This window comes from Plectropomus leopardus, chromosome 15, assembly GCF_008729295.1.
Source record: "Plectropomus leopardus isolate mb chromosome 15, YSFRI_Pleo_2.0, whole genome shotgun sequence".
NCBI lineage: Eukaryota > Metazoa > Chordata > Actinopteri > Perciformes > Serranidae > Plectropomus > Plectropomus leopardus.
In genome coordinates, this window is record NC_056477.1 from 32,545,875 (window position 1) to 32,615,159 (window position 69,285).

At 39.9% G+C, this 69,285-nt stretch overlaps 1 protein-coding gene across 1 annotated transcript; it reads left to right on the plus strand.

Moving 5' to 3' along the window:
- The first annotated feature begins 4,340 nt into the window (after positions 1-4,340).
- Positions 4,341-40,436, plus strand: LOC121954201 (B-cadherin-like). Its single transcript, XM_042501539.1, has 18 exons — positions 4,341-4,653; positions 5,873-5,987; positions 15,032-15,120; positions 18,264-18,476; positions 19,764-19,904; positions 22,916-23,071; positions 23,510-23,654; positions 24,219-24,391; positions 27,323-27,451; positions 32,533-32,718; positions 32,826-33,070; positions 34,417-34,559; positions 34,699-34,790; positions 34,960-35,092; positions 36,681-36,899; positions 38,010-38,140; positions 39,280-39,423; positions 40,073-40,436. The coding sequence occupies exons 1-18, from the start codon at positions 4,603-4,605 to the stop codon at positions 40,283-40,285; spliced, it is 2,718 nt and encodes a 905-aa protein (XP_042357473.1). The 5' UTR covers positions 4,341-4,602; the 3' UTR covers positions 40,286-40,436.
- Positions 40,437-69,285: the final 28,849 nt, after the last annotated feature.

Genomic DNA, 69,285 nt, shown 5'->3' on the forward strand with positions numbered 1-69,285 from the left:
GGGTGGTGGGCCCACAGGTGATGGCAGCATGTTAGCTCCCAGGATCACAGGGACACTCAAACCCCTCCACTGTGGTTCTGATGATTCTTGGGGGAAAAAGTCTCCCGATGGTATAACTCCCAAATCTGCAAATTAAAACAAATACAGTGAAAATTTAAAAGGAATTGTTGTTCAGCCAACCTTTAAGAATCTTGTTTAATATGACAAGGCAGTCTTAAAACACATAGGAAAACATATAGGAAGGGCTTCAGCTATGCCACAGCAAATAAGAAGGCACAATGTACAAGGAAGATTTATTTGTCACTTTTTTAATGTAGTCAGTCCAAATGCCAGCATGCTGTTGCATTTCTACCGAAAGGAACTAAAAGAGATCATGTTTCTTCTGTTTTAGCCTCTCAGAACTAGCTCCGTGTAAAGTCAACATGTGTAGAAAAAATACCAATTGACCTATATGGCACTCAAATGCTTTGCTGATATTCTACTTGAGTTTAATTTAAATTGCTGGTGTAAATTTTTAGCTGTATTCTTTTCGATAAAAAGTTTATTTTATAATTGTTCTGTTGCTTTACATCTTTTCCATTGCTGCACGTGGAGTAGGGAAAAGCAGGCTGAAGCCAAGCAAGCCAGCCCCAAGCTGATGTCAAGCAACAGCAATGTGGCACAGCAAAACGTGGAAAAGGCAAAGCAGGCAAAGCGGAGCAGACACAGAGGCAAGGCCAAGCAAAGAGGCAGTGGTTCCTGGATGCATCTGCAGCCCTCCAAATACAGTATCTGTAACACAAGTAATCTAAATCCAAAAATAATCTAAATGGATATAAAAAAATTATTAATGCCAACAATGAGAGCATGATGGTAAAAACGCCATAAGGCTTACATACTGATCAGGTGGCATAGGTGACCACCTGAGGGAGGTCGGAGGAGAGTCTCAGGTGCGTGCAGCAACAGGAAGAGAAAAGCCGATCAAGCCAAGCGAGAGAATAGCAAGAGGGCGCCAAGATGGACACCACCTCCTAATATAGATTTGATTGATCTGATTTGATTTGATTTGATTTGATTTGATTTGATTTGATTTGATTATTGTGTAATGCAAAAACAATATGCCCAGCCCAAAGGGGCTTACAAGACACCATTAAGAAAACAAAAAGACCAGAAACCAAAAGCAGACACTTGATAAAATTAACATTAACAAAATAAACCATTCTGACATTTCTTCCAGGCTTAAGAGACATAAATGGCTGACTTATAGACGTTGAAAGCAACCATTCCATCTTGTCATCATCAGTACTCCAAAACATTTCAGGATTTTGAACATACATTTCACTCATCATAAAATGTGCAATATAACAGGAAATGAGATTTATTCTCAACTTTTTCAAAATCACAACGTTCACACATTCTTTGTTCCTCTAGGGTGTTTTTAAATCTGAGGAAGGATTCCTGTTCTTAACTGAGCAACTAGAGATCTCTGTCTTTTAAGTTCGCTTTTACATAAAATTCTGTTGCATATTCATAGAATGCTCTCATGCAGTGATAGGCTAATGGCAGAGTGGAGAACAAGGAAGCAAAGCTCACAGCATTACTCACAATTTTAAGTGCAGAGATAAGCTTCTCATCGAGCTACAATCTCTCATATTTGGTTGCTTGTTTATTTTTTGAGTATTTTGAAAGTCGCAAAACTTCATCCTCAACAGCTGTCGTGTGCTTTCATTAGCTAGGAGATAGCTAATGTGGTTTGTGGTGAAATACAACAGAAAGCTGGGTGTAAATAGGCAGGCTACCTACTCTGAAGCAGAGCGAATCAAGACACACACTCCTTACAGCACATTACACGACCACTGTTGTTTACTTTCCTCAATAAAAAACCAACGGAAATTACTCAAACCATTTTTGCTCAGAAGCACCTTAACAAACTTACACAAGGTGTATTTTCAGAGCGTACCATGTAACTTCATAGCTTTGCCCACAGATCTCTGAGTCCTTTAGGTCCTTATTTGCTCTGTCTCTATACAGTCCTGATGCTTACTGTGGCTCCCATGTCTCAGTAATTGTGGGAGAGTATAAACTGACAGACTATGGCAACACAGCCCCATGTGAAATTATCACTCAAGTTGAAAAATTTGAATGCTGCGTGGCCCGAATTCGCATCTGTCCACATCTTTGCATTGACTTTGAATGGAAACATGCCACTCAAAGCACTCGTGCCATGTCCAGTGTGAACGCACAGTAAGGCATTTCCTGCTGCAATGCTTAATGAGTCTGTTACAGAAAGTGCTTTACTGTGCTAATACTGTTTTGTGCAATGGATGCTGCTCATTGTCCATGATTGAGAAGAGTCTTTTGAGCGTTCTCCTCTAAGCCACGTCTACCTTTGTATCCAGCTGCACAGCAAGGACTGAGACAGCCTTCTTGATCAGCCTTCTGCTCCTTCTACCCTGATGGCACCACCTCAGCACACTATGGAATTAAACAGGACACCAGTCACTACAGAGTCATAGAACATCTTGAGTAGTTTAGAGCACATATTAAATGATCTCAGCCTCCGCGGAAGAAGCAGGCGACTTGGGCCCTCTTTGTAGAGTGCATCAGTGTCAGTGGACCAGTCCAGTTTGTATTTCAGATGTATCCCCAGGTACTTCAAATTCAAAGTTTCTCACCTAGCAGAAGGGGCTGGATTGTATCAAAGGCACTGGAAGAATCAAAAAACATAATCCTCGCAGTGCCTCCTGACCAGTCCAGATGAGAGTAGGCCTGATGAAACAAGTATGTGACAGCATCTTTCACCCCAGTGTTGTGCTGGTAAGCATACTGTAAAGGATCCAATGATGATCTAACCAGTGGCCTGAGAACACTCACGTGCAGCTGTTCCATGGTCTTCATGGAAGGTAGAAGGTAGATTTGTTAGTCTTTTTTAAACAAAGTTTAAAAAACAAAGTTACATTTGTCCTTGATCCTGCTACATCTTTGGAGTTGAAGGATGAGCTGATTAAAATCTACAGGCCTGAAGTCATTGAAGGTACTGGAGTTCCCTCTCTTCGAACAGGAACTAGGCAGGATGTATTCCAGAGCTCAGGAACCTTCTGTAGGCTAAAACTCATATTAAAGGTGAGCTGGAGGATTTTTTAAAATCTAAATATGCATCTTTGTTTTCATTGGTCTCCAAACAAAGCACAGCTCTGTCGCTGTTTAGTCCATAATAATATTACATCATGACACATGACCAATGGGGTCAGATCCGACAGAGGATCGACATGTTACTATTGACCAGATTGCAATTATAAACAGATCAATTTATTGATGGCTCTGATTATTATTCTGGCTGGCTGGACTCAGTTAATATTAGGTAAATATCCATCAGATTTGGACTTGACTATATGCCACAATGCCTTGCAGTTTGCCTCAGTGATTTACACAAGTACTAACTTTAGTAATCTCCTGTTAGCCTGTATTATTAGCTAGCACAAACAGAAATCACGAACATATGCACGTGGTCATGCCAATGATTAAGCTTGAGAGGCTGTATCATTTGCTTTCACTCACCAATGCGACAGCTCTCTGTCTGTTTCCTTTACATCATCACAATGGTTATTCCTTACTTACGTTAATGGTAATTTCCAAATTAATGTAGGGAGTCTGCTAGCTAGCGATAAAGGTCCAGATTAAAAATATTTTGGCAATTAGCACCACCTCCTGTTATGAATCTGTCTGGAGCCCAATAACAAGGAAAACATGCACATTTTCAGATTAAAAAACATTAGTCACTATCACCTACTGTGTTTTTAAATGTTGTGGAATCTTTTGGAATTGTGGGTCAGGTTATCGGCTGCTGCATAACACTGCGATGCTAAATTTGAAATGGTCTGTACTTTTATCACAATTTTGACTGTATACAAATCTTTCCTAAAATCTGTGCTGCACAACATTTTGGTTTCACCATCATGAAAAGGCAAGGATCCCATTGGTTTCATGAAAATAGGAACCTCTGAGACTTCCTCTGGTTTTTAGAGGCTGGTTTCATACCAATGACAACAGTCCTCTCTATGTACACCAAAGATGAATATATGCAAATATATATAGGTTATTAAAGTATTAATTTCATGCAGTCTAGCATGTGTGTGTGTATAAGTAGGAAAAGCGAGAGCGAGAGAGAGAGAGAGAGAGAGAGAGAGAGAGAGAGAGAGGAAGTCTGTGAGGTTGTCAGTATGAGGAAATGAGACAGATAATACTGCTCACTCAGCTTAGATACAACTCATTGCTGGTTCAGAAGAACACTGTCCGTGTACTGTCCAGCTGTCCAGGCCTGTTGTGTGTTGTAAACCCTACTAATGAGTAGACAGTAACAGAAACTACTGGTATCTGTGTCATCAGGCGTGTTCAGCCTGTATGACCATATCAGGAACACGGAACCCGCACCTGTAAGCTGACGTCATACGCTGAAAGTACCTGCTGCAACCCGTCGAGCTGAACTCAGTCGGGAGCTGAAACTACCACGAGAGGAGACAAAGAAACAGAGACGAAATTCGCAAAGGAATATATTTAAAGTTCACTGAAAAATCCCCTTTTGACATAAATTGCCAGGAATATTAAAGGAGGATTTACAGACAGATGGGGACCGCTCGATTCGCGGTTTTGGCAATTTTGGTAAACGTCTTTCAGGTAAGATTTCCTGCTTTTGTTGTAAGTTAACGTTAACTCTTTAAACGGCCCTCGCCCATTTCTGTTCGAGTTTTCTATCGTGTTTGATTCAAAGAACGATAAATACCGGTAAATGGTTATTTTATGTTGTTAACGTTACTTTGCTGATAGGACACTGTTTGGGTGTTTTAAGAAAGCTTCGTTGAATGGCAATGTACGGGGATAATTTCGATAATGTAACAAGCAGCTTTTTATTGCAGTAAAATCTCTACTTTAAATAGTTACACCAAATGCCGCGGCTCTGCACTGTATACTATTTGGGCGGACGATTTTGACGGAAGTGTATTTTAATGCTTCGACCATATGAGAATTGAAGATGAGGGCTAAACTCTCAAATAATGGAAAAAATCCAGCCAGAATTTTTTTTCAACCACTTACAAAGACAAAGGAGCTTTACAAACATTTTTCCCCTAAAATTTGAGTCTTCCTCTCCTCGAGGAGTCAGTGGGTCTATACAGGCCTCGCCCTAGTTTCCTTGATGACGTTGCAGGCAGGTTGGATTCCGCTTGAAAATGTTTCGATTTTTATATGGTTTCGATTGGATTGCTTGCAAAACCACATTGGTTTCTACAATTAGTTCACGCATGCGTCCTTTACCATAACGTTGTAATAATTTCGTGATATAGTTCCTTGTCCATACTCGAATTATAGGTTTTGAAGAAAAGTTTTTTTAAGACACAGTTTTCAGAGATACAATGATTGATAGATGAAAACAACAATTTTAGCATAGCAAAAATGCTTTTTGTGCAGGTTCCAGCTTTTCCAATGTGACTGATTTTTTTTCTCAGTAGGTATCATGTTATATTGTCTTTGACCTTCGGAATGGAAAAAAACAACTGCAATTTAGACACCTTACCTTGAGATCTCTGGAGGCTATTTGGGATGGGCATGTTCATCATTATTTTAACATTTTACTGACCAAACTAAACAATGTTTAAAAAATATTTAGAAATTAATCGACAGTGCAAATAGTTGGTAGCCAGGAGTTGACCTGTTGACTTATTGTGTGGCGTTTTAATTTTATCCACCTCAGTTGGGGATTACACCAGTGAATACAGTGTTTAATCAAACAGAATGCCATTTAAAATTTCCAGACTGATAAAAAGTTTTCCTGTGGCTCACTGATTGAACATACGTGTGTATTGTAACCCATTTAAAGGCTTTTTTTTCCCTTTTTTAGGCCTCTTTGGTAGTGACTGTTGAGGAGCCAACATGTGTTCCAGGTTTCAAGTCGAATATGTTGATTTTCAAAGTATCCAGAAAGCACCTGGATCGGATCTTAAGACTGGGAAAAGGTATGAACAATTCAGAAAGTTGTTCTCTCACTCATTGGCTAAAGCACACCAGAAGGAAAAGATGTTAAGTTCAATATCATAATATATTAATTTTTTTAGATTCTACATTGTCGAAAGAACATTTTATCTATGGAAGTATACTGACCTAAATTAAAGTATTAGTGAAACCTGACCTTCTACAGATAAGCTGTTATTGTTCTAATCCCCAAACAACCTCATGTCTCAACTTGCACTCACCTTGCACCTCATGAAATGCTTTTGCCTGTGAGGCAAAACAATGTCCCCAAGCCTGTTTTGCAGGCCTTGCTTTTGAATAGAGTCAAATACTCAAAGTTAAGGTGTGCTACACAACTGTAGTTTTGTATGTTTGTCATTGAAGTTTTCCACTGTCTTTTTATCCCCAACGGCCTCAGTAGAATATCTAACTGAAACTGACATTCAGAACCTCTAACAGACATAATCTTGCCCATGTCGGTTATTTGATTTGATTTTTTTTTTTTTTAAATATATTTTGTTTATCATTTCCCCACCAGGATTGCCCACTCTCACGCCTCTGGCGTGAGTCTCACTTTTTTATAGGCCTAATATCGTGTGTGTTGTGACCTTACTAATGGAGCAACTCATGTCACACAGGTTGTGTGTAATTTACTACCAAGCTGGTGTTGCACATGAGAAATAATAACTCAACGGGGGGGGGGGTTTGTTCACTTTTTGGGATGATGAGAGGAGACACAGCAGAGTTAGTCTCTTAAAAAGACTAAAACTGCACAAATATGGCAACATTTTGGATTTCAAGTAGACAAAAGAGGTGTCCTTTACGGATGCAAATGCTGTTGTGTACATCATGTTTCTATTTATATTTGATGCTCGCTTTTAAAGCGCCACGGTGGAAGAGGAACGGCTGATTCATGAGGTTGAAATGAGGGATTATATGCATGAAACCTACTTTTTTGACTACAAAAATCTAAACACTGTCAGCTGACTGGAGGGAGATAGCTGGGGAGCTAAAAGTTTCTGCTAAGGTAAATGAGTATTGCTAAAAACAAGCAAGGCTAATGTTACGTGCTTTTGGCTATATTATATAATTTTTAAAGCACTTTGAGTTTACATGTATTGAAATATGCTTTATAATTTAAATTGCCATTGCCATCTTTCAGTCTGCTATGTCATAAACTATAGGCTACTGACAAACTGATACTTTATGTTAATATCGGTTATATTGGAAAAGGAAAATGATGGGGTCACTGGCAAGAAAGGATATATGAATAGGGATGGGTATCCATTGATCGCAGTTACTATAATTTCAGTTACTGTGCCGTTTTCATTTATCAGTGCTGGAATGTAACTAAAGTACATTTACTCAAATACAAATCTGAGGGACATTTACATTACTTAAGTATTTAAATGTCATGCTACTTTGAAGTTCTACTCATCTACACTTGCGAGGCAAATATTGTACATCTATCTATCTTTCTAACTTTTATATATATATATATATATATATATATATATATATATATATATATATATATATACATACACACACACGTGTAATGTGTGTGTTCCTTTTAGTTATAGCAGTTATTTTGGTTCATGAAATGTATTTAAACCTTTCTGTTTTCATACTTCAATATATTTCCTTGATTGTACTTATATACTACTAAAGTAAGATTTTTAATCCAGGGCTTTTACTTGTACTAGAGTATTTTACAATGTGGTACTTTTACTAAGGCTGAAAAAAGGATCTGGTGGATCTCTCCAATCTTTGGCAATCTCAGAGTGTTTGCACATGGTACAGCACCTGCCCTTATACAGTGTTTATAGGGTTTTACCAATGTTAAAAAGTGACTAATGATCAAGTTGGATTCATCATTGAGCACATCTTGATCAGAGCAGATTTGGAAGAATGTTTGTTGTTGTTATTGAACTTTTGTTCCTGAAATTGACTTGTCATATATATTCTTTAACCAGAATATTTAGACAAAGTATATGAGAAAATTTAAGAGAATGTTTCTGCATAAGGGCTATTGTTCATTAACTTCCCCCTATGTAGTTCACAAAGTGGTTTGCAATATACCATCAGCTGTGGGTATGATGCACACTGGGACTCACTGCTTTGGATGCAATAGAGAGGGAGTGCACTCTGCTGGACAGACTTTGCAAAAACACCATGTTTGAATCACCCTAAAGATTGTTCTCAGGATTGCATGTAATGAAAAAAATGTTTTCATATCTGCGCATATAAGAAAAGCATTATCTGTGGTAGGCCCATACTAGGCGATCAGCTGGCCAATAAATCAATGGGGCTCTAGAGAATACACATACTGTAGCTGCTGTGAGGGTCCAAGGGCAGAGGGATGTCATATGCTATAAAGTCCTGTGGGGCAAATTTTGATTTATAATAATGGGCTTTATAAATAAAATAGAATTGAATTGAAATTGAAAATTGAAAATTGAACAAAGACAGCAAATGAAGGAACCTGCTGACATGGTAACAGCTGTATTTTCAAACACAATCAAGAGCAAGCCCATGTTCTGAATGCTGTCTGGTAGCTGGAGTATTAACATAGCTTTTTCCTACACTCCAGTAAACATTCATTTTCCTCAGTGAAATTTTCTCTATTCCCAAGAGCATCAATATCAGGTGTTGTCCTGATAAATAAAAATAAATTTATCAGGTCTGAAAATATTTCTGCTCAACCTCAAGAAATGGGAGGGGCCATTGGTGGAGAGGAGAGGCAGAGTGCAGGGAGAGATGAGGAGGAGTAAGGTGAGGAGTAGATTCAGCTGCAGTGGCATTAAGTGTGTATTATGGAAAACTGACTTTACATTTTAAACATTTTTATTTTTGTTATATTTTATTTAAAGTACCACTAGAACATACTTAAATACAATATACTTAATGACAGTACGCATTGTGCCATATTTTTGAGGTGTTATAAACTAAACTGATAATCCTAAAGTATCTGAAATTGTGGTTCATTGGCATGAAATTAAAATGCTATGAAAATGACTAATCCAAAAGTTTTCACCATGGCCAAAGGCCGCTGCACCTACCACCACCGGCCTATTTGGTGCCAGGAAAAACCCTGTGAGAGTTTCAGTCATCCATGGTATTTTGTTGTCTTCCAACCACTTGCCTTGCTTGCTTGCTGTCCGTTAGTAGTACAGTTGTGTACTGTTGTTCCTTTTATAAAGAACTTGAGCTTGTGACTTGTGTGTATGAAAATAAAGTCACTGTACACCAGGCCAAAGACTTTATAATAGTCTTCCATTTTGAGACTAAATTAAATAATTCTCTGTCATCATCCTGTTCGACAGGTTGTTCCTTGAAAATGTATTTAATGTTTATCTTGTTACTTAACGTAAAACTATTTCTGATGGACAGAAGAGGGTGCAATTATTCTCCTTCAGTTATGTTATGTTACATATGTTGATGATTAAGTAGGGATGCACGATAATTATTGGTCCAGGTAATTATCGTCCTGATAATGGGTTTTCTGACGTCATACCGATAATTCCAATAATAAAATTTTGGGCCTATAAATAGAACCGATAATAATAAGCATAAATCTCTTTGATTTCGCTTGCTTTGCCCATTGTTTCTCTCTGCCAGTACTACACACACTGCATTATGCTGCGTGTGACTAAACTGCGGTGCCTGCTAGATTAGTCCAAAACATGTCATTGCAGTCAGCTGCAGGGTTGAGTGGGAGTGTAGGGGACACTGTTTTGGATGTTGTTGTAATAAAACGTTTCCTCATCCAAAAAAAAGGAATGTGATGATCCTCTCAGTGGCGTTGTTTTAAAAAACGCAACAGGAGAAACACTTGGCGACTTATTTAGATCATCAGGGAGCAAGGAGAAAATATACTGCCGTTTATTACCATGCTTGCTGCTTACAGTTGAACTGCTGAACACCGCTGTAAGCGGCCGCCGTCTCCCCTCTCTCTCTTCCTGCTCCATGTGTGTGTGATGGTGACCTGATGAGAGGACACGCTGCATGCAGTGTCAGTTCAGTTGTAGTGTGTTTCCAACTCTGATATTGAAACAATAAACTGATATCTGATGTTTGATTCCTTCCAACTCACAATCAGCAGAATATACAGTATGCAGCAAAGCCAATAGGCCTACTTAGGGACTGTTCTGAAGCTTTGGTACTTCCTGACATTTTGGAGAATGTTCCACTCTAAAGTTCCACTCTAACTCAAACAGAAAATTTTTTAGGCATTATTTTGTACAATTAAAGTCGACATAAGAAAATAAGAGGAAAACATATATGTATATAATTAAAGCTGCAAGCAGCGATGAACGGGCCCTCACACCCCACACAGGTCGGGGCTACTGGCAGGATTCCGAGTGACACAATCGTTCATTTCAAGTCAGAGAAAGTATGCAGAGAGTTTGGACCCTTAAGTGGGATATTTTCATGATATAGTACTTCCTGCGTCCACTAGATGGCACTGGAGGCCACACAAAATATACATCATCTTGGTCTACATCATTTTTAGACCAAACCATGTAAATTTTTACATCAAAGGGTAGTTGTGTTTTACGAAGCTTACTTCCTTTTGCCAGCAGGTGGCACAGTGAGTATCATAGTGACATGACATGTTGATCTGTGCAGGGCTGCAGCCTGATTACAACTGTGAAATATGGGGCCAATCAGTCGATGCAAAGTGAAGTTACAACAACAACTATGTTTTTGGCGGCGACCAATGGGTCTCAAACCTATACTTCAGAGGGACGCATCATTAAGGTTTTAAAGCTTTTGTCACCAGATTTGAAGTCAATTGGTGTGACAAAAACTCATGAATTGAATAACTTTTGATGTTCCGGGCCTTCTGAGAGGATGTGTAAAATTTGAAGTCAATCAGATGCAATCTGTGGAAGATCAAAAAATTTAGACCCCTGAAAACGGCTAAAATTGGCCAAAATTGGAGATTCAATTCAAAATGGCTGACTTCCTGTTGGGTTTAGGGTATGGGTCCAAGAGGCTTTTTTCTAGGTCTTGGGATGTTATACATGCCTACCAAGTTTTGTAGCTCTACGTGAAATCTACTACAGGGGCTGTTTCGTTGAAATTTTGTAGGGGGTGCTACAGAGCCATTTTGGCACACAAGTAAAAAAGATCATATCAGTTATCACATTTTAGGACTTCTGATCTGTGTGCCACGTTTGGTGAATTTTGGTGCATGCCTTGCCCCTCAAAAAGTGCCTCCAGTTTTATGGCGAATAATGCAGAAGGAGTTCTGGGAGGAATACTTCGAAGACCTCTGGACTGGCAGACTGGGGTGGTGGTCACTCTTTAAGAAGGGGGATTGGAGGGTGTGTTCCAACAAAAGGGGGATCTCACTCCTCAGCCTCCCTGGTAAGGTCTATTCAGTGGTACTGGAGAGGAGGGTCGGCCGGACAGTCGAACCTCGGATTTAGGAGGAGCAATGCGGTTTTTATCCTGGTCGTGGAACTGTGGATCAGTTCTGGACCCTTGGCAGGATCCTTGAGGTTGCGTGGGAGTTTGCCCAACCAGCCCACATGTTCTTTGAGGACCCAGAGAAGGCATTTGACCGTGTCCCTCGGGGAGTCCTGTGGGGGGTACTCTAGGAATATGGGGTATCGGACCCTCTGATACGGGCCGTCCGTTCCCTGTATGACCGGTGCCAGAGCTTAGTCTGCACTGCCGTCAGTAAGTCGGACTTGTTTCCACTGAGGGTTGGACTCCGCCAGGGCTGCCCTTTGTCACCGATTCATAACTTTTATGGACAGAATCTCTAGGCGCAGCCAGGGCATTGAGGGGCTCCGGTTTGGTGACCTTAGGATTGGGTCGCTGCTTTTTCACAGATTATGTGGTCCTGTTGGCTTCATCAGCCCGTGACCTTCAGCTCTCACTGGATCGGTTCGCAGGTGAGTGTGAAGCAGCTGGGATGAGAATCGGCACTTCCAAACCCAAGGTTCTCAGTTGGAAAAGGGTGAAGTGCCCTCTCCAGATCGGGGAGGAGAACCTGCCCCAAGCGGAGGAGTTCAAGTACCTTGGGGTCTTGTTCAGAAGTGGGGGAAGGATGGAGTGGGAGATCGACAGGCGGATCGGTGCAGCGTCTGGAGTAATGTGGACTCTGCACCGATCTGTTGTGGTGAAGAGGGAGCTAAGCCGAAAGGCAACGCTCTGGATTTACCGGTCGATCTTCATTCCTACCATCACCTATGGTCATGAGCTTTGGGTAGTGACTGAAAGAACAAGATTGCGGGTACAAGCGGCCGAAATGAGCTTCCTTCGTAGGGTGGCTGGGCTCTCCCTTAGAGATAGGGTGAGTAGCTCAGTCACCTGGGAGGAGTAGAGTAGAGCCACTGCTCCTCCGCAGAAGAGCCAGATGAGGTGGCTGGCATCTAATTAGGATGCCTCCCGGATGCCTCTCTGGTGAGGTGTTCAGGGCATGTCCCACTGGTAGAAGACCCTGCGGAACACCCAGGACATGCTGGAGAGACTATGTCTCTCAGCTGGCCTAGGAACACTTCGGGTTCCGCCAGGAAGAGCTAGACAAAGTGGCCGGGGAGAGGGAAGTCTGGGCTTCCCTTCTTAGGCTGATGCCCCTGCAACCCGACCCTGGATAAGCAGAAGAAAATGGATGGGTGGATGGATAATGTGTAACTTTGGCAACAGCGTTTGATGTAAACTCAAAAGTTTAATTTCTGTGCATCATGAAGGTCTTTACAGTATTCTAATTGAATATGAGGTCAATTGAGTTAACGTGCTACATGGGAAAAATCAAAGAGTCAAAAAAGTAACTTCCTGCTACCAATAGGTGGCACTATGACTATGATTCAAAATTGCACTGCAGATGTCTTCAGGCGTGGACTTGTATCAAATCTGTGAAATATTTTAAAGATCTGACCATCTGGGGCAAAGTTACAACAGTTTTTGATGTCATGTTGAAACATCAAAATTGTCCAACCCACCAGGGTAGCGCCTTTTGATGAAAACTCACAATATTCATTTTCAAGCATCATCAACATTTTAAATATTTTTAGAGACCATTTTGAGATCAATCGAGTCAACCTGCTGTGAGCTGGACTTCTTAGTGTAAAAGTCTGCCTTTCCAGGATGGGACTGTCATCAAACATGTGATTTGGTGCAGATTGACCCATGTCCCTCAGAGTTATTAACTACTTCCTGTTTACTTCCTGGTTCAGGGTGAAACATGGCACAATGTTTGGCCTAATAACGGCTACATGGTGTGACGAAAAGTCACGATTTTAATAACTTTTGATGACCAAGTCCTTCTGAGAAGACATTTTAATTTTGAAGTCAATCAGATGAAATCTGTAGGAAAAGATGTAAAAAAAAATACAACCCCTGAAAATGGCCAAAAACACGCAGAAATTGCAACTTCAAATCAAAAAGGCCGGCCTCCTGTTGGATTTGCTGTATGGGTCCAAGAGACCTTTTTGTTTGTCTCTAACTAACCTCTAACCAATTTTGGTTAATGTTGGTGAAAGCAGAGGCGGGGGCTGTTTCACACAAATGTAATAGGGGGTGCTCCTCAGCCATTTTTCAAAAAATTAGCGCCTTAAAATTTCAAATTTTTCACCAGACCTGATAAAGCTGCAAAGTTTCATGAGTGTTTGAGTATAATAAATCCCCCAAAAAGGCAATTCCTTGGATTTCAATAGGGTCCTCGCACCCGTTCGGGCCCTAATAATTCCTTGGATTTCAATAGGTTATTCGAACCCGTCTGATACTTGGGTCCTAATAATTCCCTTAGTTTCAAGAGGGTCCTCGCACTGTTCGGTGCCCGGGACCTCATTATAATTCCTTCAGTTTAGAGATGGTCCTTGCACTGTTGGTGCTGGTCCTGATAATTCCTTCAGTTTAAAGAGGGTCCTCGCAACGTTCAGTGCTCGGGCCCTTATAACAATTCCTTCAGTTTCAAGAGGATCCTTGCACTGTTCGGTGCTTGGGCCCTAAAATTGAAATTGATTTTGCTCTTCAAAGTGACTTCTTTTACAAAAAGACAATATTCCCAGCTTTTTGTCTGAAATGCCATTTCTTTTAATGGAAATGCACAAATTCAGATGTTGATAAAAAAGGATCGGAAGAAGCTAGAATGACATGTTTTTTTGTGAATAAAAGCTGAAGATTTGTTCTTTACCTAGATTTGTTCATTGTTTTTATATTCAAAACACAAAATGAAGTCACAACAGTCTACTTTCTATCTGTATTTGTCAGTGTTTTATCTACAGACTAAGCAGCCGTAAGCTTTTGATTGTATGAAAGCTTTTCTAATTTTATTGAGTGATACAATTTACAGCTACTCTGATTTGACAGATTATTAGAGCATTTCATTTGAAAACAAAATGTCCATTTTAGGAGTCAGAACTGTTCTTGTTTTTGTTGTGTTAACTGTAGTGATGTCAGTTATATTTGGTTAGGTCAGAGCTATAATGTTAAATTAATCTATACTCACTACATCTCAGCCTCTCTTAACCTCAGCTAAGTAAAAACAAACCAAAAGAAATTATCTGTTATCGGTATCTTATCTTCTTCGGCCACAAGAAGCTGGAAATTATTGGTTATCGGTATCAGTTGAAAAAATCATTATTGTTTATCACTATTATTAAAGTATCATTAAATTTGCAAATGTCACTGCTATAGAGGTCTTAAAAAAAATTAGGTCATTCCTATATACTGGATAATAAGTTGATATGTAGTTATCATGACAGGCCTACAGGTGAGTTAAAATAATGCAATGTGTAACTCAAAAATATGATGTGAAATGTTCCCATATTTGATTGGGATCCAGACCAGAGTCTGCCTTTTGAGCATGTATGACACAGGAGATGGAGAAGGTTTAATGTTTTTCACTGTTTACATGCAAGAGGCAATAATTACATTTTTTCACCTACCTTACCTTTACCTTTACCTTTCACCTTACCTTTAAAGATTTCTGTCAAAGTTTTGCAAAAAGATGAACATTTCTGTAATTATTTTATTTTCTCTGTATGTACTACACTTGTAATGTATGGCTTTTTCTTTTGTCCAATTCCAGTGGGCTTCACTGACTGCTCAGACCGTACAACATTTTTGTTCAGCAGTGATGACAACCATTTCGTGGTGCAGAAAGATGGCATATTGAAGGTCAGTAGAGTTCAACAGACTGGATTGTAGTATTGCACTTTCTGATGCCCGCCTGGTGCATTGCGACCCGGGTGGCAGGCAAGAGCAGGGTCCCTGGCATGCTGACCCCTATTTATTTATTCATTTTTAAATGTACTTATTTCTATAGTTATTTATGCATTTATTTGTGTTATTTCCCCTATTTGCCTAAAATAATACATAAATAAGTGCATAAATAATTACACAAATAAATGAAAAAAATTTAAAATTAATAAATAGATATGTAAAATGTAAAATGGGGAATCAAATAAATAGGGGAATTTATATACAAAGTGGAAAATAGCCGTAGAATATACTAGCAAATAAATATGAAAATGAATAAATTGATAAATAAAATGGAAAAATTAATAAATCATTTCATTTCATTTATCAATTGACACCTTTCTTTCTTTCTTGTTGATTTTGTCAGTAGACTATGAATGGTTGTCTGAAAGCGGTTGAGTTGTCAAACGACTAGAAAAGCACTATAGGAGTGCATGCCCATTTACCATTTGACACTAAAGATAAATAAATACCAGTATGTCAAAGTAAACTGAATTTATGAAAGTAAACTGTAGGGCTGTCCCCAACTCAGAATTATGTAAGTTGAATTGGATTTAGTATGTCATTACGAGTATTCAACGATTCATTTTGTTTTCCATATAAAGTTCCAAGTGTGAACGGGGCTCAGTAGGACATTTAGTGTGACAGCTGCATTCATGTGATATATTAAACAAACTAACAGTGCTAACAACAGGTCAGAAATGCATTTTTTACTCATACTACATATCAAACACAAGTCAGAAACTGCTGCATATTAACTTGCTGTGAGCTGTAATCTCACCGCTTGGAAGCAGAGACGCAGTCTCTCCCTCTATCTGTGCCAAGTATCTGCTCACTGCCTGTGTGTCTGCAGCTTTGTATTAAAGGGTAGCACGGAACTCAGGAGCTCTCAGTTGCAAAATCTGGAGACCAAATCAGCACACTGCACAGCCCATTGACAAGCAAAAGAAAGACTGGTTGACTAGAAGCAATCTCATTGTATTGAGGGGTCTCTGACTGATGATTCAAATCTCCAACTTTATAGGGGCAGCCCTAACAAAATGACTTATAAGTCATTTTTAACCATAAAGATCAATCTGAATCTTAACCATAGCAGCGCATGTAGATGCAAATCCATGCTACTTAAAATCAAACCGAAAGTGTCGGATGAAGAGAGGGAGGAGAGCCATCATCAGGACAAGGCTGACCTGACTTGGACCGAGAGCTCCTCCTCTACCAAGCCTTCTTCTGGCTAAAGTCTGGTCGAAGAAGAATGAAGTGGATGAGATGCGATTGAGGCTCACTCAGCAACTGAAAATCAGAGACTGTTCTGTGCACATCATCGCAGAGACCCCTAATATCTAAGCTGTTGCACTGGGTGGGCGAATCTTGTTCAGTGGCGACAGGATAGAAGACTCCAATGCAATTTCAAAAAATGCACTGCAGGAATTGTATGATGCCATCAGCAGCAACATGCCCTAGTAAACCGATGGTATTTTCATAGTACCTGCTGATTTTAATCAACTCATCCTTCAACTCCAAAGATTGCTCTTAGCTGTAGCATCTTACGGCTAGTGGTTGTTTTTGTCAGTGCAGTTGTTCCGGAGTCTGAAGGCTGGTGAACAGACCCCCCAATTAGTCATGTCATCCACAAGACATCCACACATTTTTAGTCAGCGTGCTGCAGTTTTTCATGTTGTTCTTCTTCTCTGTGTTTATTGGCCACCCCAACCAACTTTATGGTGTGCCCAACTCACTGTGTCTTGTGTGCAGATGCTGCCCTTGTTAAGTCAGTGAAAGTAATCTGGCTTCATATTTTTGGCTTTATTTATCTATCAACTAATTTTAATTATTGGATTAATAAATAATTATAAAAATGTCACCTCATCAGCTGATAATTTATCTGACCAATACGTATCATGCATCCGTAATCCTAGGGGAGGCTGGGAACATGGAATTCGAGTGGGACATGTTCACAGCCTTGTGAGGCAGCTGCTATAGGTTGTGTTCGAACAGTCATTGGTGCCTGTCGGGGAAGCAAACAAGAATTTGCTGGTGGACAACATTGGTGAAAGATAGCTTTAACCTGAAGAGGAAGGCCTTTCTGGCTTGGTTGGTCTTGGTTCTCACAAGAAAACAAACAGGTATCAGTTGGCCATAAAGATAAGGCAGTCACCAAGGCAAAAATCTGAGTGTTGCTTAAATTTGGGAAGGCAATGGAGAAAGAGTTTTGTTGTCCTTAAGGAAAAGGCAAACTGTTTAATGCCTCACGAGGGGAAAGCTTGTCTCAAGCTTTGTTTAGCAAGGGAGGAGAAATGCTGACTCAGACAGGACTTATTTTTGAACACTGAAAAGAAAATTTTGAGGAACTCTCCAGCAAATACATCTCCCTTGATGCAAGTCTGAAGACTTATGGGAAGCCTCACTCATGTCCCTGGCAGAGGTTGCTGAGGTAGTCAAAAAGCTCCTTAGTGACAAGGTGCTAGGTGTGGATGAGATTCTGGCTGTAGAATTGTGGACCAGCTTTTTAGTCTTTCAGAGCTGGAGGGGTCATGGGTATATGCCCTATCCAGTCTGTTTTGTAAACTTGGAGAAGACTTATGACCATGTACCTGGGGAGTCCTTCTAGGGGCGCTGCAGGAATACGGGTTATTGGGGTCGTTATTATGAGCCATCCGGCCTTTTTATTACTAAAGTGAGAGCTGTGTCTGCCAGGGATGGACCAGAATATTCAGCCATTAGAATTTTTGTTAATTAGTTTGGTATGCGGTTTTCAATTTCAGCTATTTGCTTTTTTGTTTGTTTTTGTTTTTGTAGAGGACTAATGTCATTTCAATGTTTGTTAAAAAAAAGGAATAAATACATCTTAAGTTATTAAGAACACTGGACACTGGACACAGGTTATTGTGTTGTGTAAAATGTTAAAACCGCTGCTCTTCCATCGTTATAGAGACTACGGATTAAACTTTAGAACGATTATCGTCAGTTTTGGTTTTATTTTGTCATATAGCGAGCTTGCTTCAGTTCAGAAATGTGGCCTACATGTTACCATTGCTAATGAGTGTTTTTGTTTTTCCCCTCAGATAAAAAGACCATTTGATATTCATGGACAGAGGGAATTTGTCATCCACTCGTGGGACTCCCAAGGCTGTAAAATGAGTGTTCCTGTCAGAGTATTGCACCATGAGCATCACAGTGGAACCCACCACCTACATGTTAAACATCACCATAATGACCACAAGCACGATGACCATCAGCACCACCTTACTGAGGTGGACTCTGCTAATAACACAAAGGTGGGACTAGAGACACTATTGAAGGGGCACAAAAGAAGTCTAAATAAAAGAGAATACTCTCAAAACTTATTTTATGTCAAATATTTGTTGCAGGCAGCCCATGAATTAAATTTGTGTTTAACAAGGGTCTGAAACAATAAACACTTTATTTGAAGCAGTACTGACAGTGAAAATGCTTTGCAAACTAAGGCCCGTTTCACACAGCGCATCAGAAGTGCATGACTTAAGCCTCGTCAAACTGCAGTGTGTTTCATGCTTGTGGTGTTCGCACATGTAGTGTCGTTTCAACGTCACTGCTGGCCCGTAGATATTAGTACTGTATTTCCATATTCCCAAGCACAGATTCCACTCATTTGTGAAGTTGTGCCTGTTCTTGCAATGCCAACAACAGGGTCATGCAAATATTTCAAAATAAAATGCCTTGTGACAGTAACTGATGGGATTTTGTCCAGAGATTTTGTCATGGGCTTTTATTTTGAAAGGGAAGCAGAGAAGTTGAATTAAAACAGACAACTTTGTATTTATTCATCTCTGTGACTGAGAGAGACTTTTAAACTGCAGTAAAAGGTGGTCTAGAGTCTATATATCCATCAAAACACCATTCTCACTGTCTTTTTCTGCTGACAAACCTGTATAGCATGGGTGAAAAATGAATGAAAAACCTTGCCAAGGGCAGGGCTTAGCAGGAAATGGGCCATAATTTAGGTGTTCTTTGAGCAATCTTGATTAAATATAGGGGGGGCATCTGCTGCTGCCAAATGAACATACATACCAAGTTTCATCCTGTTTTGGTAAAAAGGTGGGCAAATGGCAGGATTATTAGTGTACTGGTATTGAAAGGCTTTATACATTTTAATGGTTGGAGAAGTGTGTTTGTCTCACTCCCTCTTTAGATAGAAATAAACAAGCTGAAATGATTTTGCTAATCCTTGTGAAGCCCAAAAGCAGCTTGCTGCTGCTTGTCGCTTTGGTTTTGGACATGGGGCTGCTTCATCCTAGTGGACAGAAGCAGGTTAGAACCTGTGTATTGCCGCTTGTGGCTATATTTTTTGTTTGTTTTTGCCTGGATGAATATAAAACCTAAGCTTTCTCTAAGCAATTGCCCAGTAGTTTGTGAGGTAATGATTACAAAGAATTTTTATAGGACTTGACTTGTTTCAAAAGTAACATAAGATTTTTATGCGTTGTTATTGTAATTTTCTGGATCCTGCATTTTAGGCCAATGTGAATCCAATGTTTAATATTCTGTTGTATTATAACTGGCTATAAATATGCATATTCTTCCAGAGTACAACCAATCTACAGCAGCCCATTCTGCATTTCCCCAAGTCTGGTGAAGGGCTGAGGAGGAGGAAGAGAGACTGGGTTATTCCTACACTTACTGTTGTTGAGAATGACAGAGGACCCTACCCCCTAAAAGTATCTCAAGTAAGAGGAACTAATTCAGCTTGTGTCTAAGAATTTGATACTGATCTGTATTTTGAAAACTGTTTTCTACAAAAGATGACTCCCTGTTGGTTTCCAATGTTACCTTTTTTTAAATTTTTTAAAGATTATTTTTGGGGTTTTTATTCCTTTTTTGATAGGGCAGCTTAAGTGTGAAAGGGGGAGAGAGAGAGTGGGTGACATGCAGCAAAGGGCCGAGGCCGGAATTGAACCCACATCCCCTGCAGCAAGTACATGGGGTGCCGACTCTACCAACTGAGCCACGAGGTGCCAGTTGCTGTGTGAACTTTGGCAGCTATTTTAGATTTAGTCATACACAATATTTACACTTAATGCAGACGCACCACCGAATGTCTGTAGTCTCCTGAGCTGGCAGCTCATGTCAGAGCTCATTTCTCTGCAATAGTAAATAACTTTTTGCATCTGTGCTCTTTTTTTAATAACATGTAATTTTGTGGCTGTGTGTATTTGTGTATGTTTAGACACAGCTGTGGAACAAATTGTCACAACATGATGAATTTTAGTCAAATAACGGAACGTTTAATGAATCTGAGGTGGATTCAAAACAGTTACAATCAAGATAATTTCAATATATAAAGCAATAAATAAATTAATAAATATAATTAAATTTAAGAGCATTTAAAACATTTATACACTTTGGTATGTGTTTTAGCTAGTGTTTTCTGTGCAAGTTTGACACGTACAGAATTGAAATCTGTCATTTCTCAATCAAAACAATAACAAAGGGTGGAATTTTATTGTTAAGTAATTGGCGACCCACTGTTTCTGTAGATGTGCTGCAGCTGACACACAGCTGACATGCACCTGACAAGAACTGCTCAGGCAGGCAGTGTGGATGCTCTCACATGATAACATGGGCGCCAAAATAAAAAACAACACGTTCACCACTGCTCATGCACTCCTGTGTGAAATGGGCCTTACTGTGTGAGGGGCATGGCCAAAATTGGCCTTAATTATAGAGCTCCCATCTTGCCGATTAGCATCATATCTCTTGAGCAGCGTAAGCACACAACTTCCAATTATTGATGAAAATTTAATGTACCTACGACGTACCATCTCATGGAAATTTGTGCAAACATTTCTGAAGAAGAAAAAATCATCACAAAAACAGTAGTCCTTGAGCTTGAAGCCCTGCGTTGCGTGCTGCGTTGCGTGCTGCGTTGCGTGCTGCGTTGCGTGCTGCGTTGCGTGCTGCGTTGCGTCATTTATGTTGTTGTGCACTCAACACATAAATAGGAGTGGAGAAACAGAGTGTTATGCACTAGAAGTATTTGGGACAACAGAATGTTGATGGCAGGCACTGTTACTCTTGAAATACAAATTGGTACAACATGGAGGAGAGAATATGGTCCTGTTTTTGTTATCAACGTGATGGCTTCTGTCAAGTGTTGAATTTTTATTTAGATGGGTAACTAACAAATGATTTACGAGCACACACTTACTGATCATCATTTGAAAAAGTTAAAAACTCAAACTCTGAGACCATAGCTAACTAATTTAAAACGACTACCCAGGTTCACTGTAAGCTGACTGATCAATCAGACTATTAAGATGCAGAAAAATGAATTAATTTCCACCTGAACTCTTTCTAAACATGCTAATCTTGAGGTTGACACTCATTTCCTATGAGAGTCGCTGATAAAAAGTAGACATTCAGTTCTGTCAGGAAAAACTGCGCTAAGTTCAGACTGTTAACTGCACTAACTGCACTGATACACCCACAGCTAGGTGATACACCCACACCTAGGTGAGCCTCCCACCTGCCTGTCAAAAGGCAAACAAACCATAAGCCCTCTGGAGATGGTGTGAATCTGAGTGGAATAATATTGTGATCGACAATCCGATGGCTGTTCACTCTCCTGCTACTTACTGGCTAATGAGCAAAGCTAACTGCTAACAGCCACTGCCGCAACAAAAACAAACTCCACAAATCCATTAAGCAGATCCACCATCCACAGTCAGACACACAGCTGAATTAAAGCTCAGAACTTGCACTGGCACTGTGTTTGGTGTGATTGTTTTGCAGTTAGCAAATAATCCTAGCGGCAATTATTTACTAGCGTTTATCTCATCTCGTCAATCGAAACAACGTTACTTTTGTCATAGTTTTTATATTAAAGATCTATTTTTAGCTCATTGATTTCTTGTCTTATGGCCAAAATACATGGGGCATGGACACAACGTGTCGCATAGGTGCTACGCAGCAGGATTTTTTTATCTGCCACATGGGCTCTGTCTTTGCAGTGTGTTGTTTCTGCCAGCTTCAAAATCATGTAATGAGTATCGTTGAGTGATAATAAAGTTGTTTATGTGAAGTCTGGAAGTGTGGGCTGTATTAACTGATACTGATGCTGCTGGCAGCCGTCATGCTGTGGCAGACATGCCGCACTGTTACTGTGTCCCAGTTTTATTGCCCGTTAGTCGTGGTTTTAGTTAATAAACACTGGTTTCCAATGCAGTTATGGAGCTTTGCTTTTAATGTGTTTTTGTATGTTTGATGGTTTGTTTTATTTAATTTTTTGTAAACATTTCTATTTATAGTACATTAAAATTTAACTTTAATTTTCTTGTATACATCTCCTCCCACTCCTACCTAAATACAGCCATAATCAGTTATCTATTAACTGTTAGCTTGACCTGAAAAGTTAAATACCTTGTGTTCCTGGGACAACAAAGTTGTTTTTTTATGACCAGCGTAATCATCCCATTGTTAGGGAAATCAAAAGGTTGTTTCCTTGTAGTAATGAAAAAGCAAAGTTGTTTTCAGGTGCACCATGGCAGATTGGATGAAACGTTACTCTTTACCAGAGATCACAACATGATCAACATGTGATTTTGATAACAGGCTACAGAATGTTTTAACCAGGCTACTCTTGGCTACTTCCATAGTGCAGTGAGAAACTGTTTTGCAGTCATGTAACTATTGTTGTTTTCAGTGAGAGTGGTATAACTCTTTGTTGTTTTTTGTCCAGATCCGTTCCAATGAAGATAAAACAAAGAAGATCTATTACAGCATCACTGGTCCTGGAGCTGATCAGCCTCCTGCTGGCCTTTTCACCATGGACAGAGACAGTGGTTATCTGTATCTCACAGAACCACTAGACAGAGAGGAACAAGACAGGTATATGGTAAGGAACCTTCCTAATGATAGCTTTATACATACACTCACTTTTCAGGATCAGACAGACTCTTGACACACTTTGTATTGGATGTTTCTTCGGAATGCATCAGTATCTGCATTAAATGAGCGCTTTATATTATTCCACGCTCATTTTTAGTGATAAGCACAGTTGAGCAAATTTTTAGTAGTCACATAAAATCTTATAAGGTAAAATTCTAGTGATCTGTAATCCTGTAAAGTCATTTGTTTTATGCAATTAAAAATACTGAAATAATAACTACATGTGGGAGCAGGTAATGGCTTTATTTAGGATCCTTGTGGCAGAAGGTTGAAGCTCTCCTTGAGACTCTCCAATATTAGGATTGTGTTTCAGGTCACCTGTGCCAGCAATATTGGAGAATGTGCATGTGAAGTGTTATAATACAAATGTTTATGTTGTATGCAGTTTCAAGCACATGCTGTAGCAGATGGTTCAGGAAATGCTGAGGAGCCCATGGAAATTGTAGTGAAAGTAATTGACCAGAACGACAACAAACCTGTTTTCACTCAAGACACCTACCTGGGAGAAGTCGCTGAGGCATCACCAAAAGGTAATTTCAATGGATGGATTCGATGGATTATGTTTTACTTTAAAAGGCAAGTGTAGGATAGAACAGATTTAACCTAAAACTCTAATATAGTAGAACCCAGGACCTACTAGCTAGCTAGCTAATGCCCCATTTTTGCTTGTTAATTATGTAGAAATCATCCTTATTTATTAAATAGGGAACTCAATGTAGGGGACTATATAGAGTTTCAGATAACAAATGAAAGATAACTTAAGACCTTGGTAATTCCTCTCATTTGGCTGTAAGTCTAAATCTACCTTTCTTATGTGAACAGAATGCATTGTAGTAGTCTTAGGTAGCGATTTTAGGATAATTTGATCAGTCAATATGTTGCTTTGACAAGACTCCAAAATGACCTACTACTGGCACTGCACATACAGTATACTACAATCTTGAGGTCCACCATTAGATTGAAAAGAAAACTAGTACACTGTTAGCCCTGTATGGTGCAGCTTTATGTTGTAAATAACCTCTTTAATGAAGTGCTCTGAGTACTTATGAGAAACCTCTGTATTTAATTTTCACCTCTGACTTCCCTCTCTCAAGGTTTTCAGGTGATCAAGGTTGAGGCAACAGATAGTGACCAGCCAAATACTGACAACTCTGATATCCGCTACCAAATTTTGAGCCAGGAACCACAGTTGCCAAGTGACTTCCTCTTTGACATCAACCCAGTCAATGGAGCAATCAGAGTCAATGATGGTCAGCTAGACAGAGAGGTGAGGCTTCTTAAATATATTTAACTTGTACACGTGCCACATCTTTAACTGCCTGGAAAATGTGAGGTCAGGCACTGGGTGTTACTCTCGTGCCTACTTTGTGCCAACTTTCAAGAGCGTGGAGGTAGTTTTGACGTTGCTAAGGGGCCATAACCAGCACTGTATTACATTAGAAGAACTAGAGTATAGAATAACTGTGTAATAGTAGTGTAGTGAAGTAGTGTAACAATAGTATGAAACCACTGAATAAGCTCTCCTTAGGGTTGTAACAATAGACTTATTTGTACCGAACAGTCATGGTACGGGCACTTTCAGTACGGTCCAGAGGTGGACTGCAGTCCATAAATATTAATAATAGTTAATTTAGAATATTAGAGTGGCGAGGCTGAATGTTTATAAAGATGGCTTACATTTCTCTCCCTCTCCCACTGTACAAAAATGAAACCAAAATATCCCGAATACAGGCACTGCCATCTCCTGCTGGTGATGTTGTTTAGCGCCACAACCGTCTGTGCTGTAGCGATCTCTGCTGTATCCTGTTCCTGTCCATCCAATTGAGAGCAGCGCCATTGATTGCAAGCACACAGACTGGCACACACAGCTATTAATCATGACATGCAAACCCCATTTTTATAGCTTCAAATCACTAATTAAAGCTGAATTTATCCGAAAATTAAATAAATTATTATTGGGACACTGTGTAAAACATACCTAAGAAGAAAAATAAAGTGATTTGCAAATCATTTGTGGCCTACATTCAACTGGATACAGTTCAAAAACAACAAATTAAAAATGGTTCAAACTGATTAACTTAATTGTTTTTTTTTAAAATTGCAACATTACATAAAATGACTGCTTGACTTGAAGCAATATCGGTCAACTGAGTGGTCTCCAACTGATGATTTAAATATCTGACTTTAAAAGGGTAGCCCTAATGTTTATGGCTGTGTGACGTCACCTTTTCTTCAAACAACACTCAGTAAGTGTTTGGGAACTAAGGGCACTCATTTTTGAAGTTTTGAAAGTGGAATTGTCCTATTCTTGCTTCAGTTGCCAAACAGTCCATTGGCATATTTTGCATTTCATAATGCGCCACAGATTTTTAATTGCAGACAGCTCTGGACTGCAGGCAGGCCAGTTGCGTACCTGCTCTCTTTTACTATGAAGCCACACTTTTGGAACACATGCACTTTGTGTCAGTCCATCTCAGATGGGCTCGGGTCCAGAGAAGTTGAAGTTGTTTCTGGATGTTGTTGATATCTGGCTTTAACTTTGCATAGTAGAGTCTGAACTTGCATCTGTAGATGCAGCGATTAACTGTGTTTACTGACATGGGTTTTCCAAAGTGTTTCTGACCCTGTGTTGTAATATCCTTTATACTAGAGATGGCAATTTCGAAACTGAAGATCGAACTGTTTTGAAACGTGTCTTCACCTAGCTCAAGACGGGTTTCGAAACATCAGTACCAAACCCGGCAGATTAAATGTCCGTTAATGAATGAAACCCTCAAAATATTGTTCAAATGAACTGTAGCATAGTATAAGACCAATGTCATTAGGTCACATAGCTAATAATGATATGAAATAGTCACCTTATCCTACAAGAACTAAATCAATAGCAGTCTGATTCGATTTGCATGACCCCCATTGAGGTAGGCTTTTGGGCTGGGGAAAAGGGAGCTTACAACAAAAACAATGATAATGGGTGCAATGCAAGCTTCTACCAGTAGATGCCAATGTGGAGTGAACAGGTTTTGAATGGTTAAAAAGTACTGAAACGTTTCAAAGTTTCGAATTTGCCATCTCTACTTTATACAGTCATGCCAGGGGTGAAAGGTCATGGGCATTCATTATTTGGTTTAAGCCATGCCCCTTAAATGCAGAGTTTCTCAAATTCTCTGAATCTTTGTATGTTATTGACATCAGATGGCTGATATTCTTTGTCATTGTGTGTTGAGATAGGTTGTTCTTAAACTGTTGGACTGTTTGCCCATGCAGGTTTTCACAAAGTGACCGTCCTTACTTGTTCCAAACAGGTGTTTTTTAAGCATTCCACATCTTTCCCATGTATTGCAGGCATAAAATTCAGAATGGGTGTATATTTCACAGAAAACCATAAAGTTAATCGTTTCAAGATAAAATATTGAGTGTTATGTACTGTATTTAATTATAAGATTATATGTCAAAAAAAGACTTGTAAGCCATTGCACTCTGTTTTTATGTGTTTTACACAGCGTCCCACCCTTTTTGGAATTGGACTTCTAAATCAGCCTTATAAGAACTACCTAAAATGACAGATGCTGTTTTGGGAAAAATGTATTTGATATATACTTTAATACATCTGCTAACATGCAGAGGGCAGGGTTTATGACCTACTATTGCAGCCAGCCAGAGGGCAATCCAGATGTTCTGGTTTCACTTTTGTGGAGCTGTAATATTGTCAATTTGTATATGCAGTCTATTATATGGGCCAGATGTTTCTGTGGCAATGTCATTACTCCCTATTAGTAAATTGTGAAAAAATGTTTTGGGCATGTTTCAGTATCTCAATTAAAATAATCCATAGAGTTTGCTGATTTCTGGACAAACTGTCATTTATTTATGGCCAAATTTTGCACTTGTTTAGTGCTGTCAACTCTACCCATTGAGTGATTTCAAAATAATTTAACACAGGTGGTTCAACATTGTTTTGAAGCATATCTTGCAAGTTTTGTAGATTGGACAAACAATTTCTGATTTATAGTTTGTGTTATGCCACACTCATTTTTTAATTTGCTGCATTTTAGAAGATGTCATCATGTAACATCATCAAACTAGCTGAAGCTACGGAGAATGTCATGAGTTTCACAGCTTTATAAATTCTGTCTGTAAAATGACAGCCAAATGTTTAAGCCTTACAATTGATTGGTTGTGCTCATTGTGTCTTTAACAGAAATACCCAAAGTACACTTTGGTGGTACAAGCAGCTGACATGATTGGAGAAGGGTTTACTGGACAAGCCAAAGTCATTCTCACTGTCACAGATAGCAATGACAATGCTCCAGCCTTCACTCAGTCCTCTGTAAGTACAACAAACTTGTGAGTGGAAATTTTCTTTGTTGCTTGACACCTCCCCAGAAGAGCAGTTCTCCAATACTAGCTTAGCAATCATAACTAGGCACAGCAGATCATTCAAGTTTTAAAGCAGTCGATACCAGTCGATATCAATATATGTCACGTAGGGCTGGGTGATAATCAATTTTATCGTTTAATTCGAATTTGCCTCCGCCATACATTCCCAAAAAAGAGAGTCTTGTCACTCATTTGGAACTGGTTTCGGTTTTGCAGCGTCAGATCTCGAACAAACCACAGTCTATTGCAAAGTTTATTTAAAGGCTGTTGCAATATTATTCTTTTGTTTTTATGAAGCATGCTTTTGTTTGTATGCAACCACTAGACCACCAGGTCTAGTGGTTGCATACACTCACTGCTGTAGCCCGGGTTTGATTCCCGGTCAGGGAACACTATATTTAGGCAATTTCTCCTCAGGGATCAATAAAGTATTTCTGATTCTGATTCTGAATACAGACTGTGCACCAGGTTTGTGTACACTTGGATACTAGAGCACAGCTCGTGCCACACATTCCTATCTGAACCAAAGTAACTGAGCCCAAGAGATGATTTTTAACTATTTTCAAAGACTGACAAAAAGTGGGCCTAATAAAAACAAACATCACACCTGGCTGATCACTTAATTGATTGATTGATCCATCAGATAAGACTGAGAGCAGCACAGTGACAGACCTCTCATCCAGCTGCTCTCTGCTGCTCTCCTTGTTATCAGGGGTAGATTTAGTGATTTGGGGGCCTGGTGCCCCAGCCCAACTGCCTTGCTTTAATTTTACCCATTCTCTAACTTGGGGTGATGTAGAGAACAGCATAACTTCTTCTAAGGAATTATGCTGTTCTCTAAACCCTCAATGTAACTAATATAGACGAGTGCAGGTGATGTAGAAACACTGAAAGCTGTTACTGATACAGTTGTGCTGCATATTGCTAAAGATAGGATACAAATGAATTAATGTAAATATGTTTTGTGAAATTACTGCAGCCTTCAGTGTTCAAGGCAAGTTTGCAGCTTGGACTTTAACCCAAAAAGGGACACTCAGTTTACTATATTAACAGAAGGGAAATTCAGTTTGCATTTAATTTTTACTGCTAAAATCAAAAGCAAAACTTGTTTTGAGTAATTTCTTTGTCATTTGTAGTTTGATTTTAAGAACGAAAAAAACACGATTAAAATCATAAATCAGGTTTGGTGTGAAAAAATTGTACATTTTATTTTTAGGCCATATCGCCCAGCCCTAATGTCACGATATACATCAAATCACTATTTCTGTCAAGCTTAAAGGTGCCCTTTTACTCTTACGTGAGACATGAAGATATCATAAGGTTAATTTTGGCTTAAGTATTTATTTTCTGTCAGACAATGAACATGACAAAAATACTGCAGAACAGGCATCACCCACTGGCATTCCAGTTACTAGAATTTCCTCTCAGCAAAGGTCCGAACCTCATACCTAAAAACAGTGTCACAGTTAATTGAATATTTTACTTCCATTACGATTAATGAATGATTATTTTGCTTTTTTTTGTGGTTTGTTTTTTGCCCTTGTAGTTCACTGACACAGTTTCATTTGACCATGGTGTGTTGGAGTGTAATAAACATATGATTCATTATTATTTATTACACTTTTCAGCATTATACAAAAATTTAAAGCTCCATTTTAAACAAACTTCAGGAAAATTTAAGCACATTGTGCTGATAATAGGTCAACCTCTCCTGACTGCAGGACTTCAACTTCTGTGAATCTTCTCTGCTATTAATCATTTTACTTAGGAAAAAAAACAAAACTTTTCTAGTAGGCCTACTTCTTATAGCTGCAAACAGTCTGCCAACATTCCTAGTTAGAGAAAGGGTGAAAATAAGGTAATTTGCCTGTGGCCCCAGCCCCTGGTAATAATAATGAGAGCTCAGCGCGAGTGGCTGGATGAGACACGAAGCGATACGGTGTTTCTCCATCCAAAGTCTGATTAAACCCGAATCTAATCTGTAGATGGCACTTTCCACCAAATTTGGCTGTTTCACTTTGGTGCTGGAGAAGCTCCGCTCTGTTTGTCTCTCTCACTGTGCCGCTGTCACTGCTGCTGGAGTCAGCCTGCCATCAGTCTACCACTGGCATTACAGTACAATGAGACTGTAGCTGTAGATCTGCATGAACTTGAACCGGGTGTCTGGTACCTCCATATTATTGATCAGTTCACAGGGTTTAGTGCAGGTAGCGTTCTGACCACAAAGAAGTCATCTGAAATTGTGAAACACTTTGTCCATGACTGGATAAGTTTGTATGGCCCACCTCAGAAACTGTTCAGTGACAACAGGGGAGAATTTAACAATAAGAAAGTGAGAGATATGGCAGAGAACTTTAACATACAAATAAAGACAAGAGCTGCCTACAGCCCGTGGAGTAATGGACTTCTGGAACAACACAACCAAACACTTACGGAGATCATAATGAAAGTAACTGTTGTGACTGGCACACTGCAATGGACTGGGTTCTCATGGCAAATAACACCATGTCCATGGCTACAGCCCTCATCAGTTGGTTTTTGGACAAAATCCCAACCTGCCCTCTGTGGTAACTGACAAACCTCCAGCCTTAGAGGGCACAACAAGAAGTGAATGGGTGGCAAAACACATCTCTGCTTTACCTGCATCAAGAAAGGCTTTTACAGAAGCAGAATGTTCAGAAAGGATACAGAGAGCACAAGAAAACAAACACGCCACACAGATGAGATATACAGATGTGGAGAAGAGGTGTATTACAAGTGAGTGGACTGCCCTGAGTGGAAAGGGCCAGGAGTTGTCATTGGTCAGGATTGCGCTGCAGTGTTTGTCAAACCTGGAGGAACCTGCATTCGAGTGCATTATCACAGACTGAGAAAAGTGAATACAGAACATGTGGAACAACGTTTCACAGAAGATTATACAGTGGATGATACAGAAAATGACACAGATGTTGAGCAAAGGCAGGTTACTGTTGAAAATAACACAGAAAGCACAGAAGATGCTTTAACTGAAGTGCAACAAGGGAAGCAAATAGAGCCCACAGAAATGCACACAAGGTGACTGAATGATGCAGGACATCACACAAATGACCACACAGAGACTCACAGTGGTACAGAGCAGGGAACAGATGTCAGTCTGAGTATGGGACAAATTCTGAAATACAAAGATAAACACAGTGGTGTGTTATGCACAGCCAAACAGGTAAATACAAACACTGGTAAGACTCACAGTATACTGAACCTTCTGATGTTGCAGGCACTATGAAGTCAGCTGACATGTCAAGAGTAGAGAGTCTTCAATTTGAAATTAGCATTACTGACACCACTGCCACAGATGTATGTGATGATATACAGAATTTGTGACTAAAGATGTATCATTTGACTTAGCAAAACACAAGGAGATTTAGAACTGGCATGATAATAATGTGTTTGACAAAGTTAGAGATGAGGGACAGAAGTGCAGCTCCACCAAATGGGTGTGCACCCTCAAAGAGACACTCAATGGGACAATACCAAAAGCATGATTTGTGGCAAGAGGTTTTGAAGTGTCAGAGCTACAAAAGGACTTTCCCACATGTGCTACTGAGTCTCTTCGACTGCTTCTGGCAGTGATTTGTCCAAAACAGTGGATACTTCATTCTATGGACATAAAGTCAGCATTTCTGTAGTGAATGCAACTATCACGCAACTATCTGTTTGATAGATCAGGACTGTACTGTAAATGGGGTTCTGGCCTGCCATGTGGATGACTTCATATGGGGGGGCACACACAGTTTCTCCTCAACAGTGATACCCCAGCTGAGATCTGCATTCCAATTGGGTCGTGAAGAACAAGGAAACTTCTGTTATGTGGGAACAGACTTTGTGACAGTTGACAAAAAGGTGCAAATGCACCAGGAAAACTACATTCAACATATGCAGCCCATACATATGGATCCCTCATGAGCCATGAAGCAAGACTTACCTCTATGTGATAAGGAAAAGGATCAACTCAGGTCTAAGATTGGCCAAATTCCTTGGGTTGCAAGACAGAGCAGACCAGAAGTAATGTTAGATGCCAGCAACTTGGCATTGGACATGAAAAATGCAACAGTGTAGACTATTCATGAAGCAAACAGAACAGTGTGCAAACTAAAGTCCAAGAAGATAGCTCTGAACTTCCAAAACTTTTACAAAGTCAGTCACTGAGACAAGACTGTGTTTGGAAATGAACAGCATCAAAGAACTTATATAAACCCAAAAGGTTGGGCAAGTCGTTTGGTGTAACGCAAAAGAACAACTTGCGGACTGCCTCACAAAAAAGGGGCTTCACCTCTCCAATTACTTAAGGCACTTAATGAAGGACAATGGGAACCTGGAGGTAAGGTAAATGAGGTCTTAGTTTTGAGTCATAACTCTCGATTCATGTTATCACTGTTAGTGTATTTCTGTTCTGAAACAAGGTAACAACGCTCCAGTCATGTTATATTTTAGGTTTTTTTTCTGTTCTAAGACAAAGGTAACAAAGCTCCAGTTAAGTACTAGAAGATTTTTTTTTTTTTTTTTTTTTTTAGAAAGGGACTGAAATTGTTAAATTACAGGATTACAGGTACTATTACTCTTGCACTGTAATGTAATCAGTTATCGGCCTGTGGGGACGCATATGTGTTATTGTGTATTCAGAGAAAGTTGGGACTTTTATTGTGGAGGAAGAGGAAGTGTGGCTGTGGTGGTTGCCGCTTTTTGCAGGGTGAACATGGCGGCGTTCACTAATAAAGCAGTTCTTGCAATACTATAAAAGTTTGTATTCTTGTGGATATTAAGTAAAAAGCACTCTCTAGCTTGAATTGAGTGAACTTAAACAAGAATCAATAAATAACAGAGAATCCCAAAGCTGTACAGAAAAGTAATGGACCAAACTGCATAATGACACAGATCATGATATTCAAGCCAGGGTTTAAAAGAATAACTTTTGTGAGCAAGCAACAACAGCAACCTTTTTTCCAATACTTGTTTTCTTTGTTTCATTTTAAACACATCCCTTCATTCTCCCAGTATGACGCAGCAGTTGCTGAAAACAAAGTGGACATTCAAGTCATTACGATGTCAGTAACAGATGGTGATCAGCCACATTCCCCAGCCTGGAATGCCAAGTTCACGATTGTCGATGGTGACCCTGGAGGACATTTCACTGTGAAAACAGGAAGTAACAAACATGATGGAATCATTTCTATTGCCAAGGTAGGAAGTTAACCAGGACTTTACAAAAAAGCCGCAATACTAATCTGTGTAAGCTGTGCAAGCCTTTTGTCTTATGTGCTTCTGTGCTTTTGTTTCCATGCAACCAGGGTCTTGACTTTGAGAGGAGCAGCAAGCACACTCTGCTGGTTGCAGTGGAAAATGAGATTCCTTTTGCTAATTCACTGCCTACCGCCACTGCCACAGTGGTAGTGAATGTGCAGGATGTCAATGAGGCACCAGTGTTTGAGCCATTACAGAAGCACGTTTCTAAACGGGAGGATCTTGCTGTTGACAGTGATGTGGTGCGATACACTGCTTCTGACCCAGACACTGCACGCAAGCAAAAAGTCATGTAAGATCAAACTCTGATTGAATTTATTAATTTGAACATGTATTTAAACACAAAAGCATTACTGTTAGAGAAAATGAGATTGTTAAACAAGATTTAAATTACCCCTGCAGGTCTCTAATGTTAGAAGTGCAACAAAGAAAGTGCATTCATCATCAGAATGTCTAATGACTCATGTATGCTCAACATTAGATACATATACAGACATGGACCGAGCCTTCTTTAAGTACTCTGTGCTGATGTACAAATTTTCTGAAACCTTAGGGATAGGGACAGTACGAACTGTACCACTGAAAATTGTGGAGGACGGTAGCGTAGCTCCAGCAAATATGACTGTAGGACAAGACAAAGACATTTAAAAAATAATAAATCTGTCGTATAGTAAAAAGAATTCTCCATCCACATGTCGCAATGTATTTATTGCCCTCACATTCCACCAGTGTCTACAACACTGGCTTCATTAAAAGGTACATTGTCACACTCTCCTCCACTGTCACCTTGTTTGCAGTCAACAGACACTTGTCTTTGCCCTATAGAGCCATTCAGTGGATTTATCTATGCCAACAAAAGACGCATGGAAGTATGAGGGCAGAGACATTTACAATCTTTGAACTGAACAAGTCTATATTCATATGTAAAGAGGATATAAATGAGGCTTTAGCCTGTTAATGACGAGTCAATTACTGGGGATAAAATATCTGAGATGAAAGTGAATGTTTATAAGCTTATGTAAATGTACAAATCCTTCAACCTGTAATACCCAGCACATCCACATCAACACTTTGATACTGCACAGTTCTCATTTGTTAGTACCAGATGAGCAACCATGAAGATGATTGAAAAAGGGGCACTAAAACCTCTTAGGGATTAGGACATTTAAATGATAGGAATTAAGTATGGAATGAGGAAGTATCTTTAATCACTATAAACTTACTGCCTGGAATACTTTTTTTAATGGTGTAATTAAACTCAAAAATGTATATTGTATAAAGTAATAGAAACTGAAGTGCAGACAGGATACACAACATGTTAACTTGTATCTTGTAAAAGTTTATAAATCCTTTAGAGCTTTTCTGAAATTTGCTTTGCTCCAACATATTCAGCTGTGATTTTTTTGTATGTTTGTCTTTATTGTGGTTTAATGAGTATTTACCAGCAAAAAAAAAAAAAAATCTGAAATGTCCCTAGCTTCAATTGTGACCATTTCCAAGCAAAACTCAATCACATTTTATATATCGTAAATGTCAACTGAATGAGATCTAGTCTGTGAAAGCCCGAAACATGTTAATCGTAATCCACTTGCTTGCATAGCATTTACATCTTTCCATGATTATTGTGTTTATGTCCAGGTATAAAATAATTAGAGATCCTGCTGGCTGGCTGAAAGTGGGCAAAGAGACAGGATTGATCAAAGTTAAAAGTGTCATGGACAGAGAATCCCTCTTCGTTAAGGACAACAAATACACAGCACTCATTGGTGCATATGACAATGGTAGGTGGCAGGCAAGGCTTACACATGCAAACACTGGGTTTTCTACATTGCTTTAAGGCCAAAAATATGTAATATTAAGCTTCCTACAAATTGAGTTGTTTCCCTGATGTTTATTTATATGTTTATGTCACCTCAACAGATGAAATCCCAGCAACAGGAACGGGTACTCTAATAATCCAACTTGAAGATGTCAATGACAATGCACCCACCATTGAGGAACGTGCAATCAAGGTGCATCATGTTTTTAAGCAATTTCAAAACAATTGTAATTTAAAATTGACATTTTTTGGGTGAAGAACTTGTATTCTTTGATGGGTGTGATTTAAAATACATCACACAAAAGTTACTATTGTTCAGTAACATGTGCAAGCAAAAGGGTCTGAAATTGTGTTTTTTTCAGGTGTGTAACAAGGAATCAGCTCCTCAGCTGCTATCAGTAACAGATAAAGACGGACCAGGCAATGCAGCTCCATACAGTGTCTCTTTACAGGCCATGTCAAAGACCAACTGGACTGCTAGGATGAACGAATCCCGTATGTACACTATTATTACAAGACAAAAACATGGGTTTTACACACGGCAAGCCACAAACTAATGCCATCCAGTCAAAAACTCACACTTAAAGGTCATTCTTGGAGAACATTTGTAAATGAGGTTTTTAAAGGTCACCCTATTTTACAATGTTTATGAGCCAATTTTTTTTCTGAAATTGTCCATCGCAGCTGTTCTGTTTAGATGACCACAACGTTTTTGTTTCTGGCATTTGGATGGAAAATTTTAGGTGATGCATCTTTCTAGTCTGTGTACCGCACAAAGTAAAGTCCACGCATTAAATAAGTTTGATAAGGATGGAGTCTGCAGGTTTGGATAGCTATGGAGAAAACGGGAAAAAATGCTGGGCAAGATATTTGAGTTTTCACACTTTGCCCCTGTTCTGTTTTCTAAAACATAAAATCCAGAATTTCTGAAATAAATTAACAGATGAATTACATAATAATAATAATTATATGATAAGTTGTCATATAAGTAGAGTGATTTTCATTGCATTTGGAGTAGGCAGCACATCTAGCTAGCATGTTTACCACTGTGTGTGAAAGTGCATGCCAGAGCAACCTTGATGTTGTCAAAGCAAGACAAAAAATATGGCATGAGACTGAATGCACATGCCTACACAGAGCTACCTATAGAGGTATAGATAGATACCTAGACATCGCAGCCTGCTAAACAGCTCTGCCCAAGTGCCTTGTGAACCAAATCCAGACAGCTACAATCAAATTAGTTTGAAACAAGATGCAACATTAGATTTGAATTGCATATAGTACATACATAGCATAAGAAATAGCCAAATATTAAGCTTGTCTGAACAGTAATTAATTATGCAGTGCAATGTAGTTGTTTGAAAAGTAAAGTGGAAACTTTTAGGCTACCTTCATTGTGGTTTCCATGGACAAAGTGAATAAACAAGCTGCACAGACACCATGGAAATTAACTATTAACTCTTTGCAACTCATTTTCGTTTCTTAGTCATAAAAGAGAAAAAAATATGGGAGGGACAATAATTAGTAATTTAATCAATATATTAAGTAAATAATATGAGTACTGGTAATGTCTGTTATTTTACTTTCTATTGGGGCAGAGATGAATTTGTCTGGGTGTGGTGGTAAATGATTTATATGAGCTACAGTACCGAGTTACAATATTGTGGCAATTACTTGGCAACATAACAGCATACACAACCAGAATGTGACATACATGCTGTCAGTGATATTTTACGACCATGTATTTGCATCAAAAATCTAGCTATTTATACATACATTTCAAATATGGTCTGAAAAATTTACTGAGTCTGCAAAATTATGGAATTTTTAAATGAAAAATAGGTAGCAACTTTGTTGTCAGGCTCAGTGAAAAGAAGCCCCTCATGGAATGCATTCATACGGAAGATTGTTTCACTTAAAGCACCAAGATGTGCTTTTAATCATTTGTGGAAAAAATACAGTCATAACATTTGTATTGCTATTGGTGTGGGCCGAAATATTGTTGGAATTAGACAAAATGCCAAATCATAAACTGTGCAGGGACTATAAACTCAGTTTTTTGTGATTTTCCTTTTTGTTATAGAAACAGGCATCATCCTGAATTTAGCTACTGAGCTAGCCAGGGGAGAGTATACTGTGGTCCTGAGGGTTTCAGACAACAATGGCATGGAGCAGGACAGCACTGTCCAGGCCACAGTGTGCGACTGCACTGGGAAAGAGGTAATCTGCAAAGGTCGTGTGGCAGGTGGCACTGAACTGCCCGTAATCCTGGGAATACTGGGAGGCATCCTGTTACTCCTAAGTAAGTCTGAGATTTTATATGTATATATATGTATGTGTGTGTGTGTGTGTGTGTGTGTGTGTGTGTGTGTGTGTGTATTTATATATATATGTGTGTGTGTGTGTTTATGACAATTTGGAATATAACAAACTCCAACACAAAACTTTGTTTAAATACTCTCAGCAAATGTTTAATCAAAACTGAAACTTTCAACATCATACACAAGTTCCCTGCCACTTTTTAAAAAAAGTTAAATGAAAATTTAATGTGAAAATGAATGAATAAAAATAGCTCCCTGAGGTTTTATGAAGTACAAGTTTCTTCCATGCTGGCACTTTGCATGTATTGCAGACTGCTTTCCCTGGTGTTGGCTGAGTGTAAGACGCACACTTTTTCAATCAGTTTTACTGTGAATAGTTAAAATAAAACACTGATACAGATAATCAGCAAAATGCCAAATGTCAGTCCTGATAATTGACCAGGCCGATAACCTGTCAACCCCTAATTAATGTAGGCTACAATGTAGGTTTCGGTTTGTCCATGAATAAACAAAGATGCTCTTTCCCAACTGCTGGGTGCAGTAAACGGGATTGGCGGGCTCATTCATGTTTGTGCACATATAAAAGTATAATGTAAAATATCATGACATTATTTTTTGGCCCATATCGCCCAACCCATAACTTCAACACTGGGTGGAATATTCCACAGTTTGGTGCCCTAGTGAGTATTTGTGGCAGCAGGACAGCAAACATGTTTGTGCATTGGGATTGAGTGAAAACAAATACAGAAATTAAGGAATTTGTCACCCAGGGTGACAAAGTTTTAAATATGTTTTAAGTCATTTCTGGAGAACAATAGAGTTCTGTGGAACAAGGCTGTAAGATATCAGGCCTTGGATACATTCTTGTAAGTCAATAGGTTCATTGTTGGTTCTGATTGTGGTTACTGTCCACAATAAAAATATAGAACATCTCCTTTTTCAATGACTAGACCAGTAGTGCTTGTGATAATCTCTTCTGCTGCCTCTTACATAATTTACACCACTTTACTTTTTCTGCTCTGTAGAAAATGGTTTTGTTTGTTATGACTAAATCATGAGTGTGTTGTAAGCTGTGCTCTCTGTGTGTTCAGTGCTGGTGCTGCTGCTGCTGCTATTCGCGAGACGAAGAAGAGGCGAGAAGAAGGAACCTCTACTGCAAGATGACGATGTCAGAGACAACATCTATTACTATGATGAAGAGGGAGGTGGTGAGGACGATCAGGTAAATTCATGATCAGGGTGGTTTCTCTATGATGAGGCTTAATCAGTAGCACATCATACTGTTACTTTTAATAGTCAAGACAGTACATCAGTGTCAGGCTGAGAAAAGATTAGCTACATTTTCAGTCAGAGAATGATGGAGGCACATGTCTCAGTTAGTCACAGTCCGGCAGTGTGGCTGGTCAGTCTCTCTGTTCAAGACAGTAAGCTGACTGATGTTTACCAGCTGTTAGACTGTTTTCAAATATCAGTAGATCATCAGTAGTTTAGTGATAGCACTACCTCTGCTTACATTTCCTGGAAGAAAACCCAGTGGCAGTAGAGTCAGTGCATTAGTGATTAGGGCCAGGTGACAATTCAGGCTGATCCTCTATTGCAGTGAAAGACCAGAATTGAAAATAAATCTGTGATTCAAAGCTAATTGTAACAAAGAGTTTTTTTATGCAAAGTGTAACAGTGGACAGTTGTCTAATAGGTTTTCAAAAACCCTTTAAAAGTAGCAATACTACACAGTAAACTCCTTTATAAATATAAACTTAAAAACATCTTTATATTGTTGGATAATTGGGAATGTAAGCAGCATGTTGGCAGTATTTTAAGTAAGTAATTACTCTGTCAGGAAAATATAATGAAGTGAAAAGTATAATACTTCACTCGAAGTAGAACTGTAGATATAAGAAGTAGCATGTGGTAATTCTCAAGTAAGGTGTAGTAAGTGTAGTGTAGTGTAGTAAGTACAGTACTCAATAAATCTAATTGTTGAACACAGTCAATTGGAATCACACATCAGAGCATTCTGTATGTGATATTGCATTGATTTGCCTTAAATATACCTGTCAAAAAGATGTTCTTAATATCATGAGATTTCTTTCAAACTATATTGGCCACCCCTAATTGTAATAATATACCATAGTCCATTTAGGACTGATAAAAAGTCTGCATTAGCTGCATTAGGATGGATTACAGTTCCGACAGTGAGTAGATTAGCAGCAGGAGACAAACTGTCAGCATACAGTATGTTTTTTATAAAGATATCACTACTGGAAACATGGATTACATTTATTGTATAAATGCACAGATGTTTTGCTTGAAATGAATTTGCAGTATCTTATGTAAATCCCTACATCTGTTTGCCACCAGGACTATGATCTGAGTGTTCTCCACCGTGGTCTGGACAATCGTCCCGAGGTGTTCAGAAATGATGTGATGCCAAACTTCATGCCGGCTCCTCAGTATCGACCTCGCCCAGCCAACCCAGAAGAAATTGGCAACTTCATTGATGATGTGAGTCAAGATTTGAGAGCTCATACAAAAATGTTGAAATCTAACATAGTTTAAATATATAATATGTCACCGCTGTTATAAATTAGTGTGGTTCTGAATATAAAATCTAAATATTTGTTTGAAATCACAAATAATACTATGTTGCCATAGTTTGCTTAAAATGTCCCAGTGAGAGCCTCCAGCCCTTTTTATCAAAGTAAATGTACAGAAAAGTCAAGTTAATTCAAATGAGTTTTAGATTGTTGGTCAACACAAGATTTCAAATGATTAAATCAAATAATGAGGCTTCTTTTGGTGACCATGCATTTATGACTATGTCTATTTGTCATGGCATTATGTTTTCAGGTTGTCCAGAACTCTTTCAGCGAGTTTCTTCAAATTTGGCACAAATGTCCACTTCAAGTCATGAATGAACTGATTACAATTTAGTGGTCAATGGTCGAGATCATTGTTGACCTCACTAAACGCTTTTGACCGTAACTCAGTATCAGTATGCACTACATACATTCCAATAGCATTCCTAAAGAATGATCCAGCTCCAAAAAATATATCACAAATGAATCACATCATCTTCTTCTGACTTGATTAGGCAATATATAGAAACCGAGGGTCTGTAAAATGTGAACGTAATCCTCTGCTCCTCTCTCAGAACCTGAAGGCAGCCGACAACGACCCAACAGCACCCCCCTATGACTCCCTGTTGGTATTTGACTATGAAGGAGGCGGGTCTGACGCAGGAAGCCTCTCCTCTCTAAACTCGTCGAGCAGCGGAGACCAGGATTACGACTGCCTCAATGAGTGGGGACCTCGCTTCAAGAAATTGGCCGACATGTACGGAGGAGGAGAAGATGACATGCTGTAAATGTACTAGATTATAAATAATATGGAAGGGTAGATGCACATACGGCAGTGTGAATGTTAGATCAGTGTAAGCATGAACTGATAAATGACTTTATCCCAGAAAAACTAAAGCACAGCCAGAAAAAAAAAAGAAGCATCTGTGGGTCTACTTATGAGTAGACCCACAGATGCTCTTTTTGTGTGGGGATTGTGGTTTAGCCACTGCGGTGCTATAAGCAGTTAACGGCCACTGTGCAGAAGCCAAAGGACGAGTTTGTTTTTTTTTTTTATATATACAAGTTCCCTAATTTGAATAGTTAAGCTATTGCTATCTGCTTGTCTTTTAGATCTTTTAGATTGTTTAGTTCGAGGCTAAACTAACTATGGTTTTGTTTTCAGTTCATTGAGTTGTGGAGCAACTTCATCAGTCTCAATGTTGATTTATGGATTTTGTGCAGATATTTCAGCCTGCATTCTAGCTTACTTGGTGACACTGTATGTACACAGATGCTTGCAGTTGCATTAGTAACATTTGTGTAATTTTGGCAATGTGTGGTACTTTGTTTTTTGTTTTTCTTTTTTTTTTACTACAGCTTCAGTTAAATTGAATTGTTTTTTATTTACATTTGAGTAATGAAATGACAAATTATCAAAGGTAGACAGCCAATGCCACATCATCCTCTGAAGGCATGGTCAATCAGTTATCAGTTATCAATAAATGCTTTTTAAAATGTTGACAAGTGTCTGTTCAGTTGACATTTTTATCATATTGTAAATTCAAAATACTTTTTGGAGTTACCTCCAAAGGTACTTCATTATAAATGCTTTGTCATTTATATATATATATATAAAGATTTCTTCATACAATGATTAATTTGTGACTGTCTTTTATTTCACGAATAGAAACTGGTCTCTAGCAAACTTGAATTGTACAGCGAAGCAGCAGTGGTGATAAAAGTAGTGCAGTCAAGTTCAGGTTTGTACAATTGCTGAGAGTTCTGTCTGGGCCCCTGAGTAATTTATGTAACCATAACAGGGGCCTGTATTTTGAAAATTGAAAAAAACAAGGAAATTCCTTGTTACCATCTGGGGGCTTTTATTTTGAAGTTTTTGAGCAGGTGAACAACAATGGTCACTCCATTGCATAGCAGTTATGCATATAATGCAAGACAGTGATAGTTAAACAGGTGGTAAAAAGTAAAACTCGTTGCACCATGGAAGAAGGATAAAATGAATTAAGTGGTAAAAAAGTAAAACATTAAATACATTCACTAACTGACATGCTTTTGAGTTTGAATTCTAATAAATCTCATAGGTCGGTATAAATAGACTGACGTGTATGATTTACTCGTCTATTAGATAGTCACTTAAGAAAATCTCATTGTTTGATATTTGATTTAAATCTGCCATATATACATTAATAGCAGCTAATATATATATATATATATATGCATTGTATTTTTCTGACTGTGATTCTTACTCCCAACATAATCTGTAAATACATAGGAAAAATAACAAACAAACAAAGACATCCTCTCTGCAACAACCAGAAAGTGCGATTCTTCAACAGCCTCGCAACAGAAGTGCATAAACAAGTGAGGCAGTACAAGTCAGTAGCTGGGGAATTCTTTCATTTCAGTCTGCCGACAGCTTGTCCGTGGCAATCCAAACTGATCTCTGTTCAACAACAGCTGTTAATACCAAGGGCTGAGGGGAAATCAAAGGAGGGCAAGTGGAGAACTCTGGGATGGTGGTCATGAGGGGCTGGACCATGTCTAGTATAGCTTGAGGTTGTCTCCCTCGCTGCCACTGCCTGGCACTGTGCCAGTTTGCCTGGCACCCTGATAACTGGGCAGTGCCAGGCATGCCTATATACACAGGTGGGCCCATACCTCGGTCTCCTTCCGTTCTGCTCTTGGCTCTTTGGATTATATCTTTTTTGGGCTATTGAACTATTGTTCGGCTCTTTTGGTTATACCTCTTTTGGGCAAGTGAACTATATTGTTTGGCTCTTTAGGTTATCACTGTTTCAGCCTATTTAACTGAATTGTGTAGGCTCTTAAGCTGTCTCATTTGGCTCTGTTTGGGAGCCCTTAAAGGCTCCCATACTGCCAGATCATCAGCAGGTCCATGACGCACTTCTGCCAGTGGGCCAGTTGGTGTACCTGAGAGACCACAGTGCTAGAGGTTGCCACAAAATCTCTGGAGCTCTGTAATACCAGATTGTGAGGGCTCCGTCTGGTGAAGGAGCAGCGTACACTGTTGCCCCTGTGAACGACCTGCATCAGGTCTAAATTGTGCATTGGGACATATTAAAGGCTGTTGTCCGGCCTGTAGCTGCGCCCTCCCCCAAGGGTGCCATCTCCACTGGCCTTGGTATCATTGGATGGTGACTCCTCCGGTGACAGATACCTATGGCCTAATTGTAGCACAGCGAACCACTGATGCGTTGGAGAGCGGATTGCTCCACTGGGAGGCCGTCTGGGCCGGGTTACATGTCCACCCGGTAAGTCGTTGTTATCTGCCTGTCTGTCTGCTTGTTCACTTGGCTTTCCTGTGGATTATTGTCATGCATTTTCATGCCGCAGTGTGATCCTTCTTCCTCTCTGTGAGGTGTTCCCGCACAAGTGGAAGTTGGGGGCCTGGTTCCTGAAAGAAAGCACTTTCTAGGCGAGGCTTTGATTTTTGCAATGGTGGAGACAATACAGAGTGCCAAGGCTTCATTTACCCACACTCGTATAAATGACAAGCTTTTATGCACTGGTGTGAGGCACGTAATGAGGATCTGAAATACTGCGGTACAGGGATTATTCTGAGTTTATTTCAAAGCTTGTTAGACAGAGGTTTGTTCCCTTCATCTTAAAGGTCTACTTGGCTGCAATTTTTGCATGCAATGTGGATATTGTGGGGAAAAAAAGTGTGGTGCCACTCCTTAGCATCTCGGTTCATGAATGGCACTTGCTGTTTAGGCCCACCTAAGATGGGTGTTTCCCAGGTGGGATTTGGTATTGGTGCTGCATGGGCTCTCAGGGCCCCAATATGAGCTTACTGATAAAGCCGACTTAAAATGTCAGTGTCCTATGTCATGTCCATGACTTCGCCAATGTGATTAGGACGAAACACAGGCCGCGTGACAGGGGATATTCAAATAGAAAATGCACCCTCCAGTTTCAAATCGGAAGTGTGGCAGCATTTGAGCTTACTAAGGTCAGAAAGTAACGAAGGCGAAAAGATAACAAAAGACGTGGCTTCCAGTTCAAGTGTGTAATAATTTATTTAATCTAATAAGTTGAGATAAAAGAATAAAACTAAGTTATTATTAAAAAATTAGTTAAAGAATATACCAAGACAAAAAGGTTGAAATAGCAATACCAATACCATGCTGTGGCCTAGGGCATTGCTGTAAAAAGAAAGAGGAAGAGATTACAAAAAAAGACTACCAAAAAAAATGTGTTGTATTTAAATAATGGGCAAACTGTGGAGGGCTGGCCTACTATTCCCTGAATTTCTTCACCTTGTGTTTCTCACTCACCCAGGCACACACACACACACACACATACACAGCAACCTAACACCTCTATGTGTTGTACAATACTTATCCACATGCAGTGCACCTCAAACCGGCTGACCAGCAGTACAGCCTGGACACCAACACTAATACACCCCATAGACAGCACAGGCATAGAAGGACCTAAAAAAAGAAAACACAGTCACTAAGCACACATAGTATATGATACCAGAACTAGTGGACCCAGATCAAACAGGCTTCGTATGCGAGAGGCAGACGCAAGACAATATTAGACGGGTGCTGCATATACTTGATCATGTGACTAAAAGGAAAATACAAGCTGTAGTACTCAGTCTAGATGCCGAAAAGGCGTTTGATTCGGTCCGCTGGGAGTACCTATATTTGACGCTGAGAAGATTTGGATGTAATGACGACTCTATTAGGTGCTTTAAAACCCTATATTCTTCCCCAAATGCCAGGATAAAAATGAATGGACATCACTCACAGGCTATTGAGCTGGAGCGAGGCTGCCGTCAAGGTTGCCCTCTCAGCCCAGCTCTTTTCGCCCTATTTATTGAACCCTTAGCACAGTCAATTAGGGATGACCCGGTAATAAAAGGAATAATGGTCAGAGGGCTGGAGCAAAAAATTTGTCTGTACGCGGACGACGTTTTATTACTTATAACAGCGCCAGAGACTAGCATCCCTAGGCTGATGTCTACACTAAAAGAATTTGGAACCTACTCTGGATATAAATTAAATGTGCAAAAAACCCAAATTTTAAGCTATTCTTACTCCCCTCAAAAAGACATGCTGAATAGATTCGATTTTAAATGGAGCTCAAAGGAGATTAAATATCTGGGAATTCGAATACCTAAAGCTCTATCGAAAATATATGAAAGTAATTTTGGCCCCATAAGTAAAAACATCAAATCAGATATTGGCAGATGGTCTCAACTGCCCCTAGATATGCACAATAGGATAGAAACAATAAAGATGAATCTACTTCCCTGATTCTTATATCTCTTTCAATCCCTGCCGGCAATGATCACACAATCGCAATTTAACGAATGGGATAAGTGGATCTCAAGATTCATATCGGCGGGTAGAAGACCAAGGATCCAATTCAAAACACTGCAATTGGCTAAAGAGAAAGGGGGCAGATCACTACCATGCTTGACTGACTATTATAAGGCAGCACAATTAAGACCACTTGCATGCTGCTGCAACCTAAATTATACAGCAAAATGGAAGGACTTGGAAATCTCACAATTAGACATTCCGTTACAATCTATATTGGGCAGTAAAACACTGTATGAGCAGCATTATAGCAACCTGAACCAATGGTCTAAAGTCTGCCTTCGTATTTGGTTTAATGAATGTAAGTCACCATCACTTGAACGACAGTCTAAGTTACTGAGATGGGTTGCCTTTGACCCTGAATTTAAGCCTGCAGGGATTGACGGGAGGTTTAAACATTGGTATAGGAGGGGAATCACTTCTTACTGCTCAATTATATCCAAGGGAGAATTTGACGGTTTTCAGAAAATTTCAGACACATATGGGCTAGAAAAAATTGACTTCTCTAGGTATCTCCAAATTAGATCCTATTATAACGATCAGATAAAATCACTAGAGGAATGTGAGACCAACTTAATTGACATATTTATTGACATGTACAAAAACAAGGACAATAGGAAACTTTTTTCAAAATTGTACTCCCATATTCAATTTAATAAGAAACACTCAACAGATAAGGTTAGATTAAAATGGGAGAAAGAATCTCAAACTGTCATCACAGAAGAAGATTGGTTTAATATTTGCTCTGTGCAGTCAACTTCCACTAGTTCTGGTCTCTGGAGAGATTTCTGCTGGCGGAATCTGGTTAGATATTTTATAACCCCTAAGTTAAAATATGTACAGACAGGGGAGACGGCCAGGGGACTGTGTTGGAGGAACTGTGGTGAACAGCTAGCAGACCATTTTCACATATTTTGGAGCTGCCCAGCTATTCAGCCATATTGGCAAAAGATTACACAAGTAATACAAAATATTTTTGGAGATGAATTCAACAGCTCTTTCTCCACAATCTACTTGGGGAATATTGCACCCCATATACCGGGACGAGACAAATATCTCTTGAAAATTTTATTAGCAGCCAGTAAGAAAACCATAACTCGCAGCTGGTTACAGCCCACACCTCCAGCAGAGTCAGACTGGATCGATATTGTGACCAATATCCAAAATATGGAAAGGATGACCTTCTCGTTAAATCTACAGACTGATAAATATTTGCACTATTGGGAAAAATGGATTGTGTACATGTCCACAAGAGATGCTCATTGAGCCATCATGTATTTGTAACTCCATCAGTATAATGTCTGAATGAATGTATAGGTGACCGAATGTTCGTTCTATGCTCTTCTGTATGTTGTCTATGTTCCTTTTATAAAAATAAAGTACAAAAAACCCCCCAAAAAACTAAGCACACATAGTAGGTAGAAAGTGCAAAAACACCTGACCACCTCTCCTAGCACATCATCCAATAAATGGGAAGAACCACCATAACAACCATGAATGGAGGACTGATAAACACAACCAAGAAAGAAAATAGGCAAATACCACTGGCCAAATCTAACAAAACTTAAAGGAAAAACATAAGGGTAAAGCATAAAGGCAAAAACAGTAGCAGACTGTCTCATCACCGCAGCACACCCATGCCCATCAAAAGGTTCCTATATAGAAACAGAGTTGTAATTTACATTTACAGTATTGAGTACAATGGTACTAAATGCAATAACATGATCACATCGTGAGTCTGGGATACAATCCACCTCCCACAGCTAAAGTTTAATGCCCAATAGTGAGGATCTCTTCACCTGACATTATAGTGCTTGATTTAATACATAAATCACACGTGCTGATAGACACCAGATAATACAATGGGTCACACATACCTCAAATGAAGGGACAAACAAAATCACTCTCCTCGAACGTGCAGCACGAGAGGGCAGCTCTACTCGGGACTTAGCAACTTAATTTTTTCTTGATTTAGCTACGCAATTGGCTCAGTGCTGGCATCTTCCTAATATAGAAGGCAGGTGCGACTATTTGGAGGAAGTGACGACGTGGTGTTGACCAGGCAGGTAAAAAGGATAACATGGCTAGGCAGATGTAAGAGAGATGGGGCTCGAATTAATGTTTCCCTGCTACAATCTACCTGCAGTTTTCATGTCTGCGGCTGGAACAAAGACCAATTAGCTCCAGGGCCTACAGTGTACTGCAGCTGTTATTTTCAAGCTAGGGAACTGAGAGATAGCAGCCTTACCCACCCTACACCGTGCAGCCTCTGGAAGGCTGATGGCGGTTGGAACGGTGGGCTGTGGTTACCCTGGTCTTTCGTCTTGATGCCACAGCACTGTCAGAAGGTACTGCATAGGGTAAACCAGGAGAGGCACTAGAACTTGGTGTGGGTACTGCAAGGACAGCTGGTTGATCACAGAGGGGTGTGGTCACCACAAAGATGCCATTGTGTGTTTCCTCATCTTCCACAATGCTGTTGTGCAGGACTGGTTTTCCTAAAACATGTTCCTGAGGGCAAAGGTTAGGAGGCACAGATTTAATCATAGAGCGATCGATACGTTTCACTGTTTGGGGGTCCTCTCAGGGTGCCATGGATAACACTGAACCCACGGCACCTGGGGCCTAATCTTGAATTTTTGATCAGCCTTTTTTACTGTGGCCTCTCAGATAGACCAGCTGCTGCTCTGGCAAATCAGAAGAATTAACCTGAACATCATGAGGTTCTTTGCGACAAGTTGCTGCTCTTTTCAACTGCTCACAGGCCCTATCAAAGGCCTCCTGAAGTTTCTGCTGGTGCTCCTGGACCCAGTCTTCCACGCATCCTGTAGTAGGCTCTGGAACTCTTCCTAGGAGAAAGTCAACAGGCAAATGGGGGTCTTGTCCAAACGTGTGAAAATAGGGAGACTCTCTTGTCGACTGGTGGACAGTAGCAGTGACTGATTATGCAGCTAAAGCCCATGTATGCAATATAACATCAATATGCATGGGAAAAAGGAAGGGGGGAAAAAAAGGAAACACTGAGAAGAGAGAGCATGGACTGCAATGCCACCTGTACAAGCCAAGTTCAACAAACTCAGCTGACTTTGGATATCTTCTATAAAAAGAGTTAGGACTGAGCCAATAGAAATAAACCTAACCATAAACGGCTGTGTTGTTTGGGTGTGTGTTTGTGCGGTAGCCATGGGACAGCAGAGTTGCAGCAGTAAGATGTCTGTGACAGGGGAGGAGCTGGTGTGTGTGTGTGTGTGTGTGTGTGTGTGTGGCTGGCACGAACTGCAGATACCATGCCAAACCGCCTGTCCATCTCACACTCCATTCTACCCTCACTCGTGAACAAGACCCCAAGATACTTGAACTCCTTCCCTACTCTCCTCCCACCCAGATGGGACAATCCACCATTTTCTGACGGAGAATCATGGCCTCAAATATGGAGGTGCTGACTCTCATTCCGACTGCTTCACACTCAGCTGCAAACTGCTGCAGTGCATGCTGGAGGTCACAGTGTGATAAGGCAAACAGAACCACATCATCTGCAAAAAGCAGAGATGCAATTCTGAGGTCCCCTTCCTCTCCCCAGCTGCGCCTTGAGATTCTGTCCATGAATATCACAAACAGACAGGGGACAACCCTGTCAGAGGCCAACACCACCCAGGAATGTGTTTGACCTCACGCCAAGTATGCAGACACAGCTCTCACTTTGGTCATACAGGAACTGGATGGCTTGCAGCAGCAACCCTGGTACCCCATATTCTCGCAGTACCCCTCACAGGACTCCCCGAGGGACACGGTTATAGGTCTTCTCCAAGTCCACAAAACTCCCGCGACCCTTCCAGCAGCCTCCCAAGGGTAAAGAGCTGGCCAACCGTTCCATGACCAGGATGGAACTTACATTGTTCCTCCTGCCTCCTGATTATGGGGTTTGACATCAGTCGGAGCCTCCTTTCCAACACCGTGGAGTAAATATTCCCAGGAAGGCTGAGTAGTGTGATACCCTGATAATGGGAGCAGACCCTAGGGCCCCTTTTTTTGAAAATGGGAACCACCACCTTGGTCTGCCACTCCATAGGCACCGTATCCGACCTCCAAGTGACACTGAAAAGGCGTGTCAGCAAAGACAGCCAAACAATGTCGATGGGATTCAGTATCTCAGGATGAATCTCATCATAACCTGGCGTCTTGCTGCCAAGAAGCTTTTTGACTACCTCAGTGACCTCTGCCAGGGATATGGATAAAGGTTCACCCAAATCTTCAGATTCTGCCTCCTCCATGGAAGACGTGATGGTAGGGTTCAGGAGTTCCTCAAAATGTTCCTTCCACCACTCAGTGATATCCCCAGTTCGGGTCAGCACTTCTCCTCCCCTGCCAGAACTGCCTTGAGGCTGACCAAAAGTCCTCCTCCATGGCCTATCCAAACTCCTCCCACATCCGAGTTTTCACTTTGGTCCCTGCCTAAGCGGCAGCCCTTCTGGCCAGCTGGTGCCTGCCTGCCTGCTTTAGGAGAACCCTGGGCCAATAAAGGCCAAAAGGCCTCCTTCTTCAGCCTGACAGCATCCTTCACCGCTGGGGTCCATCAGTGGATGCTTTGGTTGCTGCCATGACAGGCACCGATGACCTTCTGACCACAGCTTTTAGTATTCGCCTCCACAATGGAGGTTTACAACAAAGACCACTCTGATTTCATGTCCCCAACCAACCTGGGATGCACGAAAAGTTCCTCTGGCGGTGTGATTTGAAGACCTCGCGGATAGGGGCTTCCGCCAGACGTTCCCAAGAGATTTCACTCATTTCAACCACTGAAAAAACGAGTCGGCCCTAATGCAAACAAGTGACACGTTACACTGATTACACAGCTGATCTATAGATCGCAGCAGACTGACAGCCCAGTGACAGAGGCAGACAACAGCAGAGTTTTTCCTCAAATGCCAAATAGTATAACCACTAGTAACCTTCACTAAAACCTGTAGTAAAACCTTAAGCTATGAAAAGTGACTTCTTCAGACTTTTTGCAAAAGACTTTGTTTTAGTCTCAGTTTTAGTCAGACTTTAGATTAAATTCTTTATAAATACAACACAGCCATCGCTCTGTCTCTCATCCAGCTGCTCTCTGCTGCTTTCGTTGCTCAGGGTTGCTCATACTTCGACTGAGAAAAAACTCTTCTTGGGTCTACAAGATTGACCTTAAATGAGTTAAATGGATGAATTAATGAAAAACTAAAAAAAGCCATATATGAATACAGTACTTAAAATGTGAATAGAGAATGATTTTGGTTTACTTTATTGACGGATTCCCACAGAGGGCCATCCTCATCCAGCTCAGGCAAACACCCCTGTGTCACAACTGACAGCTGTGTAGTGTTATTGTTTAACTCAATAGATTATTGTTCTTAATTAAGGAACAGGCAGTTTTTTGCATTCTCCCTCTTAACTGAGAACCGAACCATACCATGACTTTAAATCCAAGGTACACACCAAAATTATGATTTTTGTGTATCATTACACCCCTACTGTAAAGCATCCATGTTTTCACAGAAATGGATGGAAACTGAAGTGCAAATTGACTGGTGTGATTCTAAGTTTGAGTGATGATAAACATGGTGTCATGTAGTTTTCTCTGACAACATGTCCATACTCTCTGTAAGATGTGGATTTGGATCAGTTTAACTAGGATCTGCTGCATACAGTGGATTTTGAGTTGCTTTGTAGTTAAAGCTGGTTTAGGCGGCATTCAGTGAAAAAAGTGGATTTTGAGTAGCTTTTAATTTGAAGCTGCCCTTTTTGCCCAGAAGCTATTACAAACACATTTCTTTGCCAGATACATGTAAATGAATTAATATGATTGTGTTTTGTTTAGTTTTTTGTTAACTTTGATAACTTGTCTGTTATGAGCAGATTTGCACTTCAGATGCTTCAAAACATGTATTTGGATGTGTTCAGTTCAATGCAAGAAATTGATTCTGTGTAACTTTTTAATTAAACTGTCCTGTGTGCAGCAGAAGCACTTAGAAACATGGAAATGGGTTAACATACTGGAAAATGTGGTTTTATTTAGTTATGTATTAGTCCTTTAACTCTTCTGTTATGAGCAAATTTACACTTGAGTATGTTTTTTTGCCCCAAATAGTTGAAACAATTAATATTATAAATAGCATGGTTTTATGTAGATAAAACATAAAACATAAAAAAAAATTCAGAGTTGAATAAAAATATTTAAAATGAAATCTAAATGCTAAATGTTATATGTAAATGTTATATGTTAAATCTAAATGTTATGTGTTAATGTGCTGTATTCGAGCTGCCAATTCCGCTGACTGAGGGACCGTCTTCACAGCTGCAATGGGACTGTACTGTAACCACCATGGGCTCCACACTGGGCTATGTGGACAGTCACAGTGGGCACCGACTGCGCAGACCACCAGGCCCTCTCCGCCTGGCTCTGTCCTCCATATGAGCCACAGTGAGCCAGCCTCCTGTACTGCAGCCCATGCTGTGAGACTCCTCAGTGGAGCCACTCTCCTCACGGCAAAAGTTTCTCACATAAGCCAGGAGTGAAGCATAGTTGAACCCTGATGTAAAAACTTCAAAACAAAAATCTTTCGGTCGCCATGTACACAGAACATTAATACACAGAGATCTTACCTTGGTACTAATGGCAAGCGTCAGCGTACATTTGCTGCAGGAGTAAAATATGAAGAATCATGGCATGAAGATTAAAGATGTAGATTTAACCATTTAGATTCAAGATTTAGATTTAACATAAATAACATATAAATTCAATTTTTAAGATTTAGATTTAAAATATAACATTAAGATATGACATTTAACATTTAGATCTCATTTTAAACTATTTATTTTACAGTGACATTATCTTGAATGAATCCAACAAAGTTTTCTAATACTGCTCTACATGTGATTAAAAAGTGACTTTAAAAAATTCTCACATCTTTTCAATCTTGTTTTAGAGCTAATTGTGGAGGAATGTTTCATGTGATGTAATTTGCTGATAAAACGGTTATTTGGATTACTTTTAAGATGTCATTAAAGGCAAAACACTGATTTTGAGAAGCTTTCATGTTAAAGCTGATTTTCTTTTACCCAGAATCAGTTATAAACACATTTCTATGCCAGAAAAATGTGAAAATAGATTATTATTATGGAAAATGTGGTTTTATGTAGATACCTAGATAAATTTTCTATTATGAACAGATTTTCAATTTAGATGTCTTTTGCTGCAAATGTGCTATTGGATAATTTTAGGTGTCTTTGAACGCAAAAAGTGGATTTTGAGTAGCTTTTTACTGAAAGCTGCCCTATTTGTGTTAAGCTGCTCGGTACCGAAAAAAGCAGGGTAAAGACCCAAGAGAAAACATGCAGAGGATGAACAATGAACTGGGTTTTCATAATGTTGGGAATGAACGAGGAAGGGAATGGGGAAGGGAGCCAGGTAGCATGAGGGCAGAGGAAGCTGGTGAGGCTGTAGGAATGGAGGGCAGTGGTGAGGCGAGGAGAAGCGTGAGGCTGGTGGAGCAGAATGCGGGGGTTGTCCAAGGTGGTGACTGAGGCTGAGTTCGGAGGTGAGGGACTGGTTGGCGAGGCGCTGGATCTCGGCGATGGCAGGCACTGGAGAAAACACAAGAGAGGCACAAGAGAGGCACAATGAGCACAAAAATCCAAATCCAAAGTTTCGCAAAGTACTAGAAGTAATTTCTCAGAAGTGACGGCCAATCTACCAGGTGATTGGGAATGAGGTGCAGGTGAGGAAGTTTGCACAGAGCTCCCGAAAGCCACGTCCAGCCCCTGCAACACAGGAGGACACACAGACACCACCAAGCAAACACAAAAAACAAACCCACAAGCACACCACAAAACTACAAGGCACCACAATTTGCCCAGAATCACTTAGAAACACATTTCTATGCCAGAAACATGTGCAAATAGATACATATGAGGGAAAACATGGTTTTGAGTATAACTTTGAAAAAAATGTATAATGACCAGATTTTCACTTTAGATGTTTTTTGCTGCAAATCTTTTATTTCAAACAGTTTAGGTGTCTTTAAGTGCAAAAAGTGGATTTTCAGTGGCTTTTTACTGAAAGCTGTCCTAATTGCAAGGAGTCACTTAGAAACACATTTCTATGCCTGAAACATATGAAAATGGATTGAAGAAAAATGGGTTTTGAGTGTATAACTTTGTTAACCTTTTGCTTATAAGCTGATTTTCACTTTAGATGTCTTTTGCTGAAAAATGTGTACGTATTTAGATACATTTTTTCGTGTCTTTAAATGCAAAAAGTGGATTGTAAGTGGCTTTTTACTGAAAGCTGTCCTATTTGCCAAGAATGACCTAGGCCACCTATCAGAATGACCTCAGCACAGTTACTTACATTCATACAGGAAACTTTCCATTCAGATAGACATTTGTAGCTGAAAAAATGACATACGGCAACTAAAAGGATGATCTACACCACCCATTAGAATGACCTACTCCACCCATTAGAATGACCTACTCCACCCATCAGAATGACCTACTCCACCTATCAGAATGACCTACACCTCCCATCAGAATGATGTAATGTGACAGAAAAGGTTGTTTTATGTTGTGAAATTTTATAAGTTGTCTGTTATGAGCAGATTCACAGACTGTTAGCCTTTGCTGTAGTTTTTACAGTAAAATACCACAAAATGCCCAATAAACCATACCATAAAATACCTTTACAATTAGTTACTGTAATTTGCATAGCATTATGGGTATAGTGCCATAATTTACAGTAACTTATTGTATTTTTAAAATTTAAAATTGTGGTAATTTACTGTTAACACGTTACAGTAATGCTATTGATGTTTATGTCATTGTGCTGGATTTCAAAGATCTCACAGGCTGTTTGTGACAAAAATGACTACAAATATTAAGTCCTACTTCACCCCCCACACCCCTCCTAATGATTTAGAAGTTTGTTGGCTGGTTGAAAAAAAAACTGTGCTGTGTAAATAGAAAGAAATCTTCCAGACTGAAGCTAAACCAACGTTTTATTCCAGTGGTTCTAGGTAAGTAAGGAATTTGTGTGTTAATCTGTCATAAATCAATACATGCCCTTACTTTAAATCAGTGTGAGTTGTTGCTGATAATAGTGTTTTTCCTGTCAGCTTAACTGGTTATGTTTTTAAGGCCCCATTTGAGTCACACAAAAAAAAAGAAAGAAAAACACCTAAACAACTGTAACACAGGCACAACTGGGTCAGCGAGCTGCTAGGGGAACGAGGTTTGACGTTTTTAGCTAAATGACTGACATGACTGCATAGCTTTTAATCTGAAGTTCCACAGGAAGTACTGCATGATAGTCACTGGCACTTAACGTTAAAATAATCGGTAGAAATCCACATTTAAGTTAGAGTAACAGTAACATTAGTTAGTTATCTATGTTGCAGTGTTTTATCATTAGATACATTAATAGCCACATAATTCAACCATTTAGGCGAAGGACAGCTCACGTGAATTTGCGTATCTTGATATACGTTCACACAAAGTGCAAGAAACGTAGCTAAGTAGCTACGTTTCTTGCACTTTGTGTGAACGTATATCAAGATACGCAAATTCATTCCCTTCTCTTGCTGTGACACCAGCTTATTTTTCATTTTTAAGGGAGAAAGAGCGATGTCTTTTTGTTTTATTCACATTTTATGTTTAGCTTTGCTATGATCTGAAAGTCTGTCACGCTTGTTTTGTGGAAAATCCGAGCACAAGCAGTTTTAGTCTTAACTTGTTTGAAATAGTAACCTTAATGTTAGATTACAGTTAGCTAACGTTACATTAGCAATGGTTTCTGCCGAGTTTTATTCCCTCCAAAATATGCCAGTGTAGCTGGTTCTGTTGTACTAAGTGCCGATTTAGCTTCAACTCTTCGCAAGACAAGACAACTGGTAAAAAGACATTTTAAGACGAGTCTGGAAATTTTAGGCGGTTAACAATATCCATGGCTTTGAGCTTGCTAGTCCTGGTTAACGTTAGCCAGCTACAATATTGTTAACTATATGTACCATTGTGTAATTAGTACATAGCTTATGTAATGTTACTATGTTGTTTTATGAGCCTCAGCAGCTGCATGACTTTGCCAGTGCCCTTTCTGTCTTTTTTGGGTCATATCAGTCCTCAGCCTCGAGTATCAGCAGTCAGCATCCACCACATTGGAGATGATACAAAGGCAACTATTTATTGATGAAAACTAATAAATAAATGACAGTTTTACTGCAGATTAATGACCATATTGCCGATTGCTGTGCCATTATTCTTTTGAAAGATTCTTTGTTAGGATCAATCCAGATGTGGGTACCAAATGCACAGCCAAACTCGGTATGAGCTGCAAGACAGGAAGTGCTGTCAAGAAATAAGTAGCAAGCATCAGCTCTCGGGTCACCACCTTCCTCCAACGACTCACTGAATTTGAGTGTAGGACTTCCAGCTAGGTAAGAATATTTTCAATTGTTCATTATTTAGTTTCCTTTGCCTCTTATTTTGTATGCTCTGGCCTTATGGCCTTTTAATATAATGAGGATCAGGGTTTAATTAATTAATCACAGTTAGTAAGTCAGTAGAAAGACAAAGATAAATAAAATACACATATTTATTTGTCAATAAACTGCTGGTGCTGCTGCTAGTCCATTGTTCCACTGTGCTGTCAGCTTACAATCACTAATGATAACCTGTCGGCCTCCTTCTGTCCCTCTGCAAGTGATAAAGATGACAGTAGTGAGTAAATCATAACAATCATTACATTATTAAGAATAAATAAGGATTTAACTGCTCTTGACTACCATACAAGACTAAAGTCAGTATTTAAAAAGCAACAAATAGCAACCTGCCCCTTTACCATGGTAAGGTAAGTCTACATAACCATATCTGTCACATCCACATCATTCATATTTATGGGTTAGGGTTAATTATACATTTTACATATACAAGTATATATATTTTGTTTTATTTTAAAAAATATATATATTTTAGATTTTAATCATGTTTTAATCCTTATTTTCACTGTATTTTACAATTAAATGACTAATTAGTTTGTATTGTTTATACATTTCAATAATCTATTAAAAACATGATTTCACACAGTTAAAAGGGCAATTTTGTTAAGAAAAACAAGTTACAAGACTGTCACTGACTTTAGGTATCACAAAATCTCTGTTTGAATCTGGCCACAAGCATGGAAGGCAAACCGTAATAAAATTAACCTTTTGATTTTTTAGTCTTGTGAATAAAATGTAAGAGAAAAAGCAGCTTCTTATTGCACTTTACTTTTATTTTAATGTTAACATGACATGTAAAAACTTGACATGCTGAACAAATTGCATGTTAAACAGTAAACAGTATTACATGTAAAAATTACATGTTAAAAACGGGGGGGATCAGCTCCAAAATAACTTACTCACAACTTCTTCCATACAAAATTAACATTGCTGCCCCTCATTCCCCCCTATCTTAAAATGTCCCAAGCCATGAACTAACACCTCAGCAAACCATAACATTCCAACCTTTAACATCCAAATAGATCATATAGTTTCAGAAACAGAACACAACACATAAAGAATGACAAAACAAATACAAGGTGTAAGACAGAGATGTCATGAGTAAATGACTGAGAGAATAGAAAATATCAGAGAAAGAGACAAGAAAAGAGGGGTTCAGACAGGGAGAGAGATGAAGGATGAACGTGGGTAACAATAAGAGGGAAAGAGAATTAGAAGATTGAGACAAATTGCTATCTTGATGGGCTTGAGTAGCTAATCTCACCTTCATCTCAAATGAAGTCCCACTCAAAATCCATTAGTCTCTTTAGCAGAGTGGACACATGTGGGTTGACAGTTGTGCTCTTCTTGGTTGTAACTTTGTCCGTTTTCTTGGATACCACTTTGCCTTAGCCAGTCTTGCTGCCTCTCTCAGGGTTGATTCCAATGAAACGTCTGAAAAATGATAATGTTTAAGTATGTAAAATCAAGTTATTGAACTCAATCTGATAAATACCACAATAAAAGGCAGACAATCTATAGATGACTGAACACAAGAAAAATTCAGGTAAGTATCTAACCTCTAATGAGCTCGAGGGTGCATGCTGCCTCTTCTTGGTACTGTAGATTAAAGGTGTAGAATGTTGAAAACAAGGCAGCAAGCAGCGTCAAGAACGTGGGTTGAATCCCCTCACACAGGATGTGTCCCTCAAGGCTGACCATCCAGCGCTGAATTCCTGCCATGTCACCTGAAACTTAGAATTTAATCCATCATGAATATTCTGCCCATCTGTATCTTAATCTTAAAGCAACAATAGTACAGTAACAGGGAGAAATGTTAAGTTTTTTTCTTGTTACAGAGTAGTTATTGTGCATCTGGTTGGATGTGTAGCAAAAAGAACAGCTGTGTTTTTTTGATGTTCATATAACCATGGTACAGTTGGAGTTGCTTTTGATGACAAACCTGCCTTGATCACAGAGTCAGCAATTTAAAGTTTATCTCACCAATTGCACTCACTAATTTTGTAAGCAATATTTTTTTGGAATGGAAAATTTTGTTGCTTGCATATGCAGTGGTTAAACATACCAAGTAGTATCAGACGAGGAGTTTCAGGTACGTTGATTGTCCTCTCAATGTCAGCTGTAGTGGCAGATCCCTATGACACAGAAAGTGAAATACAAATTGGACTGTTATAAGATGAGTCATTGTATGACATAGTATATGTATATGTAAAAAGAAAACTTACATCTGCAAGTAGGATCAGATTTGTAATGTCCTCGGAAAAGTGAGCCATCAGAAGCTGGAGCACAAAATATGGCAATTCGACATCTTCATACACAGAGAGAACCTCCTTCACTTTTGCATTGGTGGGTTTAGTCTTAAAGAATTCAACAATGGTTTTACCACACTCCTCTATGGCAAGCTCCAGAGTGCGCAGTACAGGGATGTCTGTGAGGAGCTCAAAGTGAGAATATAATACTGGCAGAACATTAATGTGGCACCGTTGTAGATAATATGTTTCTTCCATCAGCTGCTTTATTTCAGCTCTGTCACCTCCATTTATTCCTCTCGAGTGTACATCTCTTGGAGTTTTTGACGTTTGCTCTCTACTGTTGTTTCAGTCTCCTCTGGTGGTAGGCTGGGCTGGAATCTCGTACAGCCATACGTGTCTGTTGGTCCTCTCTTCTCGCCACAGCCAGAGGTTCGGTGCTGCCGAAAGCTGCTTGTGCGGTTGAGGTTTTCGATTCGATTTTTAACTTTGATTAGGGTTTTTAACTTTGATTATTTGATTCATATCCACTTCCCAGAAGCTTACCATTGTCCAGTTGATCAGCAAAACTGTTCGGATATTGACTGACAATGTTTCTGCAAACTGTAAGGCACTGTGAGCGTGTTAGGTTTGCCTCATTTTTCCTCATCTCATCTGCTACTATTCTTACCATCTGCCGCTGTGCAGCAGGTGAAGGCCTCTTACCATCTGATATGGCTGAACAAATGTCTGCAGGCATGAGGTTCCATGGCACCTGAAAAGATTCTGGCCATGATTTCTTTACCTGAGAGGAGGGCTGGCTGTCTTCAGTTACATTAGATGCTGAGCAGGAGGCCACAGATGAGGCAGAATGACTAGAAAGTGATGCAGAATCACTGCTGTCAGCAGTGATGGGAGAAGACAGGACTTCAGTGTCCAAGGTGATTGTCTCTGCCTCTAAAATTGACAAAAAAAATGAAATAGGTCACATGGTTTTTCATTTTCTTAAATTAATTATTATGATGTATAATGAAATAGCAAGTAAGCAAACATAGCCAGTTTGAATGCATCCAAAAGTTTTCTCTGTTGAATAACAAGTAGCAAATCTGCAATGTCATCTTCTTTGACATATCTGAGGTCTTCTCTTGACTCTAAACCAGAGCTTATTAACCTCTCGATCAAAATCTCCTGGACAGCTTCAGAAAGATATGGCAAGGCTCTACGGACGACCTCCTTCAGCTTGTCCACCAAGGTCACCATTGCTGTCTGTTGAGAGGAAAGAATGGTGTGGAACAACAATTGACATGTCATACAATGCATACTCTGGTAAAGGGTAATAATCAACTAGGTAATCTTGTTTAACACAACAGTAGCATTCCCGCAGTGGTGTCAAGCCATAAACACCTATATCATGGAGACGCAGGGCCTGAAATTTTGACAAAATACACTGCTGAACCATTGTGGATAAGTACCACAATGATCTTTCCCACCACAAGGCCTTCAGAACTTTCATTTATAAAAATGAGCATGTTTTTTTTGTACTTTGTGCCTTTCACAGTTGCTTCATGAGCAATCAAAGTATTATCAGGTCCAAAATCAAAGCTTGATATTGATGCCATGATGCTGTGATTATAGTCTGTAGGAAAAAACTCAGCTGCCTTTTCCACTGCAACAGCCTGTGGGAAGAGATTGCCAGCATTGAGATATGCCTGGAGGAGCTGGTACCTCTCTGCAAGAGTTGAGCACAAGTTTTTAAAATTGACCAGGGAAAGCTTGCTTTCTGAGATGCAAATACTCATCAATAAGCACTCTCAAGTTTGATTGTCACCTGGAGATTTAATTTTCTCTCCAATGAGCACTGGCAGCATCCTCAACAAGCACCAATTTTGGACAGCATGACCACCCAGCTTATCACTTCCTGGACTGACTTCACAAGGTCTATCATTTGCATCATTCCCTTGATACTTAAACTGGTTAATCCTTCGGTTCAACTCAAGATAAGTGAATTCTTTGTTGACCTTCACCAGATGCTGGATGTATAACGCGAGATCAGAGGCTACAATGTCTTCAAATAAATCATGGCCAATACATGGAGGCAGTCCAGGTTTATATACATGAAAGAAGGACAGTTCATTGAACAAGGAGTCATATTTGATACCTCCACTTTGGACCGAACCACCTTCAAGTCTCTGAACATGTTCTCTGTATGACTGCACTGTGCGTGTTGTGGCCCTGCAGAGAGGATCTGTCTGAAACGTGTTTCTGTCTATTTCACAGTATCTGCAGAAATGAACACTCAAGCTGAAATTCTCAAGAAATCCTCCAATCCCATGTGACCCTAAATTGTCACCAGCAATAGCATGCAGTATTCCTTTACAGACCTGTCCATCAGGTAACACCATGCCATTGCTCTCAAGATCTTTCAAATCTTTGACCAGCTGACCCATGACCAAACCCTGACCAAAATACTTGAAATCTTGTTCTTTGCAGAGCAGAACAAGTTGCATCTGGTCAATATTTGACCTGTGGTGTGGTAATAAGTCTGCCAGTGTGAGATACATTGCAAGTACTTTGTGCTTCTTTTTTCCAGACCCTAATGGATTCACCACTTCAAACGCATCCTGATAAAGGATCAAGTGTAAAGACTCTGTTTGCACTGGGTTTTCAGTAATATTTTCCCCATCCCACACATCTTTAAAGACATCTTTAGTTTGGGCACGGGTGTGTACTTCATTGTACTGGTCTCTACAGACTTGCACTGAAAAAGAGCTTCAAGTGTTTGTTTTATGGGGACATACTGAACAAAGCTCTCTTTGCCTGCCTCATTTTGTCCCATACATATAGGCACTGGTTCAACATGATTAAATTGTGTCTTGAAAACAGTCTTTCTACGTTGATCTGTTCTTAGTGTGTGGGTATTGTGAGTCCGGAAAAGATCTTCTGTTTTCAGATCATCAATGAGAGTCTTTATAGCCTCATCTGAAGCGCCAAGCACATGCAGCTTTTTATTCAGTTTAAACAGTAATTGTGACTGGCTGATGTAATGTATTGACTGCAAGTCTTCGATGATTGTCTGAATAGTGAAGGCAGGAAATAGCAACTTTGCTTGTAGTTTAAGATAAAAGAGAGCAAGATTCCTCAAAAACAGTGAATCTTCAATGTTTTCTGGGCAAACCTCAAATTGCTCATCATTAGCAGAATCCAGCTGCATGTCACTGAGCAAATCGTGATCATCACGAGTGCCACTAGGTTCACTTACACCTGCTGTGGCAGTGATAGACTCTATCAAATTTCCCTCTCCACTGTCTCTGTGTTTTCTGGTCAAATGAGAAGACAATGTAGATATCACAGTAAATGACTTATCACATTGTTGAAAAGGACATGCAACTGTCCATCCTTCTTTGATGTGTTCTTTAAGATGTGAATAGATTCTTAGTCAGGGAATCGCATTTGGCAGTGCAGAAGTCAACATGGCATGTCAGGTCCACTGGCATACTCAATCTGGGCTCAGTTATACGTTTCTTGTGTTTTCTGTAAAAATGTGCTTTTAGACCTGCATGGTTTTTAAATGTCCTTGTGCAATTAGGCATACAACACTGCAGTACTAAATTAGGTAAATTGTCGTGAATTTTCACATGCCTCAAATAGGCCACTGGGTTGCTAGACTGATGGCCACAGATCTGACAAGAAAACATCATTGCAAGCCGAACAGACTTGTTGTGGTTCAGTAAACAGTGAAGCACAGTTGTAAAACTGTAAAGAAAGAAAGAAAAAAAAAGCTGGTTTTGCCAGTTAACCTGATTGTTTCTTATTTTAGTGTTTGATGTCTGGAAATTTAACGAGGATGATAACTGGGCAGTGGTGAAAACATCTACTGCATCTGCAATATCACAGAAATGTCAGAAAATTAATACAAATACAAATGAATAGGCAATTACAGTACACAATACAAGATGGAAAAACATTTATTCGCACGGGATAAGGGAAGCCTGTATAGTACTCGAATTTACTAACATTGGGTCATGATGTCAGAGCCGTGCACGTCGCAACATCCGCCGCTGTTTGCTGTGTATATGTGTGTGTGTAGGGGGTGGGGTGGGGGGGGTGGTCATCATGGCAACTGTACAATGTCAAGTTACAACATGACTTTGAACAGTGTACAGTAAGTTGTTGGGATAACGGGCCGTCAGCCTGTTGAAAGAGAAAAATGTTCATGGGTAGCACGAAATGGAGGCTTTTATGCTGGAATTGTGAAAATCATATGTGCGTCATATTGTAACTTAAGGCTGTCGCTGCAGCTGCCCGTTCGTCACTATATTGACGAGTGAGAAGAGAACGAGTGGTTGCTTTTCCGCTGTTTTGTTTATTGTTTACAATGGGGCTGGCGAAAAATTAATCCATAAAGCGGTGGATAACGTTATACGACGCAAACGGTGTTACAACGTGTATTGTGTAGCCTTAACAATCAAATACAGTTTCTACTCACCAAATAATTAGTACGTTGGAGATGGATCAGGAATGGTAAGCTTTACACGTGCAGCTCAGGCAATTTTTTCCCAGAATGCCAAAAATATTGCATGATACTGTTATCTAAGACACTTTAACGGTAAAGTGCTGTATAATAGGAATACATTAGAGTTCAGTTAAAAAAACAGTAAATGAGCTGTAATTTCACCGATTTTCTGTAATATTAACAGTAAAGCACTGTTTATTGAAAAAACACCATAATACTGTTGAAATTCTGCTGTAAATTTACAGAAATTATTTACAGTGTGTGGTCTGGTCGTGGGGACAACAAGCTAAGCAGCGCACTCCAGGCATCCCTCTCCCCAGCAACGCATTCTAGTTTCTTCTGGGGCACCCCAAGGCGTTCCCAGGCCAGACGAGATATGTAATCCCTCCAGTGTCTTCTGGGTCTGCCCCGCGGCCTCCTACCAGTATCAAATGCCTGGAACACCTCCAGCGGGAGGCGCCCAGGAGGCGTCCTGATCACTTGCCTGAACCACCTCAACTGGCCCCTTTTGACGCGAAGGAGCAGTGGCTCTATTCCAAGCTCCTCCTGGATGTCTGAACTCCTCACCCTAGTCTAAGGCTGAGCCCAGCCACCCTCCGGAAGAAACTCATCTCGGCCACTTGTATCCGCGATCTCATTCTTCACTTCCCAGAGCTCATGACCATAGGTGAGGACGTCTCACAGTTTGCCAGAACTTCCCTGAGGCCGACCGAAAGTCCTCCTCCATGGCCTCCCCAAACTCATCCCACACCCGAGTTTTCACTTTCGTGACTGCCTAAGCTGCAGCCCCTCTGGCCAACTGGTACCTGTCTGCTGTTTCCAGAGACCCCCAGACCAACAAAGCCCAGAAGGCCTCCTTTTTCAGCTTGACGGCCTCCTTCACCACTGGTGTCCACAAACGGGTCCTGTGGTTGCCGCCACGACAAGCACCGACGACCTTCTGACCACACCTACTAATTCCAAATTTTTGTTTCAAATTCCAAAAACCATCTTTTATTTCTTTTCTGTGTTCCCCCAACGACTCAAATAAATCAAGTGTTTTTGGGGTTGTTTTTTTTTTTGCTCATCTTTGTTTTTTACCGGAACACATCACTTTTACAAGCATATTATTTTCCCATTCTCCCATATTCACACCATCTTCCTGTGAGGACTTGTTGACACCTGACCTGTGGGATTGGGAAGCCGAAGAGATGAATGAATATCAATGGAAAGCTCTCAAAGAGATTTACCGCGTAGGTCAATCCCGAGCGGAAGGTGCCCTTCTGAAGCTATCTCTGCAACGGAAGCAGCTAGAGACTTGGTTCAAACTGTTCCCTGAATGAAATGAGTTGCTTGCACACATATGTTAGCCTTGTCCAAGCCCTTTCACTTTTGGGACCAAACGTCGCAAAAGCACAATGCAACTCACAACACTTGTGACTCTGGGACTGTCATGTGACATGAAGGCAGCTCTCTGGGATGCAACGTCACAGAGAAATATGCAATGGAACATTTATATATTACTACGGATGTAGTCCTGAGTCTGGAGGTTTGCATGAGCATGTGGAAGGGGTTTATGAGGCATTTTGGGGGGGGGGGGGGCTGGATCAGGTTTGGAGTCTGAAGAATTTCACCAAAGATATAACTCAAACAGCCCAATAACATATATGAAGTACAATTGCAGATCTCTCATTTGAAAAAAATGACTCAAAATGGCTCTGAAGCTCAAAACCACATCTCTGGCAATCAAATTTTCAAGTCTCTAGCCCGCTCCTAATTTTCAGTTGCAAATTCTGGAAGCAACCTCAGAGCCAAAGTGTCCATGTAAGTGACTCAAAATTTTGAATTTTGAATTTTGAAAGCAGGTCCATTCGACTCCAAATGGCCTAAAACATGCTTCTAAACCCATTGTGTGGTCCCACAGAGCCCAAATTTGGCGTGTGTACTATATGGGCCAAACTGAGTCGAAGGGTCTTGGTCCCCAGTCTCTAGCATATTCCTGGACAAAGTTGGAATTTTGAAAGCTGACTTGGAAGTGTCACATCAGAGCCTAAATGTCCATGTTAGCAACTTTCAAATTTTCAGTTTCAAATTTTAGAATTTGGAAATTTGAAAGTGTGGAATCTACCAAGTTCCCATCATCCCAAGGAGCCCAAATTCAGTGGATGTCCTATTAGGGCCAAGTTCAGTCAAGGGTCTTGGTCCCAAGTCCCAAGCACGTTGCTGGACAAATTTGGTAATTTGGAAGCTGGCTTGGAAGCTGACTCAGAGCCTGTGTCTATGTTATTAACTTAAAATTTGCCCCCCCCAAAGGAAGTTCCATTAGACCCCAAATGGCCTGAAACATGCTTCCAAGCATGGTCTGGGGGATTTGCTGAAATGCACATGTGGAAGGTGGACAAGGGGAAAAAACACACGCAGAAGACCTTACAGTTAATGAAAGAAAACACAAACACATGGAAGACCTTATCAATAAAAGCTGAGCAGTGACACATATTGACAGTCAATCAATTATTGATATTTTAAAAATGTTTAATGAAATCTAGGGCAAAGGTAGTGAATTGAACTAAAGTTTAAGCTTTAAAATCTTTTTATGTCATGTCTCTCTGCTACAGAGGCTGAGAAATAAAGAATTTAGTAAACGTTGACAGTCTATGCAGTTTTTCAGAAAACCCTCAGGTTTAGGGAGGTTGTTTTAAAACAATGCATGTTAGATGTTCCTTTTTTTGGTGGCCTTGGTATTAATGGGTTAAAAACATAATGTTTCTACATTACCCTTAGCTCCTGAAGTTAATAAGGATTATTAATCTTAAACCACAATTGGCTATGGGACACACCTCGGGACTTGATCAACCCCAGCAGGGCCTTCTTTGGGTGTCTAGTGGCAATGGTCAAAACATCCGATGATCCTGGGATCCACAACTGATGATGTGTCCTAAAATCCGATAGTTTACACATCCTAACTAGCCACTGCCTCAGAAGTAGCCCTTGTATCACCCCAACTTACAAACTTCTACTCTTTATATTCTCTCTCTTCTCTTCTCCTTCCCTTTTTCGCAACAATGGGGATACGAGGAGAGCAACGGCCAGATTCAGATGGGGAGGTTATAGTCCGAACAGACATACCTCCCTTGCTCTGCTTCCTCTCCCCCTCTCCTTTTGTGTGCAGTGTGTTGTGGCACAGTGGCATCGTGGTTAGCACTGTTGCCTCACAGCAAGAGGGTCCCTGGTTCAAAACCCAGTTGGAGCAGGGTTCGGTAAGTGGGCGGGGGCCCTTCTGGGTCTCTCCAGGGTCTCCGGCTTCCTCCCACAGTCCAAAGACATGCAGGTCAGGTTGATTGGTGACTCTAAATTGCCCTTAGGTGTGACTGTGAGTGTGCAGGTCAGGTTGATTGGTGACTCTAAGTTGCCCTTAGGTGTGACTGAGCGTGTACGGTTGTCTGTCTGTATGTGTCGGCCCTGCGATAGTCTGGTGACCTGTCCAAGGTGTACCCCGCCTTCCGCCCGATGACAGCTGGGATAGGCTCCAGCCCCCCATGACCCTTACGAGGACAAGCGATTACAGAAAAAGAATGAATGAATGAATGACGTAAATTTCAGTGGCACTCCAGATATAGAATAATATAGAATAATGTATTTGTTTATACTACGTTTAACATTTAATATTTTATGAGAGGCTGTTTTTGTTTTATATGCTGTTAGGAGGATGGTACACTACAGTATAGCTCAATCATTGTTTAAAGTCAAAGATCATACTTTATAATGTTAGGCAACTCTCTCTCTCTGTCTCTCTGGGGTCAAGTAGTTTGATTGTTACTCTAGTTTTACTTTTTTCTTTAATTAATGACAGTGGACAGTTGTGAAGCTGGGTGATTATGCAGACACAGCCCACATAGGCACTATAACATGCAGGTGGGAAAGGGAAGGGGGGAAAAGGAAGCACTGAGAGGAGCGAGCTGGGAAAGCGGTGCCACCTGTACGAGCCAAGTTCAACAAACTCAGCAGACTTTGGATATCCTCTATAAACAGAGGTGGGATTGAGTCAATAGAAATGAACCTTTGTTAATGGGGACTGCACTTTCCTGTATCCATGGATGCTCAATCAACAGTAGACACAGGTTTCTTCAGTTTAAAGTGATTCATCACTTTCATTATTCCAAGGTTATATTACATATTTTTTATCCTGCTGTATCCCCATTCTGTGATAAATGTAAATCTGACAATGGTATATTGTTGAATTTGTTTTGGGACTGTCCTCAGATGTATCCTTTCTGGTCAAGAATATTTTTATGTTTTTATGAAGGTTATCATATGACTCCAGACAGAGATTTGACTCTTTTTGGTTGCTCAGATGATTCTTTAGCACTAACATTACACATGATGATGGGCATGGTGATCACAAAGAAACTCATCCTCAAAGATTGGAAGACACCAGCATCACCATGCTTTAGAAATTGGCTACATGAACTTATTTTAGTTATCCACATGGAAAAGCTGCAATTGCTTGATTCAAAATGTAAAGATAAATGGGAAAAATCCTTGGGTCCCTTTTTGCAATATTTGGACTTAGTCTGTTCCTACCTCTACGGTTATATGGAGACCTTCCCTGCTGTATTTCAGTCATTACTGTAAGACACATGGTTATCATGAATTGATGAGTTTCTTGTAACTCTCTGTTACGTGTGTGTATGTTATTTTTTGCTTATGTAGACGGTTTCATTTTTTTCTCCACTTCAGAGGTAACTTTTGGATGTTTTACTACCTTTGTCTGACAGCTTAGGCTACTTTTCATTGACAGTTAGTCATCCTTTTTCTGTTTAGTGGAATCCATGTATCTGCAGATGTGTTGTTTTTGATGTTTGTGAGCAATTGTGTTTCTCTATTTGCTAAGAATGTTCTCCTCCTTCTTAAAGGTGCAGTCTGTAATTTTAATTCAATCCACTTTTTGTCCAATTCAGCGGATATATTCTCCTCAAAGTCTGTTAACTGTTAAATCTGTGTTCATACACAGCCCTGGGCTCTGTAAATGGGCAACAAACAAAGAGGTTCAGACCAAGTCTCACAGCACTATTGTTGTCATAGCAACAGGGGACGCATAGTCCTCTCTTCATGTTAACTTCACAACAGTGACCGTAGCAGCAGATGATAACACAGCCTGACTAACTTTAGTTACATCACTTGCTTTGTCGCTGTTTGGTCTGTATGCCATGCGGTGTTTGCAAAGGATTTTATAAACACATTTGCTAGCACAGTGGAGTTATTTGGATTGATGCAAATAACCGTACCCTCCTTGTTGCTGAGCTACAAACACACAGCTCTGTCTTTTGACACAAACACTCTAAGGGACTGTTTGTCATTGATGAAGGGGGTGGCCTGAGTATGACTTTTTTTATTCCTTTTTCATCTTGACCTGCCCAGAAGCTATAAAAGTGTATTGTAGTCAATCACCCTCTCTCAACATAATTTCTTGAATTTAAAAATCGTAAATAAATAGCCACAAAATACTACAATTTAAAGATGTATGTCACTCACCTGAACCAAAATAAAAAAACAAAAAGACAGACAAAAACAATAAAAAACAAAAGACAGAATATGGTAGCCAGTTTACACACAGTGTCTGTGGTCACGTGAAACTGACCCTGGATTAGGCAACTTTAAACTGGAATGCACACCCAAGTGAATTCGCACTGGGGCCTTCACTTTCACCTCAGCTACAGAGGAGCCGCATGGTCTTTAGCATCTGCTGTTATTGAGGAGGACAAGATGAGCTACTTAAAATAATCACAAGCTATCATTTAACAATGAGGTGTCGCAGATCTCGCCTATTAGAGTTGCCTCCCTTCCCTAAAATAAGGAATTGTCCCGTATTTGGGAATCACTTTCACCTCAGCTACAGAGCAGCCACAGCGTCTTTGGCAATTCCTGTTATTGAGGAGGACAAGGTGAGCTTCTTAAAATAATCACAAGCTATCATTTAACAATGAGGTGTCGCAAATCTTGCCTATTAGATTTGCCAACCCATTTCTTAAAATAAGGAATTGTCCTGTATTTGGGACCTAGGAGACATGTAGACTACTGTACTACATGCCTTCTCACAGCATGCATCAGAAGTCTCGCGAACTGCACAAGTTTCATGCTTGTGATGTTCATACATGCAAGGCTGTTGCAACATCGCTGCTGGCCTCTATGAGTACCATTTTTCCACATTTATAAGCACAAATTACACTCATTTATTAAGTCACGCAAGCCCCTGCATTGCCGACAGCATGTTCCTGTAAATGTAAAAAAGCACTGTTGTTGGAATAAAACAGATGTCTTTGTGTTTCCTCATCTCTGTGACAGAGTGAGAATTTTAAACTGCAGTGAAAAGTGGTATGGAGTCAATATAATCATGAAAGCACCATTTTCACTGTCTATTTCTGGCTGCAATGCATTTCTTGTTGATCAGGGAGAAATAATTCTTGCCTAGATACAAAAGTCCTCATGTCATTCTTTCTCCATAATCTTTTACCATTAGTGAAAATGTTATAGATATTTTCTGCTAATTCATCACTGCTATTGGCTTCCACTGTATCTGAAAATGTGTCACATAAACCCTTGCATGTCACCTTTATACAGCTGAGGTGCATTTATTTTCCTAAAGTTGCCCAACACATTCTAAGATATATCTGAAGCCAATGGCGTGGTTATTCGGCAGAAAATAACTACATAGTTAAAGATTATGAAAAAATAATGATAGTGACTTTTGTATCAAGGCAAGAATGATTTGGACCCCACATGTCTAAAATACTGGTATGGTCCTTTAAAAGAAAGTTCTTTAATAAGATTTGTTTTATTTTATTTTTATTCTAAATCGCTGCCATCTCTGCCCCCTGCTCCTTATTTTCATTTCAGGGTGTTGGCACCTCTAATGTCAATACTGACCACTGGTGACGTAAATTGAGCCCTGTTCACAGCTAGAAACAGGGGTACATGGTGTTAACAAAGATGGTGTTAGCATGTATTGGCACTATCTTAGCACTAGTTTAAAAATGAAGACAATGACATTAGCGCAGATGAGTGAGAGAACACTCAATGCATAGCTCCATTGTGCTAGCAAATGTGTTTTCAGGTCTATAAAATCCTTTGAAAACGCTGTACGCAGGTTTCAAATTACGGAAGAGAGCTTGGCTGCCCTAAAGGGCACAC

Bases quoted from the DNA above. Each gene is read 5' to 3' on its own strand.
- LOC121954201 (XM_042501539.1), top strand. From the start codon at position 4,603: ATGGGGACCGCTCGATTCGCGGTTTTGGCAATTTTGGTAAACGTCTTT. The intron at 33,071-34,416 runs GTAAGATCAAAC...GTTTATGTCCAG, and splicing joins GCACGCAAGCAAAAAGTCAT to GTATAAAATAATTAGAGATC. The intron at 34,560-34,698 runs GTAGGTGGCAGG...TCACCTCAACAG, and splicing joins CATTGGTGCATATGACAATG to ATGAAATCCCAGCAACAGGA.